At 34.9% G+C, this 60,948-nt stretch overlaps 10 protein-coding genes across 27 annotated transcripts; 3 read left to right on the top strand and 7 right to left on the bottom strand.

The window, feature by feature from the left end:
- The first annotated feature begins 4,876 nt into the window (after window positions 1–4,876).
- Window positions 4,877–9,161, top strand: LOC123230284 (MACPF domain-containing protein NSL1-like). Its single transcript, XM_044656431.1, has 7 exons — window positions 4,877–5,271; window positions 5,630–5,868; window positions 5,970–6,156; window positions 6,859–6,942; window positions 7,050–7,233; window positions 7,515–7,681; window positions 8,326–9,161. Exons 1-7 carry the CDS (start codon window positions 5,005–5,007, stop codon window positions 9,013–9,015), a joined length of 1,818 nt encoding a protein of 605 aa, XP_044512366.1. The 5' UTR covers window positions 4,877–5,004; the 3' UTR covers window positions 9,016–9,161.
- A 1,436-nt stretch (window positions 9,162–10,597) lies between these two features.
- On the bottom strand, window positions 10,598–17,435 carry LOC123230285 (protein DEHYDRATION-INDUCED 19-like). 7 transcript variants are annotated; one of them, XR_006505062.1, is made up of 7 exons: window positions 15,937–17,435; window positions 15,707–15,846; window positions 13,900–13,977; window positions 13,481–13,764; window positions 12,594–12,710; window positions 11,139–11,833; window positions 10,598–10,912 (listed from the first exon to the last, which is right to left on the bottom strand). XR_006505062.1 is itself a non-coding variant. In XM_044656433.1 (6 exons), the coding sequence occupies exons 1-5, from the start codon at window positions 16,028–16,030 to the stop codon at window positions 12,611–12,613; spliced, it is 696 nt and encodes a 231-aa protein (XP_044512368.1). In that variant the 5' UTR covers window positions 16,031–17,435; the 3' UTR covers window positions 11,957–12,144; window positions 12,594–12,610. The 7 variants fall into 7 exon arrangements, 4 of the variants coding, with proteins under 4 accessions (XP_044512368.1, XP_044512369.1, XP_044512367.1 ...); XR_006505063.1 differs by having other exon boundaries at window positions 15,949–17,435; XR_006505064.1 differs by lacking the exon at window positions 12,594–12,710 and having other exon boundaries at window positions 11,139–11,879.
- A 126-nt stretch (window positions 17,436–17,561) lies between these two features.
- On the bottom strand, window positions 17,562–20,683 carry LOC123230286 (protein NUCLEAR FUSION DEFECTIVE 6, mitochondrial-like). 2 transcript variants are annotated; one of them, XM_044656438.1, is made up of 3 exons: window positions 20,398–20,682; window positions 20,142–20,263; window positions 17,562–17,810 (listed from the first exon to the last, which is right to left on the bottom strand). In XM_044656438.1, the coding sequence occupies exons 1-3, from the start codon at window positions 20,553–20,555 to the stop codon at window positions 17,803–17,805; spliced, it is 288 nt and encodes a 95-aa protein (XP_044512373.1). In that variant the 5' UTR covers window positions 20,556–20,682; the 3' UTR covers window positions 17,562–17,802. The 2 variants fall into 2 exon arrangements, with proteins under 2 accessions (XP_044512373.1, XP_044512372.1); XM_044656437.1 differs by lacking the exon at window positions 17,562–17,810 and adding an exon at window positions 18,271–18,611 and having other exon boundaries at window positions 20,398–20,683.
- Window positions 20,684–23,766: 3,083 nt separating this feature from the next.
- LOC123230283 (protein E6-like) lies at window positions 23,767–25,204 on the bottom strand. 2 transcript variants are annotated; one of them, XM_044656430.1, is made up of 2 exons: window positions 24,600–25,204; window positions 23,767–24,413 (listed from the first exon to the last, which is right to left on the bottom strand). In XM_044656430.1, exons 1-2 carry the CDS (start codon window positions 25,163–25,165, stop codon window positions 23,987–23,989), a joined length of 993 nt encoding a protein of 330 aa, XP_044512365.1. In that variant the 5' UTR covers window positions 25,166–25,204; the 3' UTR covers window positions 23,767–23,986. The 2 variants fall into 2 exon arrangements, with proteins under 2 accessions (XP_044512365.1, XP_044512364.1); XM_044656429.1 differs by having other exon boundaries at window positions 23,767–25,202.
- Window positions 25,205–27,088: 1,884 nt separating this feature from the next.
- Window positions 27,089–31,668, bottom strand: LOC123193769. 8 transcript variants are annotated; one of them, XR_006497134.1, is made up of 8 exons: window positions 31,381–31,668; window positions 31,170–31,297; window positions 30,642–30,689; window positions 30,382–30,511; window positions 30,073–30,140; window positions 29,890–29,946; window positions 28,528–28,608; window positions 28,387–28,424 (listed from the first exon to the last, which is right to left on the bottom strand). XR_006497134.1 is itself a non-coding variant. In XM_044606860.1 (7 exons), exon 7 carries the CDS (start codon window positions 27,628–27,630, stop codon window positions 27,172–27,174), a length of 459 nt encoding a protein of 152 aa, XP_044462795.1. In that variant the 5' UTR covers window positions 27,631–28,608; window positions 29,541–29,697; window positions 29,890–29,946; window positions 30,073–30,140; window positions 30,642–30,689; window positions 31,170–31,297; window positions 31,381–31,629; the 3' UTR covers window positions 27,089–27,171. The 8 variants fall into 8 exon arrangements, 6 of the variants coding, with proteins under 6 accessions (XP_044462795.1, XP_044462794.1, XP_044462793.1 ...); XM_044606860.1 differs by lacking the exon at window positions 30,382–30,511 and adding an exon at window positions 29,541–29,697 and having other exon boundaries at window positions 27,089–28,608; window positions 31,381–31,629; XR_006497133.1 differs by lacking the exon at window positions 29,890–29,946 and having other exon boundaries at window positions 28,379–28,424; window positions 31,381–31,667.
- A 624-nt stretch (window positions 31,669–32,292) lies between these two features.
- On the top strand, window positions 32,293–34,046 carry LOC123192947 (dnaJ homolog subfamily B member 4-like). The gene is made up of 3 exons (XM_044605667.1): window positions 32,293–32,613; window positions 32,933–33,369; window positions 33,471–34,046. Exons 1-3 carry the CDS (start codon window positions 32,449–32,451, stop codon window positions 33,907–33,909), a joined length of 1,041 nt encoding a protein of 346 aa, XP_044461602.1. The 5' UTR covers window positions 32,293–32,448; the 3' UTR covers window positions 33,910–34,046.
- On the bottom strand, window positions 33,987–46,197 carry LOC123192945 (homeobox-DDT domain protein RLT1-like). 2 transcript variants are annotated; one of them, XM_044605663.1, is made up of 19 exons: window positions 46,063–46,197; window positions 44,754–45,897; window positions 43,895–44,368; window positions 43,553–43,632; window positions 42,592–42,948; window positions 42,371–42,469; window positions 42,125–42,289; window positions 41,797–42,019; window positions 40,963–41,063; window positions 40,418–40,504; window positions 40,170–40,319; window positions 39,930–40,085; window positions 38,303–38,512; window positions 37,552–38,223; window positions 36,866–37,426; window positions 35,833–36,462; window positions 35,609–35,713; window positions 35,171–35,413; window positions 33,987–34,920 (listed from the first exon to the last, which is right to left on the bottom strand). In XM_044605663.1, the coding sequence occupies exons 2-19, from the start codon at window positions 44,902–44,904 to the stop codon at window positions 34,180–34,182; spliced, it is 5,205 nt and encodes a 1,734-aa protein (XP_044461598.1). In that variant the 5' UTR covers window positions 44,905–45,897; window positions 46,063–46,197; the 3' UTR covers window positions 33,987–34,179. The 2 variants fall into 2 exon arrangements, with proteins under 2 accessions (XP_044461598.1, XP_044461599.1); XM_044605664.1 differs by having other exon boundaries at window positions 33,987–34,917.
- On the bottom strand, window positions 46,028–50,292 carry LOC123192946 (triose phosphate/phosphate translocator, chloroplastic). Of its 2 annotated transcripts, none has more exons than XM_044605665.1 (12): window positions 49,902–50,292; window positions 49,749–49,814; window positions 49,579–49,644; window positions 49,424–49,502; window positions 48,596–48,716; window positions 48,364–48,459; window positions 48,133–48,245; window positions 47,960–48,037; window positions 47,739–47,855; window positions 47,418–47,517; window positions 46,909–47,009; window positions 46,028–46,356 (listed from the first exon to the last, which is right to left on the bottom strand). In XM_044605665.1, exons 1-12 carry the CDS (start codon window positions 50,177–50,179, stop codon window positions 46,339–46,341), a joined length of 1,233 nt encoding a protein of 410 aa, XP_044461600.1. In that variant the 5' UTR covers window positions 50,180–50,292; the 3' UTR covers window positions 46,028–46,338. The 2 variants fall into 2 exon arrangements, with proteins under 2 accessions (XP_044461600.1, XP_044461601.1); XM_044605666.1 differs by having other exon boundaries at window positions 49,897–50,227.
- A 2,908-nt stretch (window positions 50,293–53,200) lies between these two features.
- LOC123230321 (pentatricopeptide repeat-containing protein At5g46100-like) lies at window positions 53,201–55,719 on the top strand. The gene has a single exon (XM_044656492.1). The coding sequence runs from the start codon at window positions 54,132–54,134 to the stop codon at window positions 55,587–55,589; it is 1,458 nt and encodes a 485-aa protein (XP_044512427.1). The 5' UTR covers window positions 53,201–54,131; the 3' UTR covers window positions 55,590–55,719.
- An 859-nt stretch (window positions 55,720–56,578) lies between these two features.
- On the bottom strand, window positions 56,579–57,361 carry LOC123192093 (protein DMP4-like; the record flags this gene model as incomplete). Its single annotated transcript, XM_044604557.1, is given in 3 exon segments — window positions 56,579–57,182; window positions 57,184–57,300; window positions 57,302–57,361. Coding segments are annotated over 3 exon segments (540 nt in total), but the record flags the coding sequence as incomplete, so codon positions are not given.
- Between the last annotated feature and the right edge of the window lie 3,587 nt (window positions 57,362–60,948).

Here is a 60,948-nt window from a genome sequence, read left to right as displayed (position 1 = left end):
TATCCAAATATGAGTTGAAAAAACTTCTAGAAAACCATTTCGACAAAGTTGTAAAAGTTTGACTTCCTTTGCAATTTATATAATTAGCTATATGTTTTCCTATAAATGTAAAGTTTGAAAATATATCTTATATTTCATTAATAGTCAGAAGTAATAAACTGTTTTAGACACTATATATATATATTTGAGGTTGAGATCAATTAGACAAAATAGATAATAGTCTTTAGCATTTGTCCAAAAAGTTTAAAAAACTGAGTAATAAAAAAGAAATAATATGATAAATAGTAATTCCAAAAATTTCACAATAAACCAGTGTAACAAAGAAGAGTAATTGAACTTTATTGAAAATGGTTAAGTTAATAAAAGATGCAAGCAAAACGTCAAATCACTTTGTGATGATATGATGTTTATTGCTGCTTGAGTACTTAACTAATTGCCTACTAAATCAGTTACTTCCACTCCTTATGAGTTATGAGTAGATAGAAAACTTGAGTTAATTGATTGTAACTTTAGTGGTTAGCAATGTCTATCTATAGTTTTTCCTATAAGTTTGAACAATTGGGACTGAGAAGAAATAAATGTATCTTTATCAGATATATTGAATATTCCAAAGGGTATGTGTTCATTAGAGAAGATTTCGCTGAAAGATTAACTGAAATTATATTATGAGATACTACATTCATAGAAATATTTTTCTTAATAGGGATGGTGTTGATAAAAGATTTCATCTAAATGAGATGAGAAAAGAATGAAGATAGTATATCTTAGTGACCATTAGTTGAGTCCTAAGAAATAAGACGTATACTTGTTCTAAATAGTGGGAGCAAATGTAATTGAACTCTAACCTATTTCAAATAGTGGGAGTAATGATCCTCAATTGTTTACTTCATTTATCTCAACCTAGTAAGAACATTGAGATTAAACTTTAATCTATTTTAGATAGTGCGAGTATTAATTCTCAATTGTATATGAGTGGTCATCCAAAAATACTTAAGTGACGTTTAGAAGTGAAAATAAGGTTTTTATAACCACTTCCAAAATGATGAAGAACCTAAAATAATAAAAAAAATTGTCTCATCCCTTGAAAAAAAGATGGGATATAAGAAACAAACAATTCTAAATTTTGGTTGACTTATCATCGGATAAAAAAAAATCATTGGGAATTAATGGATTTCCTAAATCAGTCATAAAACGGATGACTCAATAAATAAATATAATTTCACTTTATAGCAAAAACTTATACCCAATGAAAATGTATAGATTATGTAGAAGGATGTTTCAATATGTTTGATTTTAACTGTAGTAACACATTTGAATTTAGAATTACACTAAATGAATGTCAAGACAATGTTTTTTAGTGGAGAACTTGACAAAGAAATCTATGTGAAATGAGATATAGATCTCACTGTTATAGGTTTGAAAAACATGGTGTGCGAGCTTTAAGGAAGTTGAATGAGCTAAAACTGTCATCCAGACACTGGTACTTGAAATTTCATAAGTGTTAATACCTTATGATTTTAAAATGATTTATCAAGATCATCATATTTATGTGACGAAATTTGATGACAAATTTGTAATTCTAACAATCTATATGATGATGTGTAAATAACTAGAAATGATATGAAGTAAATGATGATCATCAAATGATAATTGTTCATACTTTTGACTTGTTGATATTCCTGTTTTAAATGTCGAATTATTGAGTCAAAAAAGATATGTCCCAAAATTTAAGATAGAAGCAAAAAAATGTCAATATTTAACTATTTAGATTTTACCGGATGTATTATGTATGTCATAGTGTGTGCATACCCAAATATTTATTTTTGTTGTTGGGCTGGTTAGTCGATATAAGTAAATGTTAAAAAGAGCACTAAAAGACTGTATGTAAAATTTTTGATATTTTTAAACGGCTTTGTGGATGATTGATTATGTGATTAAAGATCGAATTTACGTTTGATTGACTATTGAGATGTCAGTTGGAGAAAGAATTTAAACCAATGTAAATTAAATTACGGTTATGTTTTTCTTACTCCAAAAGGGTTCATATATTGGAGCAATCAGAAATAAAGATGTGTAGTTGTATTCACATCGGAAGCCTAGTATATAGCTTGTTCAATAAATGTGTAAGAAACTATTTGGTTAAGAAGATTCTTCATGAATCTAAGTAAACAGAACGATATTGTCGGAGCAATAGTTGTCTATTGAAATTAAAGATCTTGAACTTTTATAAGATAATCAAACATATTAACATTAGATACAATGTAATAAGAAACTTCATTTCCAAGAAGGAAATGAATGTACAATATAATTTTATGCATTGTATGGGCATTGATTCTTTGACCAAATTGTTTCAAGAAAAATACATCTTGCACATATTAAATGTTTTAGATTACGTAGACTATGATTGATAAGTGTTGAACTTATATATTGTACTAGTGACATAACATCAAAAACCATGAATTCGAGTTCATTTTATGTTTTAAATTTTTGTCCAAAAATTCTTGGTTTTCACTACATACATATCGTTTTTAGCTCAATAAGATTGTAATGTTACACAAGTTAGAGATTGGCTCACTCACACGAGCAATTACTTTTTGCGTTAAGAGAGCAAGCAAAGATGAAATATTATTCTTGAGAAATATGTTGCTAAGAAAGCATATCAGATTTATCGAAGTTAAAAATGTCATCTTGATGATTGATCAAGATGAGGTCATAAATAGATACACTTGAAAATAATCGATTTGGATTTTTCACATCCAAATAATTTGTGAATGTTAAATGTGAGTTCTTAATATAGATTAATACCTGCAAGTGTACAATAAGATAATCAAACATATTAAAGATCTTGAACTTGTCAGAGCAATAGTTGTTTGTTGAAATTAAAGATCTTGAACTTTTATAAGATCATCAAACATATTAACATTAGACACAACGTAATAAGAAACTTCATTTCCAAGAGGGAAATGAATGTAAAATATAATTTTATGCATTGTATGGTCATTGATTCTTTGACCTAAATTGTTTCAAGAAAAATACATCTTGCACATATTAAATCTTTTAGATTACGTAAATTATGATTGATAAGTATTGAATTTATATATTGTACTAGTGACACAATATTGAAAACCATGAAGTCAAGTTCATTTTATGTTTTGAATTTGTGTCCTAAAATTCTTGAGTTTTCACTACATACATATCGTTTTTAGTTTAATAAGACTGTAATGTTACAAAGTTAGAGATTGACTCACTCACACGAGCAATCACTTTTGGCGTTGAGAGAGTGAGCAAAGATGAGATATTATTCTTAAGAAAGCATATCAGATTTATCGAAGTTAAAAATGTCACCTTGATGATTGATCAAGATGAGGTCATAAATAGATACACTTGAAAATAATCAATTTGGATTCTCCACGTCCAAATAACTTGTGAATGTCAGATGTAAGTTCTTAATATATATTAATACCTACAAGTGTGAAGATGATTAAGAACTTAGGTTAGGCGCTAGGTATAATGACTGAACTAAGATCTGTACAGTGTTATGAATAGCATTTGAAAAAAATACACACTATAGCACATGATTCATACCATATGTGTATAAGTAAGATAACTATTTAAAGAAGTGAAATGATGAGTCTCTACTCCCTCACTGTGTGAGACTTTATGAGGATTATCTTATATTGGTACCATTTTGACTTTTTATTGTTATTCGATATTTACTCTTAGCGTTGCTATCTTAGCTTGTAACCTATGGGCATGCATGATTCAATCTATGGAATATGACTAGAAAGTAGTAGTTTAAATTGAGAATTTCGAATAGAAGAGAAAGATTTACATGTTATGTGTATCCATTGACAGACCGATCATATCATTTATAGAGGAAATTGAACTTGATTATAAATACATAAGAAAATAACACAATGATAAATGAGTGATTAAAGGGAGCTAGTGTTATCAAGTAAGTCTGAGGTGCTGTGAGCTTAATGGTTTATTTTGTTTTATTCGGATTGAAGTGGTTATGCTATTCCTAACATATGTATAGTATTTAGCTCTCAATTGCAAGTTTCTCACGAGGTCGTATGACACATTTGTAATTATGAAACGTATTGTTGTATGAGATTTTTATAGGTAAGCATTTGGTTCCAGTTTTTTATCATGTGTGAGTGGGAGATATTTAATACAGGTCCACCCATGATAGGTCAACCTGTTCCGATCTGATTTTATTAACTATCAAAGGGCAGTTATTAAGGGTTAATGATTGACAGTTCAATTCTTATTTAAAATCTAAACTACCTCTCCAAAGTGAATAAAGAAAACATTTTTTTTTTTAGAAAAGAAAATTCTAACCTGTTCTCCTGCAAAACCAATGCACAACTCATATCTCTCAAATGATATCGTGGTAATAGATTAGTGTCAATACCTTATACCGTATTCAAAAAAACTTCATCAAAAATTAAAATAAATACACAAATTTCTATTTATATAATTCATGGAATTTGATCTTAACATATTTTATTATTATCAACAATAACTATTAATATCCGTTTTTGTACCAAACAACTAATTAACAATGTATTAATCTGTGTCATTATCAAATTTAGTGACATTCCAACAACTAATTAACAAAAATGGAATTTGTTTGTTGTTTTTTTTAAATATCCCCAAAAGGAAAAGGACATTTTTGGCAGGTAAAATCCACCGTTTCAGTTAAGTTCAAAGACCAGACAGTGTTTATTATTGAACTATGTACAACGCGTTTCCACGTGGAAAAAAAAGGAAGACAGCCGCCAACAAACTATGCAGACATTAAAATTGTCAGAAAGTCAAATCCAATTAGCAAACAAAGACAAAAATTACATTTTTTCGTAAAAACTTCCCAAACCAAAGACCACTTCAACGGGTCTTCTCCTTGCTGTCTTAAACCAAAACGCTCCTAAACCTCTAAAAAAACCCACAACTCTTTCTCTTAAATCGTCTCTTTTCATCGCCTTGTGATAGTAAGAATCAATGGCAGCCTCGCATCGCTTGGACCCCCAGTCTGCGGCCGAGAAGGCTGTCTCGGTCATCGGGTTCGGCTACGATTTGTGTTGTGATGTCCGATTAACGGCATGCAAACCGGGTCCTTCAGGCTCCAGGTTGATTGAAATGGATCAAACCGGGACTCGAGACCTTGTTTTTCCTGGTGGGGTTGTTGTTAAAAACGTCCCCAGTTCCATCAAGTGTGATAAAGGCGAGCGTACAAGGTTTCGTTCTGATGTTCTGTCTTTCAATCAGGTTATTTCGAATTTTTTTTCCTTTTGTTTTAATGAAGAAAAAGTTCTGTGCATGTTTATAGTATTAGTAGCTTGAGAAGTGAAATGGATGATATAAGTTATGAGGAGTAATTTGGAAAGTTTCTTTATTTTTAGTGGTTAGTAGTAACTGTAAAGATTTCTTAAAAGGGAAATGTTTCTTTTGGGAATTATTTTCTTTTTCTGTTTTCTTTTTAATTGAATACTGTACATGAAGAAGGTAGAAACAATTTTGGTTATTAAAGATGGTTAATTGGGGAATTTTTTCTAAATTTTGATTAGATTTGATCAGACAGTAGATATTCTGATTTTTTGTGTGTGTTCATTTTGAATTATTATAGATGGCAGAGAAATTTAATCAGGATATGTCATTATCCGGTAAAATTCCTTCCGCCATGTTCAATGCAATGTTCCTCTTCAATGGGGGCTGGCAGAAGGACGCATCTGCAGCAAAAAGTCTTGCATATGATGGTTGGTTCATATCATTGTACAATGTTGAATTGGTAAGATCTCAGGTTGTGTTGTGTGAGCAAGTGAAACAAGAAGTGCCTACTTCATGGGACCCTGCCGCCCTTGCTGGGTGAGTCCTTGAAACTAAAAGCTAAACGTTGAAGTGCTGCATTGTAATTCAAAACAAGTTTAGATTCTGCATATAATATAATGTTTAAAATGGTTTTCCAGGTTCATTGAAAAGTATGGTACTCACATTGTTGTTGGGGTAAAGATGGGTGGTAAGGATGTAGTTCACTTAAAGCAGTTACGGAATTCAAATATTTTACCCTCTGAAGTGCTGAAATCTTTAAAACAATTAGCTGATGAGAGGTTTTATGAAGATGCAAACCCTGCCAAAGTGTTAGGAAACATGAAGGTAAGAAGAATTATATAATCGTTGTAACCGCTATTACAAATTGAAAATATATATTTGATTTTGTGTCTGTAAGATGCTTCAATGGGAGTTAAGAGGAATGTAGACATTAACAAGTTCCTAGATGTAGGAAAGTCGGCCACTAAGTAAAGATCCATCAGACATGTGAAATTCTATCTCTTCAAGCTTTCAGCATCTGGGTTATATGTCTACTTATAGCTTGAGTCTTTGTATAAATAAAAAACCGCACTTGTATAACTTAAAAAGAAAAAAGGTGTATGAACTTCAGCTTGGGGGATGGAACCATATTAGTCAACAATTTTGGTAAATTAATTGTATACTCTCCCGAGAATTAATCCTCTTTTTCTTTTATTTATTTTTTTATTCTCTACTATCACTCCTGATATGAGACTTCAGTGTACTTGGAACAAGTGTGTGGTATGCATGCATAGAGCTTTTTAAATGCAATCTTAAAATCCTCATTTGTATCTTTAGTCATTATGTCTATGAAATTTGCAAACTAAGCAGTGAAAAAATTAAGGTGAATATGATGAAACGTTATTTAAAAATCATATTACTGAACTTGCATTTACATATTTGAGCTATTGTTTTGTCTAAACTTCAAAGATGTAATTTATGAAAAGGCAGTTGTGACTATGATATTGAAAGTAATTGTTCCCGGTTAACGTTCTTGTTTTGTTTTAGGATGAATATCCAAATTCTTTAAATCTCCATGGAACATATGCTTCCTCTATAAGGCAGCCCATTGTTGCTCATTCCAAGAATAATGTAAGTTTCTCATATTTCTTTTACTAACTTGTTACTTAACTGAAACTGAAGAAGGCATTATGCTTTGTGTAAATAAGATAAGAAATTAATTGTATATCTATTGTTAGGATATGATAAGCATTCTCATTCGCCGAGGAGGAGTTGATCGTAATCAGAGCCATAACCAATGGCTTTCGACTGTATCACAGTCGCCCAATGCCATATCAATGTCCTTTGTGCCCATAACATCACTTTTGGCTGGGGTCCCAGGCAATGGATTTCTTACTCATGCTGTGAATTTGTACCTCAGATGTGAGTGTATATGAATCCTTTTCTGTCAGTTTTGTCTTTCTATGTGTTTGCTGTTACATTACTGATTTAGATGCCTGATGATGTCACTTAGTATCTGGTCTTAATTTACATGCATCGCTCAAAAATTGAGCCATGGGAATAAGTCAACCAGGACCAACCACAAAGTACCAAATATTAGGGCTTTGGCTTAGAAAAATAATAAAGAAAAACATGTGCCCTGGCAGTGATAGTTGTTTCAGTCAATACTGATGTTACTCTCTAATAAATGTTAAATCATGCAGATAAGCCATCGATTGAGGAACTCCAACAATTTCTAGAATTTCAATTACCTCGGCAATGGGCTCCAGTGTATGGTGATCATCCTCTGGGTCTAAGGCGCAGGAGACAAGCATCCCCATCCCTTCAGTTTACTTTTTTGGGCCCCAAGCTTTATGTGAATACCGCGCAGGTAACATCTAAAATCATTCATACAACTGATTGCAAATTTTGGAATGCTTTGTAATAGCACCTTATGCTTCCTTAATCTTGCAAAGAACCTTTACTGTTTATTCTCTTGGATCAGAGAGTTTAGGGAGAAAAAATCTTGGAGTATGTTTGTATAAATCTTGCCCTGTAAATGCCTTGAATCAACTATCAACTATGAAGGAAAGGAAAACTTCTGTTTTTGTGTTAAATATTATGTCTTCAATACTTTGAGGTCTCTCATTGTATTTATTTTCTTGAGTCTTTTCTCACTTGGGTGGAATCTTTAGATTGTTGGAATATATCATATGTTTTAGGAGGTTTGCTCTCTACATCCCTCAGATGGGGTTGTCCCTTCTTCTCTGCCACTTTATACACAACTGAAAAAGATTTGGTCATTAAAAACATAGTGAATTGTTAGTTTGACTTTAGAAGTTAAATTACCTGTGTCAATGAAAAGGCATTTAGAATACTACAATTGTACTGTATTTTGCCTAAGGTCTGAGATGTCTGTTACGATTAAATAGCTTTAAGATCTATGTTTTTGTATTGTCAGTATGCAAGTGTATCGCTGTCTTTCTTATTCTAAAAAATTTGTAGTTGTCCTGGTTACTGAATAGTGATATGCAGGTTGATTCTCGAAATCGGCCAGTAACAGGAATCCGCTTATACTTGGAAGGAAAGAAGAGTGACCATCTAGCAATCCATCTTCAGCATCTTTCAACCGTTCCTCAGACCCTGCAACTCACAGATGATCATAGTTATGAGCAAATTGATGAGCCAACTGAACGAGGCTACTATGAACCAGTCAAGTGGAGCATATTCTCACATGTCTGCACTGCTCCCGTACAGTACAATGGAGCCTGCTTTGATGATTGTGCTTCTATCGTAACAAAGGCCTGGTTTGAGGTTAAGGTCGTCGGGATGAAAAAGGTCCTCTTCCTAAGGCTTGGGTTTTCAATGGTGGCATCTGCAATGATCCGGAGATCTGAATGGGATGGACCCTCAACCATGTCTCGGAAATCAGGAGTATTCTCAATGTTGATCACCCAAAAGTTCAGTACTGGATTGAATCAACCTGAAAAGCCACTGGAGAAAATGGATTTAAATTCGGCTGTTTTCCCTGGTGGCCCTCCAAAGAAGGCACAAAAAATGTCAAACTTTGTTGATACAAAGGAAATGGTCAGGGGCCCTGAGGACCCGCCTGGATATTGGGTGGTTACTGGAGCCAAGCTGTGTGTAGAGGATGGCAGAATCTCCGTCAAAGTGAAGTTTTCCTTGTTGACCATAATGTCCGAGGACTTTATGCTGTTGATGTGAGAAGATTCCAGTAGGAAGCCAAAAAAATTGATTTGTTTCTGTAAATATTATCATGTAACTGTGTATCACATTCCATACATATCAATTGGCCCAAGCAAGCCTGGTGTGGCAACACATATTTAGTGCAAAAGGATTGACAAGAGTAATAGTGATTCCTCAAAATTCTACCAATAATCTCCATAAGAACATGAACCACCTCAAAAATGGGGGAAACTGTTTTTGTCTCTCACTATAATTTCCCTTGAGACAATTTTTTAAATGAACTTGAACACTGTATGACAGTCCGCACAGAGTCAAAGATTTTTTTCACCCTAATGGTAGCTCCTGGTGGAGTAGCAACCAAACCCAAAAGCCACTGCAAGTTTCTCTCTGTGGTGGTATAGAAGCTGTTCCATTTCACTTCATTCCACATCACATTGATCAGTCTCTTCCATGGGAACATGGCCAGCTTTATTTAAAAAGGCCACTTAGCTCATCAGGCTTTGCATTGATTTCCTCGCTTCTACCATGACTTCTGTCTCCTACTAAGGTTTGTATCTTGTCTTTTCAGTTCAATCCAACTTATCCCAGGCTCGTTCTTCACTTTACTGTCTTTCGTAAGTCTTCTAATTCTAAGTTCTGACCTTTGCTACATTTTCCCACATGCCAGCTGACACATAAATGTTTGCAAGAAGAATGTGGGAGATGGATTTCGCTAGTTCTAAAGGCAAAAACATGTCAATAATGTTAAATAATATAGTTATCAGTATCTTATGATATAAGATATAATATAATATAGATAAAAAATATTATATATTATAAGATGTATCATAATTAATACAATACAATAGATTTATCTACGATATAATACATATTACTAAAAGAACCGTATCCTGTTAACCCTATTAAAGCAACCCTGGGGTGACACAGTTAGAATCTGACTGACTTTGGCAGTAGGAATTGGATATAACTAGGCTAGGCGAGGCCCAGTGGACGGAATGATGGCATCAGTAGCGCCGATAGCAGTGGAAGAGTCGGTTGCTGTGATGGCTGTTGTCCACTCTTAACTCTATTTACGCTTGGCCGGGAACAAGATCTTTGTTTCAGCAGAACGGATTTAAACTAGTGGGAAAGCACTCATGTTGTTGCCAAGTCTTTCGCCATCATATATAAAACATAACCGAAAACAATACCTCAAAAAGGAAACTTCAACATCAATAATAAGAAGGAAGCTAGAAGGTACAACCCATGTGCAGCACACACATACCTATCAACTCTTGTTCTGTTTTTCATTTATTCACTTTTCTCTTTGAATAACTGATCCACCATACAGTCCAGTTACCATATTCACTTTATCTTCGAAAGATGGAAAGTTCACTTTATTCTTGTCTAAGATATGCCCATATCTTGATTTTTAATCTTCTCCACTATACTTTTTCACAAGCTAATATCAATGCATGCCTCTGACAATGTCAGAAAATTCTTAATTGTTTATTTATTTTACTATCGTTTGACTGAAAGTATAAAAACTTTTTCTGGTATATAAATATGTCGAAATTTCTTAATTGCTTGTAGAAGTATAATTTTGTATTTGTTTAAGAGATCACAAAAATTGCCTCCCACAGAGAAGCTCTTTCTGCAGCATTATTGATTCACAAATTCTCACTTCCACAATACACACCAGTACTGATGACCAGCACTGATGGGGGTAATTCATAAACAAAAATTACAGGCTTATTATAATATAAATCTGGTTGGTTCTGCCTGAATTTCAATACATCGATTCCACCATTTTATTTTGTAGCTTGTCCAGCAATATTACTAGCTTCTAAATTTGCTATAAGATCTCATAAACCACTTATAAATGCACCTTCCATCTTCTACTCTTCTTCTCTACCAGCCAACAAATCCCAGAAAACTGAAAAACAAATCAAATCAATCCCAAATGTTAACATTTTCCTTTCAACTACTTAATCCCAACTGGAAAATTTGCAGACGTTTATTTTTATTAAATGAAGTATATATATAGAGCTAAAGCTTCTTCAGAGAGCAATTAAATTTATTAAATTATGACTACCTTAATTCTAAAGAATTTATCACTGAAGAAAAAAAGAAATTCAAGGTGCACGGAGAGATGGGCATACCTGAGAGAACGAACGGTGAGGTGCTGGGAAATAACATGGAAGAAAAAGTTGGCTCCGTGAAGGAACACCACAATTCCTGTACAACCCAGGACAAATAACTCCACCATCATTTGATCGCCGTAACCAACACCCAGATGAAACCTTCAATATATAAGATTCGATGGGATCCCTGAGCCTGTTATTATGAAACTTTGATGGGTCGGTGGTCTGATTAGAAAAAAGCTGTATATTGTATATGGTTGACAGAGAGAGCAGAATTTGTATACTTGCTTGGAATTATTGTGTCTGGAGAATAATTAAACATATTTTAATAGCGGGGCTCTGGTCAACATACATATCCAGTCTCTGGAACTGTTTTCTCCGATTACTGTTGAGAGAATGAAGATATTACCGCATGACTTTAGTGGGTTGAGAGATGTTGATGCAGGTGAGCTGTATCCGAGTAGGAATTGGAATCTTGGCGTAAGTTGGATTGTGGACCGACTTTAATGGCTAGCGATGTTGCCTTCTATCTTCCAGTCTTTTTCCTTTGTTTTTATTAAAAATTGGTGAAAAATTATCTACCCAACTCACCGACCCGCCGTCACAACTAACTTAAGTCTTTAAAGTAGTGTTGAGCAACTACTGGTTCTGTCTGACTGGCTTTTCTTGGCTTTATTTTCACTTCTCATAATGAACAATCAACATGAATTGACCTGACCCATGTTTTGTACAGTTGAATATTGTCCACTAGAAAAGATTCTTCAGAAAATGTTGGCACAATTAATGAAATCAATCACCAACTAATGCACAATCAAAAAGAAGGATCAAGAAGGCACTAATCAAATCAATCCAACATTGTTTTTGAATAAATAACATTCATTTGGTTTCAAAATGTTGATGAATTAATACATTATCTGAAAGGGTTGCATATTCTTTCTTCATTTGGTCCACTTCTGCAGGTACCAACAGGGCATAAGGATCCATAATGATGCTATGCTGGAAGTTTTGCATTCAGAAATTTTATCTAGCAATTCAAACAGCACAACTAAATAAAGTTTTTAATAAGTTAGAAGAGCATTGTATCTCCAGTAGGGCTGGAATCGAGCTTGGCTCGGTTCATATATGGGCGGCTCGAAATCAGTTCGAGCTCGACTAAGGCTGGCTCATTTCGGGCTCGAGTTCGGCTCGGCTCAGCTCGTTTTTCGTTATCAAAACGACATCGTTTTTAATATATATTGATCAAAACGACATCGTTTTGTAGCTCGTTTCGGGCTCAACCGAGCCGAGCTCGAGCTGGCTGCTCTCGAGTCCAGCCCTAATCTCCAGAATGTAGTACATCTCAGGTTGAGGAGGAGCTGAGGATGGGAATATTGGCAGCAAGGCATGCATTGGGTTGTTAAACAGCATAAAAACCATTATAATCCCATATCAAGATTTTGAATAACTCATTCCACTATTTGTAAACCAACTTACTGTCTCCCTTCAGTTGGTTAAAGAGTTGTGAGCACTAGATCTTGCACAAAACCAGCTCTCCCAGCTGCTTGCCTCATCCTTTTATCCCGCTCCTCTTGACTCAAAGAGGGATCAAAACTGTAAGAAAGAGAAAGGGAGAGCAAAACAGAGAGAGCGAGAGAAAGGTTAAAATTTAAATTCTAAGGACAGTTCTGAAAGGTGCTCAGGAATGAATAAGGGTTGATGCTTTTTCATCATATAGGTTTTGCCCTGACTAATTTATAATTTAACTAAATACTCTAGATTCTCAAGCAACTCCAGAATTAGTGAGTGTTTGTATGCTATCTAAACATGAATGGTGTTAATTGCAAACCCAAAACCATGCACACAAAATTTCTATTAAAATAAAGTTGGTCAGTGATTAAACAAATTATATATAGTTGATATAGCATAAGATATACTGTACCTAAGTTTGACAACAAAGGACGTAAGTTTCCTATCTCAATATATTTCTGAAATGAAGCAAGAAAATGTTATCTATCAGTGCATAACCATTGAATAAGTCAATCTGTAAATTTCTCACCAAAGTAAGCTTTCATCATGTGTTTGGTTAATAAGATCCTTATTCATGGGCAAGGAGGTTAATAAATTTCTATGGAGATCAAAGGCAGTCAAGGAGGGCTGAGTAAGCATGTCATGTCAATGGTATCCACAAAGTGATTCAACATTGTTCTGCCACAATGACTCTTACTAAATGGATCTTAAATCAAATTATTAAAAAATTAAAATAGGTTAAAATGCTTTTGATCTCTCTCTTGCCTTGATTATTAGGAGCTGGAATGGATATACTTGATGAACATCCTTCAAGCACCCGGTATATAGCAAGAACAAGGGTTAAAAAGTAGTACCTCGATTTCCAGATATGTGTTGGTGCTGGATTCTTAGCAGCAGTGTCCTCAGCACTTGTTACAACAGATTTTGAAATTTCCTCTATGTCAGATGAAGGAAAATTCAAAATAAGTGATGAAAGGAAAGGATTAGTTGCTGCATTAGAGAGATTAGCATTGTTTGACCAATATCCACCACCCCCTAAAAGCACTTGAAGATGAGCTTCCCTGAGATCTTGGCCCAGAAGAGACAAAGCTTGACTGCTAGGAATTGCAACTCTATGTAATCTACAGGGTTTCTGTGAGTAATCTTCAGTTAAAGAGAACTTAAAGAAGAATTGAGTTTCGTCCATAAATATATTCAGACATTGTTACACACAATTTTCAAAATCATAAAAGAAAAAATATAAATTCACGGAAGTTTCCATTGTAAAGGATATCTTGAATAGGTGTCCATGTTGCAGAGTAATATGACTTAAGCTGTCCCTTGTGACTTTAACAGAGCAAACAGAACATACCTGCATGAGAAACATAGATATGATATGAGACTCTTTGATCATGAAACCATGAATCAGGACTGGAAAATGGTCAAACATATTACCCTCCATCAAGCCAAAAAATTAAGATTAAGGTGATCTTTTGTTTTTTGTCCCACAAGATTGTTTGCAATAGACAGACTGAAAGCTATGCAGAATAAAAGAAACCTAGTTCTCATAAAGTTATATTAAGTATTAAAAAGAGGATGACACTTGATGATGAATGATCTTTCAAACCAATGCCTGCTGTCCTTTCCACAGGAAAAAAAATATATCTATAGTTATCTTATGCTAAAATTGTGAACCCTCAATTTGAAAGCACCCCCTCCAGTACTTTGAATTTATTACTTCTATCTTACAAAGCTACACCTTTGAAGTGTCTAAGAAATATATCTTATCTCAATAAGTCGCCCACTACCCTTGAGCTCATCCTAAGCAGACTTGGGCATGAAAAGAAAGACACTAGGCTGACTGTGATCTTATTAGAGCTACATCAATCCCAACAATGAAGTAGGTAAAAATATTAGATAGCTACAATGTGTTTGATTGCAAACATTTGTATCGAGCAAGTCCATACCTAGTTATTCTAGCCCACTATGCTAAGAAAAAATAAGGATTCTATATATCATAGAAAGAAGAGGAAGTGCTCAAGAGTCAAGACTCTTAAGTATCTATTCAAGAAGGACTGGTCACCTTGTTGCATTCACATGATACAAAATGAGTTACAATTGGTTTTCTTCTACATGAATCATTGAAGACTAAAAGACATACACTCATCCGAAATCCTATTAGCTCACTTTATGCAACAAACATCTAATAACTATTGATGACTATGTTGATATTCGTTTTCAAAGACAATCACTCCATATAACTTGCATGCTTAAAGAGCCCCACTTATGCTATCTCAAAATTAGATCTTCCATATCACATTCATACAAGAGCCCCTTTTTTTATATTATTGATCAGAGTGGCTTGAGCAGCTTGCAGTGTTACCATATATTCTGCAGCTCTTCAACTTCATTCATAGTTCACTTTACTTTTTATTATTTTATTCCATCAATAAGACATATGGGAAAGTCACAAGTCAATTAGAACTCCAGAGGTTACATATCTTCCACATCAAAATAAATGATTATTGCAATTCTGCCAACGATAATAAATTGTTTTCTGCCATTCACTTTCAACTCCAAGTTCTTTTTCATCAAACAAACAAGGCACCAGAACACAACCTAATCTTATTTATGAGTAAGTTCTTCATTATCACGGTATGAGATAGCAAATCAAACTTTTGCTCTTCTCCACTACTCCATTATGCACAAATGAAAAACAAATATCATTTATCCCTGAAGAAGGAAAATGACCAAAATAATAGAAAAAGGATCCATTCAGCTGGGACATATATTGAAACAAAAAATTGATTCTAGTCTCCCACTATAAACAGAAAATAAACAAATTTCCTGATAAAATCGGCAAGAACAAACCATATAACACCTCCAAAAAGGAAAAGAAAAATAAAACACATAAAAGACAAAAAAAACAAGGCTATGAATCATAGAGTCAAACAAACAATATCAGTAACTCCCAACAAGATCAAAGTCAAACAAGTACATGTAACAAGTCTTCGAGATGAAAACTATATTGTTCTTGACCAAAAACAAAAACACATAAAAATTTCCTTGTTACCTAAAGCAATATAAAACAAAACGCTTACCGTGACTTTTGACTCGCACGAGTGTTCATCTTCGAGATGCGAACAGAGCGACGCGATATCGAAATCGTCGTAACAATATGGACATGGAAAATCAGGCCTCACCTCATCTTCTACCTCAAAATCATCTATGCTCAACCGATCTAAAACCATCAAATAATTTAACTAATTAAAGAAAAAAATAAATAACAAGAAAAACGTATATAAAGACCCATACAACAAGCTAAACGAACCCAGGTGCGAACTCTGATGATGATGATGATGATGCTGCAACGTGTATTGACGCTTGGCAGCCGCCAGACGGGAGGTCCAGAAACCGGAGTCCATTGAAATATCAGAAACCCAGTTGGTACTGAATATTACCTATTTAACAACAATTATGATTTCATATATTCACCTAAAATATCGAATACTTTTTCGAAAATCTCTTCTGGGCAGTCTTTGACTCATTCTTAGGAATCACAAGACAGGATGATCTAACTAATCTTCAGATACGAGAAGAGAGAGAGAGAGAGATGGTGGGGTATATTCCTAAAATTAATATAATATTGTTGCATGTCTTACGATAAATACAAAATAAACAAATAGAAGTATTCTATAATTACAGGTGGAGGAGAAAGGTTCAATGATGGAGGATAGAATGAAGGAGAAAGAGAGAGGGATGCTTGTGGTAGAGCAGACAGCAGGAGAAATGTCGGACATCTTTCGTAGTCATCTGCACACGTTCTTCTTGTTTGTTTCTTATTTATAATATATAAATGTGAAGAACTTAAATTCCTTTGCACTATTATTGCAACATTATTTTCTATACCAAAAGTAGGAAACAAGCCTTAATTTCGAAATTTTAGTTGCATAACTATGTATTTATAATATTAATTTGGTCCAATGATAAATTTTCCACCCAAAATTTCACTAATTTGATCCACAGCACCAACCAAAACGATCTAACAGAAGCTTAAGTTTAAACGAATGCTATGGACACGACGACAAAACCCGGAAAAAGCCGCCAACACAACAACTACAACAGCAGCAGCAGCAAGGAAACACGAACACCAAGGTTGCAGAGAAGAGAAAGCCAGTGTTTGTGAAAGTTGATCAGCTGAAACCGGGAACTAACGGTCACAATCTTATCGCAAAAGTGTTGAAATGCAACGCCGTTCCGTAGTGCTAAAGGGTCCGCCAAACTCGGATGGCTGAATGTCTTGTTGGTGATGACACTGCCACCATCCTCTTCACTGCTTGTAACAATCGAGGTCCATCTCTCTCTCAGTTTCTCTCTACGTTTCCATAATTTACAAGAGAGCAAAAATTTACTGATTTTTTGCTCTCTACCTACTAGATTCTATCGATATATAATTCATATTAACAAAGACTTCATGTTGCCACGATTTACCAGTTTGATACGTGATTCAATTGGGTGTTTATATTGAGTGCAGTTGACTTGATGAAACCAGAAACCACAATTATTCTCCGGAATGCAGAGATTGACATGTTCGAGAGGTCGATGAGACTAGCAGTGGACAAATGGGGGCGCATGGAAACCACTGAACCTGCCAAATTCGTAGTGAACGAAGATAACAATCTGTCACTTGTTGAGTAAGAATTGGTGAACGTAGCTGAAGAATGATGCGAAATGAGCCCTTTGATACGCAAGTACCACACTTGATGATTTGTTATAGCTCTGCATTCCACTCCCACATGCGTAGCAGAAAATTTCTGATTTAGGGTCGAATCTTGCTCATCTGGTAAGTTGCATAATGCATTTAGTTTAGAAAAAGCTCTCCAAACCATATCATATGACATGTCTATGATAAGGTTTTCCTCCAAAGCATATGGTGACATACAATCCATTCAAAGATGAGGAAAAAGATGAACTTATTCTTTCATCAGTAAATAATATTGAAAAAATGGGTCAAGGGAGATGAGTGCTTCACATTATGGTCGTATAAAATAAAATGGTTATGCCATGGTACCTACATCCAGATGCTCAAAGAAAAACATTTGAACTCCCACATTTGAGAAAGATCAGTTGCTCAGAGTTATACAAACTACAAAGTCTGATTTAATCAATGTAGACTACGATCAATGCGGCGCAACGGTCATCCATCTACAATACAGAACAAAAAAAATTACAAACTCAGGAAAGAAATGTGCCACTATGTAATTGCAACTTAACCAAAAATCCAAACATCTGATTACAGAAAATATTAATGAAATGTAAGTTAGGACGACATAATAGGAGAACATGTCATAAGAGGAGACATTTTCCTTGAAGTAGTGATGGGGTGCAGACTATAACACAATCTTATCTAATCTCTCCGTAACCATGTACTAACCCAATTTCATTGTACCTGAGAAAGTGTCTTCCTTAGAAATTGCTTCATTTCTTAAATCATTCTCTTCCTATTCTATTAGCATCTCAAAGTTCTCTTTGCTAAAAAGAAGAATGCTGAAGGATATGTAAAACACATGTAACATCATAACTAATGATTATATGTATGACAGTGCATAAATTTCTAGCAAAAAGCAACAGATCCTAATCTTGAAAACAAAATACAACTCTGAGCTATGGCAATCATGGGTGACAATTGCATACTTCCTTCAAGGAAAAAAATGCAAAATATAAAGCAAAGGTACTTGCTGAGGATATGTAATTACCGTGATTATAAATACCACTCTAATATACAGCTATTTGAATCACAACAGTACTTAAAAGCAACCATCTTAAACTTAGCTCCTTAAAGTTCTTGAATAACAAATTTTTATTTCAGCATCTTGTTAAACTTTTCTAAAAGGCAAATATCTCTAGAATCCCGCTACAAAGCTTTATTTCACCACCTTGTCTTAGAGCGGATGTATAAAACTTCTCCCGAACTCTCTGACATTCATCATACATCATCATTGCAATCTGAGTGAATGAAATAAATTAGTAGGGTCCATATGTAGTTATACTGGTGTGAGTACAAATGAAAGGAAAACTTGGTTCATCTTCTGTCAAAAAAACTGAAAAATACAATATCCCATTGCCATTTATTGTCTTTATGCTTAAAAATGAGAATTCACAAAATAAAAAAGGCCCATCTGCAAAAATTAAAAAATTGCAGAAGTCACAAACAAACACACCACCATAATAAAGTGAAAAGAAAGTGCTAAACTTCATGCATGACAGCGTTTTGCAAGAACCAAGTACCATTACTATCCATGAATAAATTCCTATGAACGAAAATCAGTTCGATGATTAAGCCACCAGCAATCACAAAGCGAGTATTTAAATAATTGCACAAGAAATGATGAATTAGGAGATCTATGGAAATAAACATTCAACAAGATTTTTATATGTCCTTCAACTCCATGAAATTATAACGAATCATGTTCAAACTCGTCTTTTCACATCTTTATTAAACAAAATCTTCTCACTTAACCTAATCGAGGTCACTCCACCTTTGTTGCTTGCTCTTCATCTAGTCTTGTCTTTCCCTACAAAAGGAGAAAGGATACACGTTCTTTCATTGTATGCTAGAGATAGAGTGATGGGACTATTGATCTTGGAAAAGAAAAGATATTTATACATATACAATAAAGAGGCAGGAAGATTGTAAAATCTTTTGGCTTTTTAACCTTCATAGTTCATGTTCAACTATGCTAGTTTCCCATGCACCTAACTTCTGGAAATTTTTCTTTCTCCAGTATTAGCTTGGCTTCATTAATATACGACTTTTAAATGGTAAACAAGTTTTCTCAGGGAGGAGAATGATTAAAATGGTTAATTAACAACTTTTTTTTGGTCATATATCCAAAATATGTCTTCTTCTAGGCCACATTCAATTTTTCCTCTTTGAGATTGGCCACCTTCTTCATATGTCAATATAACCCATAATTATCCACATGCAAATCGAGCACTCTCAAAAAGAAAATACAACTGCATATCAGTTTGCAATTTATAGATTCTGATCATGCTCCACTGCCAAACAAGACCTCATATAACTTTAATATTTACCATGTAACTAAAGATAATCCTCCTTACTGGTAACCAAAAAATAATAGACACGCACCCTTTTAGTCCAAGCATGGGCTTCCCTCCATCAAGCATAAAATTTCACTGAATTTTAATTAACGCCTCCCAGGACATAATATCGGCAAATTTGAAAAAAAGGATACACATTGAAAATTTTAAAGGATACCCTCATTAGTTAATCAATTTCATGAGCTCATAACACTAACAAAGTGGCCACTTAGCATATAAAATCCAGCGCACCGCAGTTTACACACAAATGAAACTAAACTAGATAAAAAAAAACAAGCAGTAAAACTAGTCAAATTCACCACCAAATTAATAAAAGGGTGATCGAATCTAGCACAAAATCAATCAACCAGATCACCAAGCTCTAATTCACAAAAAAGGAAACGAGATTTTGACGAAAAAGAGAAGAGTATTTACCTTCAGGGGTCCAACCGTAGCTTTGACGAGAAACGGAGAGCATTGAAGTAAGCAATGCAGAGGCAGTGGCAGTGTGAAACGGAAGCATCGTTTCGACGCAGCAGCTCATCTCCACTGGGGACCTTTTATCAGACAGAAATTAAACATGTTGCATTAGCTTTAGCCTCAAGATAACGAAGTAACAACAACAACAAATTAGTATATTTACCCTATTGAGCGAGAAATAGAAACAGTTTGGCTTTTTGAAATTTGTTACCTGAAAATACGATGAGAAAGGGGGCTCTGTTTTGAGACCCGAAAGGGAGAGGTACTGGGTCTGGCATTAGGTTTGAGCCCAGCCGTTATTCGGGCGGAGAAGTTGGCTCTGCTGGCGGCGGTGGACCGCAGGGAAGACCTGGCAGCGGCTACAAACATAGCTATTTTGGGTTTTCTCGAGGGTTTTAGGTTTGTTAAGGAGGCTTTTCCGGTTGCCCGTATGCACTCGTACGAAAATTATAGAATCGCACTGTCTCTGGATCGTTTGATCTAAAACGTGTCAACCTATGCGTTATTTAAAAGCTTATAAATTAAAAAAAAAAACAAATAAATAAATAAGTAATTCTTATCTTTTTTTTTTTTAATTTTCGTTGAGAAATTTTCCTGGGTACAAAATGGTGGGAGTTATTTCTTCCAGAGCCTGCCTTTAACCGGATTAGTTTGCCCGGTGATACAGTATGGTCTTGGACGAATGATGCTGCGGACTGCCATTGCCAACAGAGCATTTTCTTCAGCGTTATCCATTGTTCATGTCTTAACATGCTGAAAGCATTACTACAGAAAACTTACCTCAGCGTGAAGGTTGGAGGACGAGAATGAGGAGAAACTGATTGATCGCATTTTAACAGAGCAAGGTTGATCTACTGCTGGCGGAGCAGCCTGCTGTCTGCTCTCCATTACTTGGAGTCTTGCGTTCATAATCTCAAGCCCAAATGGCCATCCTTTCGAGAACTCAAGCTCCTGGGAATTAACTGTCATCAATTCACTTTTATAAAGCCTCAACTCTCTGATACACGCAATTCTTATAATACTCCCCTAGTTCAATTAAAATAGAAGTGGCAGACTGTGTAATGAAGAGGAGAAAGTCCATCATTCTCACAAGAAAACAACAATCTGAATTTAGATTTCTAAGAATATAATATTAGGATTTCACCATTTTCCAAGTTGAGATATGGGTTGCTAGCAATCTGGCAATATATACAGGTGGGTGGGAATTTCTTTAATTCCTAAAAGAGCATTGTTTCTGTGTCTTGCATGATGCTCACTCTGAATCCTTGATGTTATCTGATGTTACAGTTATCAATGGGTTCTATCAGGATATTTCTCAGAAAATTAATCAAGAAATTTCTAATGAAGTGCCAGAATTCACACGACTGAACCTTCCAAACTAATGCCCGCTCCGAAATTTTCTTAAACATACATACACAAATATATGTTTCTGAAGCTATCCAATTCAAAACTCTCTAAACATGAATGGCGTTCCATTGCAAACCCAAAACCATCGACCCAAAACCAAACATGCTTGAATCTTGGGCCTATCAGAAACCCCACTGGGGTCTATTAGTTTTCAGTTAGGCCTTAGTCTACTATTGGACCCCTTTTCACGGTGTAAAGAGGATGACAATAAAATATATTGGAAATATACAAATTTCTGATTTCACCATTGAAATATCTTACATTGGTATCTTTGCCATAAAAAGAATTGGTTAGAAGAAATAAATGCTGAAAGCCAAACTTACATTCATCTAATGCTTTATTTGATAGGGATATTTCGATGAACAAATTTGACAAACTCAATTGAATCATTCCAATTCTTTTATTATATCATTTCCAACTTAAACCAAACAGAAACCCCGCGACCATTAAGAGCAGCTCACCATTAAATTTTGGCCTTCTAAGTAGGTGCTAATTTAATTTCATTCACCCACAGTCCCTTTTATACAACAAATGCTCCTCATTCACGCCCAACTCCATCATCAATAATATGTTGTATTCCTTGGTTGGCCCAAGAGAGAAAATGGCAAGCAATTGCATGTGACTACGAAGTCACAATGGAATCCAAACCTAAGCCAAACCCTCAAATTTATTAAATAATATATTATGTATATCCAATTTTAAGTATTAAATTAGATACCCAGATGACATATCATCGTGTGATTAAAATAAAATAACACTCAATTATATAATGACAAGTAATCTGAATACTCAAATAAGTATTGAAATCTGAATGTATAGAACATTACTCTTATTACCTTTCACAATGATGTACATTTCACTAATAACTATATATTATTCAATAAAATTTTGTGCAACATTTTGAGGTCTCTAGTTCACATGCAGCTTCACTTCTATCTAATTAATCGGGTTCTTCCTTAATCTTAGGTATTATATACATTTGGGTGAATGACATATTCACCCCCAATTTATGGCAAAATCATGATTTTGGAACATCTAATGTTATTGTTATTTTTTGAATATAGTTGTTAAAAGTAAATTGATAATCTTTTTTTTTTTTTTGTGTGTTTATAATGTTATTATATATGTATATATATGAGATAAATTGACAATATTATCCTTTTATAATTAAATTTTAATGCTTAAATTAAAAACAAAAGGGCATTAACGTAAATGTTAGGTTAGGACAGCAAAGTTGTCAAAGGTGGAAAACCTTAAAGAAAATTGAGGGCATAAGTAAAGCTGAAAATAATGGGTCAAGCAAGTCAGTCCGTAAATCACGGTGAGAGACGATCCAATTTGAATTCTCTTTTTCTTTCAATTAATTTTGAAATTTGATGGCATCGCAGTTGGTGCCAGTGAGCAATGTCCCTAAGATGGTCCAAGCTTGAGAGACTAATGTTGACTTTGAATAATACAGCTCCACTCTATATCTGAATTTTTGTCGGATGAATATAAGTATAGAGATTAAAATTTATATTATATAAAATTAATTAATTAATATTAAGATTTAATTTATTATATTTATATATACATAAAATTTTAGTCTTTAATATCATTCTACAAGTATAATTATTATATATTGTTAAGAGATTATTTTAGGTTGTTAGTCTTTAATTAACTGTTAAATTTATTTATTTGGTTTTGGATTTCGATAATGGGTTGCTTTTAATTTAACTCAATTTTATTATTTAATTTATTTATATTATATTTATAAGATATGAAAAGAATATTTTTCTCCGCAGAAATTGAGTGGAGATGGGATATCCTTGTAATTCTCTTAATAGAGACAAGGACGGGATTGAGTTATCCTCCCCATTACCACCCCTAATTCTGACACTATCTCATCTGGTTTGTTTGTATGTGACTCATGTTTGTAGCATGCAGAGGATTTTCGATCTACCTTTCACATGCATAATACAAGAAAAATGTGTTTTTCTAATTAGTTTCTTACTGATGAAAACATTAATCTCGGTATAAACCTTTGTCTTCTTCTATTAATTTGTGATTGCCGGCCGGCGATGTTATAACCAGGATTATAAATGGACGACAGTTCATAGATGAAAATTGAAATGGCGTACAAATTACTGGTCTGATCTTAGTGGGCTATAATAATGGAGGAGCGTGAAAGAGCTGTATACAATATACATTTTATTAGATTCATCAAGAAGATTAATCAAAACATACATGTTCTCTCAACCTTGGCTTTTCAGATGATGATGATGATGACCACCACTATGCAGACCCGTAATAATTAAAACATTCTTTAATCTTTTTGACACTTTCAAGTATCCAAACTAAAACTTTAACTTAGAAGCTAATTAGACGCCATAACTGGAATTGACCATGCTTTATTAATCTTGAAGCTCATCAAACTCATACTGGTTCTGGTTGTCTTTCATGGAGTTATTGTACTCGTAAGTCTTCTCATTGCTGTAGCTGTTGTAACCTTCACTGTTGAACTCGTTCTTTGAACCCTGGTACTGATTCGGATTGTAATTATTCTTCTCATTCTGAGTATCGTAATAGAACTTCCCACCGTTCAAAAACCTCGTGTCACTCATGCCTTGCTTCTCGTAATTGTTGTAGTTGTAACTGCTCTTCTGGTTCGCCAAGCTGGTGTGGCTGTTGTAACCCTCACTGTTGAACTCGTTCTTTGAACCCTGGTACTGATTCGGATTGTAATTATTCTTCTCATTCTGAGTATCGTAATAGAACTTCCCACCGTTCAAAAACCTCGTGTCACTCATGCCTTGCTTCTCGTAATTGTTGTAGTTGTAACTGCTCTTCTGGTTCGCCAAGCTGGTGTGGCTGTTGTAACCCTCACTGTTGAACTCGTTCTTTGAACCCTGGTACTGATTCGGATTGTAATTATTCTTCTCATTCTGAGTATCGTAATAGAACTTCCCACCGTTCAAAAACCTCGTGTCACTCATGCCTTGCTTCTCGTAATTGTTGTAGTTGTAACTGCTCTTCTGGTTCGCCAAGCTGGTGTAGCCATTTTCCTGGTACGTCGAGCCGCCTGTGTTGTCTTGCGGGGTCCAAAAAGCATTCTTGTTGTTGTAATAATTGTTGCTTTTGCTGTTTCCGCGGAAGTTGTTGTTGTTGTAGCTTTCTTGGTTCGATGAAGAATATTCCGCCGCGGAGGTGATCGGTGTGGTGTAGGCTTCATAACTCCCCGTGGTAGTGGGAGTAGTGTAGGGCCCATAACTTCCCCTTTCATTATTGCCGGAGTTGGTGGTGGGAGTCGTGGGTGTGCTGTAGGGTTCATATTTTTCTGCAGCGGAGGTTGTCGGAGGAAACTGACCGGTTTCATGGCCGTATAATCCGTAGCCGTTTCCAGTCTCCGGGACAAAGCTGGGCTCTTGTTGTTGTTTGTTCAAGTTTTGCTTTTGTGTGTTGGCAAGTGTTGCCTCCTGAACACTGTTGTTGTTGGCAGTGCTGCTGGGAACTTTGCTGAAGAACTGGCTCTCTCTGCCATGAGAGACCGAGAGCATTAGCAGCAAGAGAAAAGAGTAGAGCTTAAGGGCCATGAGTGAAAATGTGTCGAAGATAGCAAGGGAAAGCAGAGCTCAGCCCATCTTTATATAGAATGTATTGGTCTTTGTCTTCTTACGTTTCAGCAAAACGACATCGAATTGTGTTTAATAACGTGCTTGAGGCACCATCATATGACTCTTTTGTTTCATTATTATTCTGGCTTTATCTTCCATTTTAAGCATACAAAATGTAATTAGCATCATTAATCAAACACAATAAATGACCATAATAGCCCTAAAGCTAGCAAAGAGAAATAATGAAAGCTTATGGAAGAAGGTTAAAATAGGAAATTGAAAAAAAATGGAAGGAGGGTAATGATGCATGGATTGAGGGGTGAAGTGGGTGGGAACATAAAAATAATGTCATTTAGTGCACACAGCATTGCGTGTGGCTTGTATTCTTTGTCCAACTGGTTTACTTGCCAAACCTTTTACCTGTCAATTTCATGGCACTCGCCATGATCCACGCTCAACCTCATCATCCTCCTTTATGTTGCCACATTTTTGTCCAACAATAAAACTTCGATATATTATCTGATTATCTAATTAAATATTAAATACACATAGTATTAATTTTAGTGCACTCCAATTAACTAATTCTTCCATCCAATAACTCTAAATTGGCCAAAAGACTATTTCCCACTCAAGTTTAATTGTGTTTTCAAAGTTATATCTTATTTACAGAGTTTGAAAAATTCAAAACCACACCTATGACACAATTGTCATTAAATTATCTATTAGAGATATAGATGAAATTATTATTTTACTAATAATATTAAAAAATATATAAAATTCTTTATATTTTTCTTTTTTAAGTTTTAAAATTAACAACTTCACTCTCTCTCTAAAGTTTTTTCTTCTCTTCTCCTGTGACCATCTCTAGTGTCGATAATCTTCCCTCTCCACCCTAAACTATTAGCCGATGTATGAAAAATTATCTGAATCTGACCACTTTTCCCACCTACATTTATGCATTTTGGGTGTAAGGGAAAAAAGCTTAAATTGAAGTTCCGAATATTGTTGAAGCAATAAGACCTTCAAGAAGCTCCAAATGGGTTTCACGAAATTTCCTGGAAAGTGCACAATGGTGTCGTTTTAGTAGCTGGTTTAAGCTAAGCAATGGACTTATTAGAGAGTAAATTCAAAGAGTGGAAAGTTTGACATTAAGGAAGAAAGTTGAGAGCAAGAGCTGAGTCGCCATCAGTAGAGTTGGATTTAGTAGTCATTGTATCGATTAATAAATGCTCGGTCAAGTGCCACTAAAATGAAAGGGCCTGTGAAGAAAGTATAAACAAATAAATGAATATACAATTGAATATTTAAAATTGAGTGTTGTTTATAAATGAAATAAAGCAGATCTACGAAGAATTGTGTTCATTTCTGCCAAACTTTTTGCATTTATTATTTTTATTGGGTCAAGAGGTTTTTTTTTTTATTCCGTGATTAGTGCAAGGCAAATTTCCAGCCTCTTTCAAGGATGGTATTTGCTTAGCCCAGCGGCTCTCACTTTCCAGTTCCTAACCGAATGGCAAAGAAAAATTTAAAAACAAATAAAGGGATAGTAATAGGAAAATGGTTTCTAAGCTTCTTCCTGTTCTTAAATGGGGGCAAATCGTTGGTAAGAATTTGCTTTCTTTGTCTTTTTTTAATTTTGGCTTTCATTTCACTCTACAATTAGATATCTTCACTTGGTAGGGGTGGAGCCAGGAGTCCCAACTCTAGAGGAGCCAAATTAATAATAAACCAATTTTACTGAACAAAAAATTTTACATTTATCATTTATAAAGGAAACAATTACAGTAAAAAAAAAAGTTTGACCCCTAATCAAGCCACTTTTTAGAACCCAAGTGTGGACAGATGCTCCCCCTCTAATTTAGCGTCCAACATAATTTATACATGAAAATCAACATTTAAGACTAAAACCAGCGAAAATAAAGCTTGAAATTTGAGATACCTTACAACATTACAATCTAATTCACACAAACTGGAAGAAACCCAACTCAAGAATCCTCGTCAGGAAATGGGTTCCAAAGCAAAAGAGTGAACAACAAAAGATTAGGTAATAAAGTAGGAATCAAAGGATTCACATCACTTACAAGGCGTTTCCTTTTGAATCTCATCCTAACATACTCTCTTTTCTGCGCATCGCCCCACTGTGCTTCCTCAACGCCCTTAGCAAGGATCAAAGGAGGAGGCTGTTGGTAGGGGCACTTGGACCTCCAAGAAGTGTGAGGAAGTCCAAATCTTGAGACCCTTCTGAGGAAAAGAGAGAAACCCCACCGAAGAAGGAGAGGAGGGAAGGTGGGTCTGGTGCAGAGGATCGGAGGATAATTCCAGTTGATGTAGCAAGGGATTTGAGTGGAGATGAAGAACTGTGAGTAGAGAGATGGCGAGTTTGTTGGGCTGGTTAAGATGTGGGTTAAAGCTTGAAGTTTCTGTTCCCATGTTGTCTCATCCATTGTCTCAGTCTATGGGCTGAGCAGGTGAGGTTGAAAGTGCCTGAAAATATCAGAAATGTGTAGATAAAGCCATATATGGTGAAATTATCTTTCTGTCCACAGAAACAAGAAATTTTTTTTGCTTATTAAGTCTCGCAGGATAATGAATCCAGATTGATTCTTATGGTGAAGGATTTATCATGACCATTTCTTTCTTGGGTTAGTGCCTGAAGTTAGCTGAAGCCTGAAAATCCAAATATATTTAGTGGAATGGAGAGCAAATTTTCATTTTGCAATTCATGGGTCAAATTGCATTGCATTACTCCGAAAATGTGTATATAATGAAAGCCAACAAACATCAAACCAAGTGAGGGAGAATAATAACAGTTACAAAGCCAAGAAGAAAATAAAAAATTGTGCGAACCACATGCAAAACTAATCCGAAATTTTTTCTCAATTTCGTATACATGTAAAATTTTGATCACCCGGGCATATATCATAAAGCTATCATCTCCAAAATTAAAACTGATCATCTGAGCCAGGAAAAGGGCCTATCCAAAATTATCGAAGAAGACATTGTCAGCTGTCACCTAGAATCATCTACAAAGAAACTTATGATATAAGCAACTGTTGTAACAGTAATCAACTAATCAGCTATCCTTTCGCATTAACTGAAAAGAAAATGTAGACTAGTTTGGATAATATAATCATCTTCATGAAATAGGAAGTTGGCTATTTAAAAGAGAAAACTAGCTGAACTTTGATGAGAGCAGCATCCAAGCCATCGATATTGGGAATGTGATTAATGCAGATGCCTGGGATTTCAGAATTTTGTCACTGAGTGATTCGAAGAGACAAACGGAATGTGGTTGCATAATACAGAAAATAGTTGGCAAATGAGCAATATAAACGGCATACCACAAAAGATACGAGTTCCTCATTGACAAGAACTGCAGTCAATTCATTCTTTTCCATTTCTTGTTTGATTAATACTTGCAACTGCAAATAAAAATATAAGAGTAAAATCTGGGGCTGCTTTTCTCAGACTTCTTGTGGTAAGGCAATTTAGTGTCTCACAACAGTGTAGCTAGTAATTTGTATCATTCAAAAACCTGAGTAATTCTTCTCAATTAATCATCGAACAATACACAATCAACATAATAAAGAAATTGAGATGTCATGCTTGCATCACATTCAAAAAAATTTCTATAGACAAAACTTCTTACTCCTATGCAATGAAAATGACACTCCATAATTTGTTAGAAAAAAATGGAGCTAACATTGATTGTTTAGGACAGACTTAAGCCACTATCAGTGCAATATATATTTATTCTTGTGGTACAAGAACAAAAGGAAATTAGTTATCCATAAAAACTCCGTGAACTCCACATACATGTTTATAGATAGAATTCATTAACGCAGACAAAAAAGATATAAAAGAAACATGGTTAAAGCCTTCTATCCAGTACCAATCCCAATGATAGTCACTTCTATGGTATAAGATTTGGCACCTACTCTTAATCAATCTAATATAGATGTCTACACGATAGCAGAATCACCAGGGGAAAATGAGAGCTTGCAGTCTTTCTACAAGAGTGAGAACTACCACTCACAAAGTGTCAATTCAGAACATTGTTCTGCAATCTTGCAATTAGTACTTTTCATACTTGTGTGATTTACAGTTTTGGAGGGTAGAAGAAATTATAAAATAAGTGAAAGAAGTGAAAGAATTGGTACTTTCATGATAAGATAAAAATTTGACATGGAAACAAATTGACTTTTTAAAGGAAAAAAATAAATCATTAAGAATATTTTATCTTACCCAGGAACATTGAAAATTAATAAAATTCAAATTATGGCAAAGAAGGCAAAATTTGTATCCCAATGAACTACTTTCTGCACAATTAATAAGAAAGCTCACAAGAACAAACCTCATGGTGAAACTTCTTAAAAGCCAAAAAGAATCTCTTAAATTGTTGTTCTGCTTGAGAGACATAGGAACTCAAAGTAGACCCTCCACCAGAAAAATAGGAATTGAATATCCCCAAACAACATCGGAAGATGTTTTTCAGATAGGTCATCGACAAACTATCACGTAAAGAAGGAGTTTGGCCAAGACTTACAAGAAATATGGGTATATGAATAATAAGAATATGCTACCAATTATAAAAACTACAGAAACTACAACTGCCAATAGTTTTACTAATACTTAAAATAAAATTTAGAATGGAAATTAACGAAAGATAAACATCTACATAAATTTCTAACTAATAAAAATACCTCCAAGAGTTTGCATCTAGTAACCCTCAGTTTCCTTTGGATGTTTAGTGCTCTCATCTAGAATGAAACAGTAGCAATAACATTATTATATAATAATGGATTTATTCAAGGCATTACCAGAGAAGTCTTTAATTAAGATCCTTTAAAATTGAATATATAATTGAAATTATTGGAGGACTGTACTTCTGTCATATGGAGAGCCTGCTCAAGATGTTGAATTTGAATCACTGTTCATTAACAATTTCTGCCATCTAAACACAAAGTAAAAAAAAGAAAAACATCAAGGACCACAATAATAGAAAATTATACTTAATATTTACACAACCCAAAACTGCATTTCAAACAGTCATAAAATACCATTCATGCCTACACTTCATTCAACCTCAAGTAAGACCATCGATATAAAAATGAACTAGTACAACAAGAAGCCCTCTCTTCAAAACCCACATCCATTACATAAAAAAACTATAAGGATAAAATTCAGGGTTGAACCTTTTTAACTTGTGAAGTAACTTCTTTCAATCTATCCTCAGCATCCTGCGCTTTAGATTCTAAAATGTAAAGATCAAAATTGTTCTGTCTGGAAACAGACCACAGCAGTTCTACCTAGGCATCATAAAGCCTACTTTTCAAATTAGTTAAAAGTAAAATATATATATATACACACAAACACAAACAACCATATAAGCTAAAATGTATTGGAAAACACAAAAACAGAAAGTAAATGCCCATTACACATAACAATGACCAACCTCTTCTTCCAATGCAGAAACTCTTTCCTCAACAAGGGACGAGTCATCCTGCAAATTGATATTTATGAAAGATCATGCTATAAAATATGTTTGAGAACCTATTTTTATGGAAACTAGCAGTCAAATTAACAGTAACAAGAGATTGATAAAGTGAATCTTAATTTAGAATTATAGCCAAATCCTTTACAATCTATGAGACTGAGCAGGAGCTCTATTTTTTCAGAAAAAAAAAAATATACATTTTTAATTCTATTGGAACTCATATATTCCATCATTTAACTCTTGTTTCTAATTAGGATGAGACTTTTAAAATGTCCAAAATTACTCCTACGAAAATTCCAAAGATCAACAACCAAATTGACAACAAAATTTGAGAATAAATTGCTTGTAAAAGCTCAACTAATTAAAGTTCTACTGAAAAAAAAAAAATCCTAATATTTGATAACCAAAGTTTTAAAACTGAATACAAAGTGTTTTATGATCAGTTTAAGAAAAGAAAAAAAAAAGTAACAACAAAAATGTATAAACCTTGATACTGTATAGGAGAAATTGCAGAGCTGCAATCTTAATTGCTAGGTCATCAATTAGGTTGTCGCGCTCCTTGAGATAATCAATCTTTGCATCAAATTTCTGCAGGCTTTCTTCCAGTATAGATTCTGTTAAAACAACAAAATTCAATGATAATACAACTGATTATGAAATTTAAAATAACACTAAAATTAGGTTGAGAAAATATCACCTAATCGAGCGATTTTGAGCTTCGCCTCGACAATCTTGTGTTGTTGATTTTGAGAGTGAGAGTAAAGAGTGGCGATAAAAAGAGGGTCAACAGAATCAGATAAGCAGCCATTGTTTCACTTCTCTCTCAACTCTTTAAATTTGGGATCTGAATGTCATTGGATTTTCGATCTGACGGAGGTGGTACGGATGGGTTGACTCTTCACCTCAGAAGTGCAGTGAAGAAAACCCGCCAAAGAAAAGTGCTTTTATTATTATTTTTAATTTGAGTTTGTACTTTATGACGTTGATCCAACTTCGCTATTTAGATCAAAAGTAAAATCGGGCTCGAGCGTAATCTTCGACCCGAATAAGTTTAATTAGATTGGAATAATCCCAATTTGAATTTTGAAGATCTTAATAGGGTTGGATTAGAACTCAATTTAAGCAAGTTTAAAGTTTAAATTTGAGTATAAAAATTCAATATTTTTGAACTAAATTTTAAGAGTATTTGATTTATCAAACTCATAAATTTAAAATTTTGATATAAAATAATATTGATTTGATTAAAATATATTAAAATAATATTATTTTAATATTAAATTAAATTTAAAATTTAATTTAAACTTAAATTTAACTCATTTAAAATAAATCGAATTTAAACACTTTAAAAATGAGTTTGACACATTCAAATTTAATTTTATATAAATCAAATTCAATTCAATTCAGATAGAATTTACTTACAATGAAAAACAGAGTTTTCTTAAGTTCTGAATCCGACATCCTTAAATCAAACAAAAAAAAACAATGACGTTACAAAGATTGAAAATTAATTACAGACAAAAACAAAAAAATTTCTTCTACAATTGACTGGATGGAGGACAGTGGAATAATGTTCACAGAGAATACTGGAAACTTCCACACGCTTCTGGTTCTTTGGCTGTTCCTGACAAATCGACCCCTTTATTTACTCTTCTCTTCTTTTTTCTTCTTTGCTTTTCACACATTTCTCAGCTACGATTACTCTTGCTGCCAAATTCGAAAATTTAAGTTTTAGCCATAATAAGAAGTTGAGAAGGCAACTGTTATTATGGGTGTAGATTATTACAAGATATTGCAGGTTGACAAGAATGCTACTGGTGACGATTTGAAGAAAGCTTATAGAAAGCTTGCCATGAAATGGCATCCCGATAAGAACCCAAATAACAAAAAAGAAGCCGAAGCTAAATTCAAGCAGATCTCTGAAGCCTATGAGGTTAGCTCTTCATTTCTTTCTGATCAAATTATGTTTCTTGCGCTACTTTAACCATATAATTCTTGATTATTTTGATTTCCGTTTGAAGGTTCAAATCCTAGACTTGTCGCTGATACTTTTGTGATACTACTGATATCAGAATTAAATTTGCTTTAAGGGTTTATATTAATGTTAATGTTTTGATTTTTGGGTTAAATCTAAATCAATAATTTAGGCCATTAGATTTAGGAAAGACTACTCTTTCATTTTCTTTTCATCAGTGATGCTGGGTTTTTTTTTGCTTAGAACGAAATGGTAATTTGATTATTGTTTTGTGTAGGTTTTAAGCGATTCTCAGAAGAGAGCAGTGTATGACCAATATGGGGAAGAAGGTCTAAAAGGGCAAATGTCACCGCCGGGAGAAGGCGGCCCTGGTGGCGGGGCCACCTTCTTCCATACTGGGGATGGTCCAACAACGTTCAGATTCAATCCCAGAAATGCCAATGACATTTTTGCAGAGTTTTTCGGGTTTTCAAGTCCATTTGGAGGATTGGGAGGTGCTGCTGGCGGCCCTGGAATGAGGAGTAATTCAAGGGGTTTTGGTGGAATGTTTGGGGATGATATGTTCAGTTCTTTCAGTGAGGGTCGGCCTACCATGAATCAGACTCTTCGAAAGGCTCCCCCAATTGAAAATAAACTGCCTTGTAGCCTGGAGGAGCTCTATAAGGGAACTACAAAGAAGATGAAAATATCTAGAGAAATTGCTGATGCAAGCGGGTAAGTTTAGTTAGCTTTTGGAATTCACAAATATGCTATCTTCTTCTAGGCAAAGCTTTATGATGTGCATGATTACTTACCAATTGAATCCTGTAATGCAGTAAGACCTTGCCAGTGGATGAGATTCTAACCATTGATATAAAGCCTGGCTGGAAAAAGGGAACCAAAATTACCTTCCCTGAGAAAGGAAACGAGCAACCGAATGTTATTCCGGCCGATCTTGTATTCGTAATAGATGAGAAGCCCCACAGCACATTTACCCGGGAAGGCAATGATCTGGTTTACACACAGAAGATTTCTCTTGCAGAAGCACTTACCGGCTACACAGTTAATCTTACAACCTTGGACGGAAGGAGCCTTACCATTCCAATAACCAATGTCATTCATCCCAGCTTTGAAAAGGTGGTTCCAAAAGAAGGCATGCCCATGCCCAAAGATCCCTCGCAGAGGGGAAACCTACGAATCAAGTTCAACATCAAATTTCCGACAAGATTAACGGCTGAGCAGAAAGCCGGCATCAAGAAACTTTTGGCTTCGTAAATTGTATGTTAATATGCCTTTTGAGAGATGGCTGTAATTTATACTGCTAGTTTGCGTTGTATTGCTTTACCAATACGTTGTTTAAGAAATATGATAATACCTTGGCTGATTTTACAATATGTCAGTCTAATTAGTTACATGTATCTCCTCTCTCAGACTACCCCATTATCTGAAAGAAAGAGGCCAAACTGTCACTTTAGTTCTCTTATACACAAATTCAGATCGCTATTGAAACTAAAATATCAAAAATATTATGCAGGTTTTGTAGTATCAATCACTATATTCTGAAACTGCAGAGTCCATGCCATTGCCGTCAGCATCATTGATCACCATTTGATCGGATGCTTCGCTTAAATCCATGTCTCCCTCTGAATCTTCATCTCCTACCACCTCTTTGATGCCGCAATCATCTCCAGATACATCTACATCCTCATCACTTACTTCCATCATATCTCTGTTCCAGCCATTAGGGGCTCCATTAAAACCAAGGTCCCAATTTCCTTGTTCATATTCTTCTGCTTGAGCATTGTCATCGGAGTCTACTGCTTCTGCACTGTTGCCATTCTCAGCATCCTCCATATTCATCATCACCTTTCCAGAACCCCAATCATCCTCAAAATTTCTCTGTGATTCTCTACTGTTATTGGGGATAACTCTGACACCCATTTGGTTCCATATTGTCTCATTCTCAGATCTCCTTTCTGCTCTCTTTCTAACTGTACGGCGACGCTTTCCACCCACCTTACCATTCGATTTTACTTCCTGCTGTCTCTGTTGATTTAGATTCTCATTTTCCCTGGCATTTCGCCTGCCAGGGCCACTACTCATACCAGGACCTTTTCTCTGATACCTTCTACTCCAGCCTTGATCATGACTCCTTTTCCCTCGCTTACTGTTTTTACGTTTTCCAGTCAGATTATCATAATTCTCTTCTTTCATATGTCCATCTTGGTCCAAATATTTTAGGTCGGCCCCTTTATTCTTGAGAGTTAAATATCTAGCAGGCAGCTTCTGCATACATGGAAAATGAGTTAGAAGATAATTTCTTCAACATTAAGATCATTGACGGCTGCAGTATCAAATAGACAAGTCAGATACAAAATACACACATCCTGCAATCTTCTTTCTATAACCACACTAGAAATATCAAAGACGTTCTATGCTTAAGGGCTGTGCAGTATTCAATAAGCATACATTCTCAACATATATTCATACAAGAACAAAATCGGAGATGGGAAAAAGAATGTAAAAAGTAACTCACTACATATTCTCTGACTTCCTTATACTCTAAGGGCTCGGCTTTCTCTGGCTTTACATACATAATCGATGCATCGAGATCCAAAAGTCTAAGAGCAACAGCAGCAGTGGTTTTTGGTATCCAGGGGAGAATAGGAACTGGTCCAGCATTAGCAGACAGAACAGAGGAGCCCAATAATTCATTTGTTGTCTCAAAGTTGGATGATAAATGCTGTCGCTTTATGCCACTCTCACATAGAGTCAGTACCTACACCATAGATTATGAGTCATCAGACCATAACCTAAAATACTGGCCTACAACATATTTGCAAGACGAGCAGAATTTATATCTGATTGACTAGGCATCACAATTTTATCACACAGAAGAAGCAAGAAACTTAAACAAACCACAAGAATATAGCCAACAATTTCAGATATTGAATACAAATGAAAACATGCAAACCTGCAGTACTTCTTCAGCAAATGATGAACCCCTCAACTTGCCCGCTAAAGTCGTCCGATGATCTTCTGTCCAAAATGATTCCCAAGCTTCTGAAGGTACAGATGCCTGCCAATCAGTCAAGTCAGATTATGTACAGACCTAGCCAAACAACAATTGAAGACTCAAAAAAAGGATGTAAGGAAATGAAATTTTACATCAATACATCAAAAATGTGTATGCCTCACCTCAACTACAGAAAACAGGACCTTCAGCAATCTAATTCCAAACGGAAGAGAAGAGTGAAAAATATGCATATCCCCTTGCCCTAAGTTACTCTTCTCTTCACATTGACCAACATGTTCAGAAAATTTAGAATTGTTATCAACTGCACCAAATGCCTGGTGGCAATCTGGGCAATGAGTATCCTCAGAAAGATATGATTCAAGACAACTATCACAAATAGCCAGCAACTGTTTGCATCTTGGCTTCCCAATTTTTAAGGCACATAGAGGTAGTGAAATATAGCATTCTTTCCACATCCAATGCTGAAAATCTTGGTACCTTTCCAAGGCAGCTTTCTTCTCAATCTCATTTCTCCCAAGCTCAATTCTGAACGAAGATGATGTTTCTGTTGAATCAGAATTTAAACCACAAACAGCACTACTAGGACTATCTGAACTAGCAAATTCAGAATCAATATCCATTACAGTAGTTTCATTTTTAATGGTGGTCCCACTTTGGCCCACAGTATTGGCATACTGCAACTTCCCTCTAACATTTTCTTTGAAGGATGTCTCAATCTTTTGCAACATTATGCGCAGATGAGATTCTCTGATTCCTCGTGTATCCAAAGACATCAATAGAGCATCAAAGGCCTACACAGAATGAATTAATACAGGATAGCATTAGACAGATGTGAAGCAAGAATCATCAACATTGAAACATTCTTTGTCAGAAAGTTAATTGGTAAATACCAACAAGTTTTTTCACATGGCAAAATTGACATTCAGCAGAAATAGGTTTTCCAGAGACAAATAAAAAAGAATACAAGGTTTATCATTAGAAAAGACCAAAACCTTAAAATAGTTGGCCCCTTTTGAAATATTTAGCACCATACAGATACAAAATGAAAAAAAAAAAAATCAGCTCATTTATGTGCTAGTACTGAAACAAATTTAATTGTGCCATGTAATTAGAAGGAATCCAAGTCATGGATTTAACAGTAAATCAATATAACATATATCCTGCAGACTCTTAAAATAGTTGTAAAGAAATTACCTCTTCTGTATCAATAAGCCTCCAATTTCTGTCATGCAATTCAACAAAGATTCTGCCAGAACAAGGATCATTTCTAGAAGCAGATGCAACAAACTGCCAGTATCTGTTGCGTCTTCTATCTTGACCAAGAGGCAAGGATCTGTAAACATACATTTCTTCAGCTATGTGTGCAAAATAAGCTTTCAACTGTGAGCGTGATCTTTTTGAAGTATATCCATGTTGCTGAGTTGCAAGGTTATCCAGAGATGTAGAGGGATCTTGCATGGCTAAAGTTCTCTCAGTAGGACAATCATTGACATTATTCTGAATACCTTGTGAACCATGCAAGGGTTTTTGTTCTTCAGCAAGGTATGGAGATGCCTCGTTTCTATTGTCAACAGCAACAGGCAATGGACTTTGGCTATCCTCCACTGCAAAACTACCTGGTTGTTTTTCCAATCTGCCCCCCATAGAAGTTGTAACGTCTGCTTTACTCATAATCCCTTCTTTCAGGCGACTTTTATCTACTTGTGCCTCAGCCCACATTTGCTTTTTAAGAGCATTTGCTCCTTCCAAGCGATCCTGAAGACCTCCGATGTCAAATTAGAAACAGATACAATGATGGTACTTAAGATAGTAATAATAATAATAGCAGGGACACGTCAAACAAACAAATCAGATCAATTCCAATTGAAATGTAAGTTTACCTCAAGAACTGCACGTATAGAGTTTCCTTCATTTGCTAAACCTATTAAGACAACAAGGGCATTAAGACGCTCCTCAACACTGAGATGAGAGTAATCACCCTCTGAAAGTCCTTGAATCCATGATTCACCAGGTTTGCTTTCATCAATTTCGACATTTTCTTGATTGAGATTGCAAGCCCCAAAGTCTTCAACAGCAACATAGTGTGCAGTGGTACTTGGGCAGCTTGCATCCTTGGAACCATTCACTGAGAGAGATGAAAAATCATTGTCAACCTCATTTGGCACATTTAGTGCAACATCATTGCAAATATTGTCTTTTCCAGTCCCTGAACAAGCATGTGCTTCATCATAATGGTCAACAATTTTGTTTGCAGTTGATGGAGTAGCCAAATCTTCAACTTCGGGATCCTCATCAACAACACAGTCTGAGTCATCATCTCTTTCAACATCATCAGCATCTTCTGCAGCTAAAAACCCATTTTCAAATATTCGAATTTTCTTTCTTGCTGCTGAGAGTATCGCCTCAGCATCTGCAGGATCCTTCCTAAAAGCAGGTCGTACACAATATGTTGAAGGAGCTATTCTTTCAAAAATCTTTGAATCTCTTGTTAAAGCAACAGAAATTGATGCCTCTGGCGTCTTGCTCGTTGTTAGGTCCCGGAGTCCAGATTTCTTACAGAAAATAAGTTATATCAGGAAAGGCCCAAAATACAAAAAGCTAAAACTAGTTTTAATGACAATCTAAACTGACCTGAATCCTGTCAGCAAGTTCTAGCACAGTTAATCCCTTGCTTCCCTCAAGTGAAAGAACATGAAAAGCAGCAAATTTGACAGTTCCAGGGGTCAATTTATGCCTAGATCTTCGTGGAAGTAATAGACCTTTTTCTCGCATCCATGCAAATGCATTTTCAGCAGCTGAACCATTACGAATAGTAGAAACTATGTCATGACAACCTTTACCCTGAAATCACAGGTAGAAGCACAAGTTTTTAATCAAATAAAAAAATAATATAAAGAAACCACTCATAAATACCAAATTAGTGAAAAACATTTGAGGCATACATATCCGATAATCTCCTAGAAAAAAACAAGCCTTGATATCTATCATAGTATAATTGTATTTGAGTTATTGTGCCAACATGTAATTTATCGAAACCGCCATGCATAAATTCTTTACTCCACTTCTACCCTTATTGTGCCTTGATGAGGATTTACTCATGGCTATGTGGCACCAGTGGTTCAAAGGCAATAACCTTTAGTGCTTTTTTTTCACCTTCGGAGAAAATTTAGGCATCGGAAAAGTGCGTTTTCTAATCATCTAGGCTATCTCTGACTAGATCTGAGGGTTACGGGCAATTTCTAGACAATTTTTTGCACAATCTTAGGCTTTCAGCAGGTTTTAGGCAATTTGCGACCATATATAAGAGTTATTGGCAATTTCTAAGGTCTCCGGTGAGGTTGTCAAAGAGGTCAGCGACAAGTTCTGAGGCCGTTGAGAGGTCAACGATGAGTTCAAAAATCGTTGAAAAGGTTGTTAGTGAGTTCTAAAGCTACTGAGAGGTTGCCAAATAGGTTGTTGGAGAGATTTAAGAACGTCAAATAGGTTGTCTATCGCTGATCCCTTATAAAGTTGCCAAAGAGGTCTAGGCATGTTAACCAAATGATAGTCTAATCTGAGGTTGCTGATGAAGTTGTCAATTGACTTTTTATTGCGATGTAGTAAAATTTTATTTGAAATTTAAAAGAAATGAGAAAATTTTTAATGGAATTTTTTAATCGCCTTAGGTAAAAAGGCAATGCCTTAGCCTCATCTTTTTTGCCTAGGCAATGAGATCTCTCATCGCCTTTTGGTGCTTTTCGCTTTTAATAACTATGATTCTGCATATCAATCATGCCAATGGAGAACGCTACTAAGTCTCTTTTTTCCTCTAAAAGTAACTTGTCCAAAACAGATAGACAAAAAACAACCACAACTGGACTATCAGGTTCTAAATAATGGTCAGAGGACAAACCTATACTCTAAACCAAAAAGAAGATTGAAATATGGCTTTCCAATAATAATCACAAGTGACACAACACATTTCTTTAATACTTTCATAGTTGAAACAACTCCTTTGAATTTATTTTAGCATCCTGCAAACACAAATTATATGATATCCCACAAGTTTAGTAAAACGGTTGATCCCTAGACCTGTTGCTCCCCTGAAAAAGCTTAAACAATTAAGTTATCATCTTGGAGACAATCAGAATCATCATAGTTATTTTCTTTTTGTTCTCATACAGCCAGGTTCCAAGTGATCCTAGATTACTTCAATACAGCAATGATGAACATGCAAAATTAAAAAAAATCAATAAGTGCAAAAATGGGAAATAATAACCTCACGGTTTTCAGCCAAGCTGGAGCATGAATTACTTCTTTTCTTCAACTGTGGCCCAAATCCAGCAGACAATGCTAACTGCCGAAATATTTCTGGCCAAGTTAGTGGATTTAAGTGCCGCTGCCAATGGCATATATCAAAGCCCCATGAATATGCCTAATACACAATGAAAACATCAAAAAAGTTTCCCAAAATATCAAATCATACTGAATGCATATTTGCAAGGTAGAGGTAAGTTACCCCTTCAATGATTTGTGGATGTCCACCTTCAGGATTGGCTGCACAATATTGACTTATTCCTGTTCCAGTAGGAGTCCTTGCAACATCTTCAATATCTTTTATTATGGATCTGAGGAGAGAAATGTGTATCTCACCCAACAACCTTGAATCCTGAGAACAAAATGGCAGGAATAGAAAACAAATATATTACATAAAAAGGAAAATTAGATTTTGCAAAAATTGAAGAAGAAAGTGTCCTAGAAACTCACATAATCATGAAAAGCTTGCACAAACTCATCCAAAGTAAAAGGCCATAGCCCAAGAACATCAGCAAAGGTGATTAAAAATCTCCAAACCTGAAAAAGACAACAGTGTCAAAAGCTCATATATAAAATAATTTAGTTGGCAAAAACTTTCATAGAACTCAAACCTAGAACTAACTTCAGTAAGGAAGACTTGTAGCACTAAAAGTTCGCCAGAAATAATGGATATCAGAAAGGTATCATGATATTGAAACATGAGAAATATGTAAACAGTAGAATTTCAACATAATTTTATAATTTAAGGTACTTTTGCCATGGAAAGGTACAAAAGGGATCTACTCCATGTCTGCCTATTACCACTACAATTAAAAAATGCTATTTAAAAGTTTGACATCTCTGATCACCTGAACCATAAACACATAAGAAACACAGGAGACAGTAGAAATAGGAACAAGAAAGATTACTAAAATGCATCTCATACAAGGGTCCAAGCAGTAATGAGTTCATAGAAGAAGTATGAAAAGGAAAAGAAAAATAATATTAGGTCATACCATGAGAAGATTCCCAATATTCTCCTCTGAATCACTCCATGGCTGGACTTCAAATGGTCGTTTGAGTTGCACAGACTTGGGTGGGAACACACTTAGAGAATCTAAAGCACAATATATTACATTACAGTTAAAACTGACATAAAGGCAGAGAAAGATACTATCATATTTAATGCAAAAGAAACTACATAACATGTTCACAAAGTGAGACTAAGTGGATTTAACTCTAATCAGAAAGATGATTGAACTACTAAAAGGGGAAGGATTTCCTGTCATAATAAAGAAGATTAAACATCTTTTTTTCCAATCAATCTTCAGAGGCCCATGGCTTGAATTTGCAAATTCAAGATTCACTGTGAATGGACAGGACTTATACACTAAATTTCAGTGGTGATGACATATGCAACGCTCAGGAAAGGTGGCCTGTTGAAGTATTTAACAGCTAAAAGCTGCTCAAAAAAAAAAAAATTGTAAAAAGACATAAATTAAGAGATTGTAAGCCAGATCTTCAGTGTTTTCTACTACATTAGTCAATGCAAAATGCAGCTCTGAAATTGAGTCTTTTTAGCAACTGTTCAGGGAAATGAGAAGAAAATTTAAAAAGTTAAAAGGAAAATAATTTCAGACATAATCAAATTCCACTTCTTTGGCCAGCGCTTGTCTTCAGACATATTTTAGGATTTGATATGGTGCTCATAATTTGTTGAGGTGAATTTTTCAAGATTTTAGAAGTGATAGTAGAGACAAGTCAACCAGAAAAAAATAGAAGCAAACAATCAAGGCACATGTATAAATTATATCAATAGTACATAGAGAAATATATCAAGCAAAGCATACCTATGAATGAGTCAAGATTTTGCAAAGCATCAAGATCAAGATGAATTATTGAGGATAATCCCTTGCTTGCAGCAGCCAAATCCATGAGTTCCAATTGCTCATCCTCAATAAGATCCATAGATTCTTTTGCCATTTTGCGGGCAGTTGCCTTCTTAATGGCAACTTTACGTTTTGCTGCCTGTTTTTGTAAGAGAAGTTCTTCCTTTAGCCTCCTCTTTTCAGCCTATAGCATAAAACCCCAAAGAAAGAGTGAGTTCTACCATCTATCCTTAAAATCAAGATAATATTAGTGAGAAAAAAGAAACTATTAGTAGGCTCTCAGACATACTCTTAAGTATTCTTTCTGTAAAAACTTTTCCCTTCGCTCAATTTCACGTTTTTGTTCACGCAACGATCTCTCTTCTTCTCGTTGCTTCTCACGCATCAACCTTTCTTCTTCCTTCCGTCTTTCACGCTCATGCTTTTCCATTTCTTTCCTCATTCGTTCTTCACTCTAGTCATGTGAAATAGAATATACAAGTATGAATAAAATTACTGTTTTACTGGATGGAAACATGGGTTTATAGAATCAAACCTTTCGCCTTAAATTATCTTGTTTCTCAAGCTCCTTACGTATCCGAATCTCATGTGCTTCAGCTTCCCTTGAAATTCTAGCTTCATCAAATTGCAAACTCTGCAACAAGGCAAATATAAAATTACTAAATCAACAAAATAAAATATAAGGAAAAAGAAAGACTATGTAAGTACATATTGCATGGTGAACCCTGCAACTTTCCATTTATCATTAGGGAATACCTTGCGTTTCCTCTCCACCCATAGCTCAGGATCATTATGGAAGGTTTGGCCATCAGACAACATATAAGGATCTTCAGTTCCAAAAATTGGGTTAGCAACAGACTGAGCAGTTATCCTATTGTTTGAAGAGGATTCCCTTTGTGGGAGAGATTCTTCACCCCCATTAGATGATGAAATTATGTGTCCCAGCTTCTCTTGCTGAGACAAAACACGAACACGAGATGCATGGCCTTGAACACTTGGAACTCTGGACAAAGGCTCATGTACAAAAAGTGTTCTAGCCCTTGAATCAACTGGTGAACCGTGAAAATAAGGCTGCTCTTGGAGAGATTGATAGTCATGGAGAGCCCTGGTAGCCTGGGATAAGTCCACAAACATTCAGTGAGTGAATATAAATAAATAGTGTAAAAATTTAAAAAAAAAAAAAAGAACCAGTACTGACTTGAAAATAAATAAATGAGATCAGAATATATTATACAGGAAATTTATTGCAGGCTCAATTTCTTTCAGATATCTATAGATGCATAAGGACAAATATTCTTGCATTCAGGAAAAAGCAAAGTAGACAAAAAGATAAAACAACCAAACTACATTCCCCATCAGAAGTATTAAGAAGAAATTGCAGTTTATGATCCCCATAATCAACACAATTTGAAGTCACAGACATGAAAATGTACCAAGCCAAAGATGGACTCAAAATTTAACTGGCAAAACCACAAAAGACTGTAAAAAGGTTTATTAGACCTTAAACTAATATGCCGTTTTCCTAATAATTTCATCAACATAAGATGGCTTCTAATGTTTGAAGTGAAAATAAAAAAACATAACACTTACCCCTAGATATAGGCTGGAGAAATCTGTAAATGGAAACAATAAAAAAAAAGCTACCTTGGTTGCCAAACTAATAGTTGACCAAGAAGAACCACAAAAAGCTCCAAAGAAAAGAATTTAAGAAATTAACCTTGTTTGATTTGATCTCATGTCGCTCATACATTTTGCCATCATAAGAATGCCCAGACTGCTTCTGCCGATCAGCACTAGCTGCTTAACATGCAGTACAGGAAATTAGCAGGAAAAGCATTTGCATAGTCAATACAATGAGAAAAACAGAGTGCAGAGACATAAACCATTGGAAATACTGATTAAAAACACAGATGAGAGTAGACAACATCAAATGTCATACTATGGTATTCCTGATATATTTCTAAAGCCATTAGATAAAGATACACTTGCATTAACAATATCCAGCATGAGATATAAAATTTCTAAAGCTGACAACTGAAATAAATCCTTACACTCATACCTATTGGCACTCCAAAAGCATCTGGTGGCAAAGGATCAAACTCCATTCCAAGGATTGGCCCATCCTCTCTCAATGGCTCCCCTAACTGTGCCTCCACACAGGCAATTGCTCGAAGCTCCATTATTGACTGCTGTGACTCATAAGACCTCCTCACCAAAGGTATAGAATCCGTTAAAGCCTGAGAAAACCCTGCTGCATTCCTCAGTTCCACCATATATGGACTTGAGCCAGACCCTGAGCCAGACCCTGAGCCAGACGCATAATCACTCCCAGGCTCAGTCCCGGCCCTAAATTCATCTACAGGAGATTCTGGCATTAAGGCAGCCACATTTTTTCTCATTTTTTTGGGTGGATTCTCTTTTTCCTTTTTATCCTTCAACCTTCTGTGGCAAAACCACATCTGCAGTTGTCGATCAGACAAGCCTAATTTTTCAGATAGCTGGGCTCGCATTGCCTCAGACGGGTATGCCTCCACTAAATCATACAATCAACATAACAAAAAATCAACAGATTGAGCAAACAATTTAACAAAAATTCAACACAAACAGATACATGCAATAAAAATCAGCAATTAAAAAAATGCAAAATAAAAATCAACAAACGTAAGCAGATTAAAGCAAGAAATCAACTAATATTCAATATATGCCAGCTTAAAACAAACATATATATATCTCTAACGATCAAATCAACAAAAAAGCACAAAAATCACAAATTGAACAAAGAAATCAAACAAAATTTCAACATATATGCATCTCTACCGATCAAATTATCCACATAAAAACACAAAAAATAAACAAATTGAAGCAAACAAAACTCAAAACATAAAATTAAGAGAAAAAAATAAAATAGGTGTACGGACAAGCATAGGCCTTCTCGAGGGTTTCGAGTTGAAAGGGAGTCTTCATCTGGCGCTTGGGCTTGATCTGTTGACCATCATTGGAAAGATTACCAGTAATTTGCTTACTTTCACTACTCTTATTTTGATTCTCTGCATCGGAATCGGCCTCCATTGAAGAAGCAGATCAAGATTCCAGAAGCAATCTAGGGTTTCCCTCGGTGAGAACTTCTTTAAAAAATCACTAAAAACGACATATCGTGAGAGTGAAGAAAAACGAAGAGGCGGAGAAGAAATACCAAAGAATAACAACAACAACAACAACAATAATAATAATAAAAACAATATGAATGTGAGATTAAAAAAGTGAAGACGATAAGAGATTGACGAGAGAAGAATAAACTTAAAATTTAATATTGATGTTATTAATGAGAAAACAAAGTGAAAATAGTAAAAAAGGAAATCAGGAACAGAGCAATGGGAGTGGTCCTTCTTGACTCTAATTACAACACATTCCATTTTATATATAATTTCTTTTTTAATTTTGATTGTTTTTCTAAATCTTATTTGATTTTGTTTTTCTTTTGTTGTTATTGACTTGAATGGTTCGTGTGTCAAACACTCAAAATTCCTTTTGTTTTTTTATATTCGAAGGAAAAGCAAATCAAAACATTTTAATTGGTGGTTGTGTTTGTTTGGAGTCTTTATGAGTTTTGAGTTCTTCGTCGGTGGTTTGCGCCCTTCGGATCTTCGGGTGCCATGATTGTCTTCAGGTTTCTAGTTTGTGTTTTTCCGTGGGGCCCATATTGTTGGGCTGGGCTAAGATTTACGCTGATTACCTTGTGACCCTCAATCTATCTTAAACTAACATTTTCTCCCATAGCTTGGAAAGCACTTAAAATTACCCCCTTGTTTTTTGGATTAAGGCATATTAAATTTTAATCATCAAAGGACAATCTTGTCAATTCACCTCATCTATATAACACTATAAACATGTAAAACTTAAAATCACTTTATAAATTAATAATAAGAATGATTTTAAATTAAAAATAAAATAACATTAAAAATTAGTTTTAAGATTATTCATCAACTCAACCCCCATGAAAATTGGGCTTGTGCTTGCTAAGCCTAATTATGGATAATCTGAGACTCAGCCAGTCTAAATTCACTATTCATGTCCCCGCAAGTGGCTGCCTTCAAATGGAATTGGAAGATGGAAGGATTCCTACAAATTATACATTTTGTCACCTTATCATGGAAAATTTTTGGAACAACTCTAAAAAATGTATGGTCATTAGTTTAGTTTCAGAAGGCTTCTAACCATGCAATTCACTATTCACATATCTCACTATCACTTTATGTTAAACTCTCTAGAGCTTCTAAGCATATCAGCTGGTTTGAGAGACATCAAGTGATAGATTATTTCAGTCAACATGAGCTGATTGCAAATTAGCAATTATTTCTACGCAGCATCGAAGAAACTTATCAAAAATAATAATAACTTCAACTTCACATTGACAGATGATACTCAATTTGTCATTTTTATCTTTGGAACAGTGGAACATGACTTTGCATCCAAGATGTCATTCATCCCTTGCTTCTCTTCATCTTATGCCGATTTTGCTTGCTGAAAATGGAAAATTTAATCTATATTAAAACAAAGATTCCAAATTGAGTATTACCATGTGCAAAGATGTGCATTCCTGGCAAAAAAATGTATAAGCTAAACTCCTCTTTAAAATAACATGTACTTGGATGGAGAAGCTTGAAAATACAGGAAAATTACGGGCCGATGTATAAAAAGGGAGAGAGAGAACATCCATTTTCCTTTTTTCTTTCTCAATTTTTTTCTCCTCAGCAAGAAGTGCTGACTCTGTGAGATGGTTTCTTTTGTTGGGAAAGAAAAGGGATAACAGGAGTCACAAGACATTGTGAAAACTTATGCCGAAGGAAATAGAATCATCATCTTTAGGAAAGAGAATGGTCATACAAATAGTAAAAAGAATAATTTTTTGGGGGATTTCTAATTTTCAAGGATTTAATAACATTAGAATCTCTAGCAAAGGTGATGTCTATAGACCATGAACTATGAACTAACTGCACTTTTGACCATTTCATTTCTGATTAACTTCTAGCATATAGGTAATGTATGTATTTCAGAATGAGGTGATTGACTTACTTGCTTATCTTCTTCCATCTTGGCCTTAATGAACGAGTAAATTGCAACTCCAGCAATTGCAATGACTGTTCCAATACCTGTTTGTGTTGAGATCTTGTTACCTGTGAGAAGCAAATTGTTAGACATTGTTTTAATTGGCTGGTCCAAACCTTTCTTATATACACACACACACAATTATATTTTTATATATTGTCAAGAAAATGATTATATACCATTAGATTTAAATTATAAAATATCATTTCCATTCTATTAGATAAATTCAATAATATATAAAATGGTACTTACTAAATAATTATTTGGATTTCTTGACTAGAGATTTGCTCTCTCACATCATTAGATTCGAATTATAAAATATCATTTCAGTTCTATGGGATAAATCTATCTCTATACAAACATGGTTCATAAGAAATTAATATCAAGACATCCTAACTAGAGATTTACTCTCTCTCTGTATATATTTATGTATGTGTGTTTGTGTATATAAAATATAAGATGAGATGATTTCTTACCAAAGACCAAGATTGAGAACCCAATCACAAACACACGCTTCAGCACGTTGCCAACGGCATGTGTAAGAGGTGCAACCCGCTCCAAGGTGTTGGTAGCCAACTGAAAATTCAGAAGGTGGATTGTAGTTTGTCATCCCAAAAAGCATTTTCAGATGTATTAATTAGAATGATGTACAGCATTAGGAAGACAATACTCAGCAGTAGGAAGGAAACTTATACAGCCATTTGAACAAGAACTATGAAACTGAAGGGAAGGAAGAAAAACATTAACAGCTGATACTTAGTTTATACAAATCCGAGATCAGAATGTAAGATGCATACCTGATTGTAAAGATGGTAAAACAAACCCACCCAAAAAAGATCTGAAATGAACTTGACTGTACCCACTTTTGCAATTGCATCAGCAAAACCATGTTTGACCAGTAGAGGTCCCTCAACCTGTAAAAACAAATACAATGAAAACAAGGAGGGGCTTAATACAACAGTATAACAGACAAATTTTACAGTTGGAATCATGAAGGGCCTCAAGCTTTTTTACTCACAATAATGGCAGGTGGAATACAAACAATGAGTGCAATGATAGATATGTAAGCATAAACATTAGTACTGTCCATATCAGTCTGCATAAAGAAAAAACACATAATGTTAGAATAAACTTTTTTAAAACACTTGGCAGCTGAACATGAAGAATATATAGGGTGTCCTTGAAAGTCACCATGGCTTTCTTTGAATAGAGACTCCTGTAAGTGAATGATATGTTGGATATCATAGCACTAATGAAGCCCGTCCAGTTGAATGAAAGTTCAGTCAATGATGCCATGGACACACCTTGAGTCATGAGTCAGAGATAAAAATAACATCACATTCATAATCCAAACACATAAAAGGGTTGACAAAAGGTAGAGAAGACATGGTTTTGGCACCAAATGGAGAGAATAGAAGTTACCAATAACAACAGGAGCCAGAGACAGCCATAGAGTCAAGGGTATTGATTGTCCTAGTACGAACTGAGAAGCAGCAGCATTGAAGAAGGGCTCGAGAGCTGAAATGATATAAAATCAATACTGATAATTGACTCATAATCAGATTTAGATGTGAAGTGAAATGAAATGATGAAAAAGAAGTGGACAGAATTCAATTATTTTCCACAAAAAGAAAGGCTTAATTCTTTTTGTCACCTTTGATGGTATGAGTAAATGAGACAGCAACAGCTGCAAAGGAGACATTGGTGGTGACATGGCCAAGTGCATGACACACGGCCACAGGGATCAACAGCTTCAGGAGTTTTGAATCAATAGGCTACACAGACAACCCAGTCTCAGGATATTGTCAGTTCATGAAGTCCGCACAACGACAGATAGCAACAAAACATTGCAAATAAAGATTGTTAACTTGTCATTCAGTATGATATGAAGTATCTTATTTTAACATGTCAGGCCTTAAGAAAAAAGAAAATGACTGGGAAGTCACGTATTCTCCATCCCCCAGCGTATCCACAAGCTTCATCAATACTTTTTATTTCTAACCTCTGGGACACTCTACGTTCAACAATTTACTTGCTCTGTATCTCTTTCTTCAAATAGACCCCTCTCACATGCACTCCACATTGAGTCCCATTTAGTTATTTGTTTGCTTACTCCTACGGTCCTAGTAATACAATCTTCACTTATCCCTTCCACAAGATTTATTACACCTCTATGATTTACAAAAGTGAAGGGGCATGGACCAAAAATGAAAAAAATCCAAACCCACACTGCTACACAGATAATTAACAGTTCTCTGTGCTAGTCTAACTTGATATGATATTTCAGGTCAAACTTTTATACGAAGTGATAACAAATAGAACACATGTACCCAAGTGAAATAATACTAAGTCATAATACAATCATAATTTATAAATTCCACCAAGCTCGATCTAAATCCTTGGGTAGATAATTAAGAAGTGATGTACAAGTACAAATAAAATCAATAGCATAAAGTAACTTAGATGAAAGACGTCCACTTACAGCGCGCTTGGGAAGGCCAACGGCCCAGCTGAATAAGCAGTAAACAACTCCAACCAGCAGATGAATAACTGACACAAAACTATACACAACAAAATTTTCTCTGAAAAAAAAGGACAAATTACGATCATTGAAGAAAAATGGAACAGTTAACTTACTAAGGATATGGAAAGTAATTGTAAATCTTCTTGTTTAAAATGTTGAATATCACGTTCAAGAAGTACCTGAGAGGAAAAAAATATTGGATTAGTTATGCATCCGTTTGAACTTTGACGGTTAGAGCGGTTGTTTAAACGTAAAAGAAGTTGACGCATGTCACGTGACTTACCACATGAAGAAGAAAAACCCGGTGACAAGAGCCGGGTACTTGTCAAAGAACCCGACCTTAACTTCTCTGCAAGTATCATTTAAAAAAAGGGAGATTAGTCTTGAGTTAACACAGTCAAGTATAACGTTTCAGAACGGAGAAGACGGACCTCACCCGGCGGAATCGCCTCCTTCGGCAGGCGAAGAAGCAGCGGCGAGGCAGGGCCGGAGAATCTCCCTTTTCTCGGCCAACAAACCGGCTGGAGCATGCAAGCCCTCGAGGAGTAAAGCTGGTCGTAGCTGTCTCCCCCAGATCACATTACCGCCTTCACCAACAGCTCCGATTGGCTTGACAGACACAAAGCTTAAGTTGTTATTGCTCTGCCGCAGCGGCTTCCGGAAGTTAGAGACGGTGGAGATGGTGGTGGCACGTGACAACACTCGCGACTCCATGATTCTGCTGTTGAGAGAGAGGGAGAGCGAAATGTGTTCGAGTTAGCCAGAGTGAGCTCTTAATGGAGACAGCCAGTGGCCGTGAGAGGGAAATTAACGTGCGCCGAGATGATATCTTACGCTGGGAGAACACGACGACAGTTATCTTGGGCGGTTAATTTTATTTTACTCTTATTGATGCTCCTTATCCCCTGCGACGCACACTGATCGTTATCCTACACTAACTGTTGCCATAACGCTTGATGAATTTTATTGCATTGAATTGGATGGTATAGAGGAGTTGAGAATAGAGTGATACGGTAAGCTGTGGAGTAGGTGAAAAGAGTGAAATTTTGTGATGAGATTCGATTGGCGGAGGCGGAGGATATGTGGGGCCATCTTATCCCAAGTGTAAGGTCAAAGAGAGAGATGTCGTCTTGTCCAATGGGGGTCTCTCTGGCCCTGTTTTTACCACGAATAATTGATGTTCTTTTTTTTTAAATAAAATCAGTTGGGAAGAAAATATCTATGCTTTGAGGTTGGACAGATGACGCATAGAAAGCTAAGAAAGGAATGAAGTCGACAACTCTTTCATATCACTTATGGTTTATTTTAGTATGAATGGTCCAAGAAGGAAAGGCAACTACGGCAGCATTTCACCGATAATTGTAGTGATAAATACATTTTTTCCTTGGTTTATGAAAGTGACAATCACATCCCTTTTTTATTTTTTATTTTATAAATGATGCTGGGAATTTTAACTTGTTCTACCAAATTTATGCCATAAAGGCTTAAGTAAAGTTCAGAAAATAATATAGAAAAGACTTTGGTTATTTTTTTCAACTTTTTAATAAAATCATTATTTTGTCATTTACTACGAGTAAAACAGAGAGTTGAGTGGTAAATTCTCAAACTTTGAGTTGGTGTATCTAAGTTTAATTTTCACACTCTTGTAAATAAATTTAAGTGTTGTAGACATATTAATTGAGTCAAGTTGAATGAAGACCCAGGACAAAGTTCATAATTAAGGTTTGATTTGAAAAGATCCAACGTAATACTGTAACATGTCAGGTTCGACTCATACGTTTTCTGCATCAGATTGTAGATTTAGATATTAAACTTATCGATCGATTCAACCCATTACTATTAAAAAATAAAAAAAAATAAATGGTAATTGGCTTTTGCAACAAACAAAAGTCACGAGTCACAAGTCAATGGCTTATATGTGTGGCAGAAGTTGTTTTATTTTTTTCTTTTATATAAATAATTTAAATTTTCTCTATTTTTTAATTTTATTTATAAATCTCTTTATTACAATTCTTTCATTATATACTCAATCTCATTTTCTCTCATAACTCTTTTTTGAAAACTATCTAAATTCACAAATAATAATTCATTGTGCTTATAATTTCGTTTTTATTTCAATTTTATCATTATAAAATATTACAAATATATCCAATATCAAATGAATTCAATTTATTTAAATAAATGATATGATTTATATATTTTGTTTATGTTTATAATTATACAGTATATAAATTAATTTGTTTGTATTATGTTATAATATTTGTCATCATATAATCACGATATTCATCCGTTGCAAATAAAAGATTATAAAAAATATTTTAAAAATAATTTACGTTTAAATTTTTGTAAAAAATTTTATTTAAATGAACCAGTCTATGGACCCTCAATTAAGGCCCAACCTTATATATATGAAACTGAGACTTGGGTTTTAAAAATCTTATGGGCCAGTTTGACTCGAAGTTCTATTACCATACTACCCTAAGGGCCAACCTAACCGATAAACATATTTATACAAGTGTGCTTTGGTATATTCATGATGAAATAAGAGATTCCAACGATAGGTTATTAAACTAATCTTTTTAAAATTAGTTTATTTGATGACAAACTTATCTAAAAAGGGTAATTATCTCGCCAAATAGGGTAAAAAATAAATATTTTATCCTTTCTTTTGCCAAAATTTTTAATAAAACTCTCCCAAACTATTTCTTATTTACAAGGCTCCTGGAGGTGGACACGTCAATTGGGCCGGGCCCAAAGCATGAAAAAAGGTTCGGACACGATAAAACCCGATCCGGCACTGTAGAGCATCGGGCCCATGGGCCTACCGGACCGGGCTTGGCCTAGGGCTTTAATATTAGGCTCATGGGCTGACCCGACCCGATCTGATACTGTTTATATATATATATATATTTTCCTGGTTCTACTGCCTTGCCGCCTTGGTCTGCTTCTGCCTTGGCAGAAGCCTCTACATAATTTTAAATTTTTTTTTTTAAATAAATCTATTTTATTTTCACTTTTATTAATAAATCTTTTAATCACTCAATTTCAATTATTTCATTATATTTTCAATTTCATTAACTCTCTTTCAAAAAATATCTAAATTCGTAAATAATAATTATTTATTTTTGAAGAATTCAGAGATTTAAATATAAAAGATGAATAGATAAATATTATATAGTAGATATATTTTATTTATGTTTTATAATTTATACCGTATATAAATTAATTTATTTATACTATGTTATCAATTTATAATATTTTTTATCATATAACTACGGTATTCCTCCGTCACAAGTGAGGGGTTATAAATAAAATATTCGCGATACTGTTATCGGTTTTAATAATTGAAAAAAATTTATGTTAAAAAATGTTAATTAATTGTTTTTTTTTAAATTGATCAAATGGGCCGGACCGGCCCGACCTGAAGGCCCGTTACTATTTGGGCCTTAGGCCCGGAACGGCCCTATTAGCCCGATGGGCCGAATCGAAGAGCCAGCCCGGCCCGGCCCATTGACATCTCTACCTGGAGGACAAGCCGAATTTTCAAAGAATATTCACCAGAAAACCATCCAAAAATTCATTAACTCCAGGGACAAAGCCAAAAATTGTATTCTAAGGGGTCATATAACATTTTAATGAAGAAGAGGGTCTTCAATGAACTTAAATTGATGGTATAATTATGAATTAAGCAATTTTTGTAGACTCTATATAAATATAATTTTAATTCCCACATAATAATCAAACATGTTGGAACTTTGACTCAAAGGCCATCTAGCTAGTCATCTTCCCCAGAAAGTTGGCTGGTTCAAGAGAGACCCCACCTTGGATCAGCGCTCGTTCTCACAAGAATGGTCTGCCCCAACGAAAGTGCCTATTTGAATTTATCCCTCCATCTCATCTAGAAACAATCCCAGGGTCAGATCGGGAAGGGCAAGGATTTGCTCCATTTGACGGAAACAACTTTCCAAATGGTGACCGGATTTTTTCTCTTTAATTTTGGGAGATAAAATAACTTACGTCGCTTTACCTTTATTTTTTAAAAACATAATTGCAATTTGGGTGCAACCATTTAGGGGTGAAACTGTAATTTTTCTAAAGCTTGGGTAAGCCGTATACTTTGCACATATTCCACTTATCAGATCTTTTAGCCTTATTATAATTGTTAGTAAGAATTTGACAGTTTTTTTAAAATTTATCAGAGAGTGTTGATAACAAAAAAACAGAGGACCAAATTTTTGCTTCCAATAATTCATAAAGGCCACAAAAACCTCCAATAATCCTATGTTTCTCCTCATATTTTTATAATATCATAGTTCTTTCCACTACCTTTCAAATATCACTTTTGTTCCATCATTTTTTATTAAATTGCTTTCTCCGGGCTGCCAAAGTAGGACTCTGAGATTCCAGATGTTAAGAAAAGAGACTGGAGACGATGACTAAAGCGGGAAATAAGTTTGGGAGCTATGGTATGTAAGCTATTTTTCCCTGTTCCTTAAATCTGTGTGAATCTCGTTTTTTCAATAATGGATGTGTTTCACTTTGGCGCCCACCACTTGTTTGATGAAATGACTAACAGAGGATGGCAATAACTTTTTGTGAATCCTTTATGGGTTATTAATTTCGTTCTCTTGCGCGGCTGTATATATTTATTTTTTTTACTGTAGTAATGGGTGTTAAGTCTGTGTTTAAATGGTCGAAACAAATAACATCTGCCCAAGTAGTGCAGCTCATACGAGCTGAAAGGGATGTGAACAAGGCCCTTGTCATATTTGATTCGGCAACAGCTGAGTATGCAAACGGTTTCAAGCATGATGAAGGCACATTTGGTCTTATGATCTCTAGATTAGTCTCTGCTAACCAGTTTAAGCAAGCTGAGGATCTTCTTGATAGAATGAAGAAAGAGAGATGTAAGATCAAAGAAAATATATTGCTCATTATTTGTAGAGGCTATGGTCGTGTTCACCGCCCAGCGGATGCCATCAGGGTTTTCTATAAGATGAAGGAATTCGAGTGTGAACCCACTGAAATGTCTTACATTACGGTGTTAGACATTCTTGTTGAAGAGAATCAGTTAAAGACAGCATTTAGATTTTATAGGTATATGAAAGAAATAGGTATTCAGACTAGTGTTCCTTCCCTTAATGTTTTGATCAAGGCTCTGTGTAAGAACAGCGGGACAACTGATGCAGCTATTAGAATATTTCGTGAGATGCCTAAGCGCCAGTGCACTCCAGATTCATATACGTATGGTACTTTGATCAATGGGTTGTGCAGATTTGGGAAGGTAGATGAAGCAAAGGAGCTGTTCAAAGAGATGGAGATAAAAGGGTGTTCACCAAGTGTTGTTACTTACACCTCTTTAATGCATGGTTTGTGCGAATGTGGGAATATAGATGAAGCTATGGGTTTTTTTGAAGAGATGAGGAGCAAAGGTATTCAGCCAAACGTGTTTACTTATAGTTCCTTAATGGATGGACTGTGCAAGGGTGGATGTTCTTCACAAGCTATGGAACTATTTGAGATGATGATTAGCAAACGTCATAGACCTAATGTGATAACATATAGTATTTTAATGAATGGTCTCTGTAAAGAGGGGAAACTCCGAGAAGCTGTGGAAATTCTTGATAGGATGAAGCTTCAAGGCTTGAAACCAGATGCAGGGTTATATGGAAAGGTAATTACCGGTTTCTGTGATATCAGCAAGTTTCAAGAGGCTGCGAACTTCCTTGATGAGATGGTCCTTCAGGGGATTTCACCTAATCGATTAACTTGGAGTCTCCATGCTAGGATTCATAACATGGTGGTTCAAGGCCTTTGTAAAAGTGGTGTGAATCGAGCATTTCAAGTGTATCTAAGTATGCGGACTAGGGGTATCTCGATCGAGGCTGGGACTTACAGCTCACTCATAACATGTTTTTGTAAGAAAGATGACCTTCATAAAGCTGCTCGCATTGTTGAAGAAATGGTGCTTGATGGATGTGTTCCAGATGAAGGAACATGGAGTGTGGTGGTGAGTGGGTTTTGGGATCGACAGAAAGTAAGACAAGCTGCTAAATCATTACAGGTTGAGTTAATAAATCAAAATTTTGAAAATGAAGAAGACATCCAAAGTCAAGATGCATGATTCCAAACTGCAAGGTGTTGTGTACTATTAGTTTTAACTTACTTTTTACCATGTGAAATTTTAATATAATTCCTTACAGCACCATAAATTTCTCATAAAAAAACCATCAATAATATTTTGGGTTGCAAAACTTGGAAGTATTTTATGCTTTTTCAAAAATTTAACAGGCTATAGAATTTATATGGCCAAATGTCAAATTCTTGTGTAGACTGGAAGTTTGGAGCATAGGAAAATGTGTGATATCAAAGAAAATAGAAATGCTTAAATTTTATTTCACAATTGTTTCCGCATGTAATGAGAAATTGGGAAAGAGGTTATGTCATTTTACATTTTATCTAACTGTCACTCTTTATAATCTATGACCATAATTTTCTTTGTCTTGTATGATATGCCACAATGACAATATTTTCACAATAATTTTAAGTTTGTCTCTATTGTAATCTTTTGCATAAATAAGAGTTTTCGAAAGTGTGATAGATTGATACTGGCCTCTTGTTTCGTTTAAAAATTTCCTGTAGATTTTCATTGTTGAAAATTTTAAATAATTCAGGGTCTAAATTAATCGGCAATGCCTGTGTTCTGTACTAAATATCAAGAACCAATTTCATTTTAGGGCTCCATACATCTGCAATACCACTAGAAATTAGATGGGAGTTGGGTATGACTCTCCTTTAATTATTTTCTTAGAATGAGAATGGAGAGTCAGTGTGCGTGAAAAGCCGAGGATTTTGGTCCTTCCCTTGTCTTCTGATTTTTCATTGGATATATATATATATGGAATATATTTCTGTTCCATATGTTGACTGATTAGTATCAAAATTGATATATAGGGTACAAATTTTGCTTGAGTAATAACTTATAAAAAAATTAGTACCTCCAATAATTTCTAAAGGTCAACACGTAACATCTCTCTTTTTACTTTGTGAACTTTTACAACTTATGCTCAAATACGTCATGTTGATATGCACTCATACACATTGACATTCTTGTTGAGTTTCCATTTTAAGTAATTACTTATTTGAATTACTTTTTCATTTCCATATGATCATGTTCTTGCACTGATTAATGCTAAAAGATAATAACATTCTTGTTATCTGTTAGCATTCAGAAGTGGGACTTTTAAAAATAACAAAATAGAAAAAAAAAAAAAAATGAATATACAGGACTCTGCAACTTATGACTTTGAGAAGAATGAAATTGGCTTGCATCTAAAACTAGTGAAGAGAAAACTTAATTACTGGTCTGTGTAAAGCCAATTCCATGGCGCTGGGTTGGAAAAAGAATAAAGAGCATGCTACAGATGACAGCAATCCCAACTGGCAATGCTGTGAGCATCTCCTGAGTCTCATCTGAAGGTGTTGGGTAGAAGCAATTTATGACATTCTGGTCAAATAGTGCAACAGCTGCAAATACCAGTATTGACATGAAGGCATGCATGAAATCTATAAAGCACAGCTGGTATTTCTTAGTAAATTGAGGTGGAATTGTAGCTGAACCATCAATGACCCACAAGCCCCTTATTGTGGCAAATCCATAGCAGACGGTTCCATTCTTATCCTTGAAGCTGTCTGTGAAGCTTAGCAGAAAGCATGATAAAACCACAAAGGGCTGCAAGCCAAGCAGTCATGGACCGGCTGACTGAGTCACAATTACCTCCATTCGTGAATATGCGTGACAGAAGTTGGAATGCAAGAACTGGTCCTGTAGGTAAAAAGATTGGCCAAATGAGCCATGCTCTGAAACGTCTGGCTAATAGCATTTTGTATCACAGTTTTTTAAATTGCAAGAGAAGAAGTTTGTGTTCCTCATGATGATTAGAGTCAGCTTCACAATTCTCTTATACTTCAGTCTTCTATTTATGTCTCAGCATGTTTTTGTCAAACATTGGCATGTTTATCAGTAGTGGAATGAGATGATGCATTTGGAGTGGAAGTAAAGGGAAGACTGGCTTGAGATGACTTGCAAGAAACAGAAACCGAAATGTGGATGAAGTGCATTTTTTTGCCCTAGATCTCCAGGATAAGGTCTGAGGTTTGCTTTTGATAATTAGTTAGAAAAACTCTCAAGAATTGCCTAATGTTCATGAAGCTCTCATGACCATTACAATATATTCTTTTAGCTGTATGTAAGGATCAAGATCTGATTTGGTGGGGTTCTGTAGCTTATGTGTTGTAATATTTTTTCATGGGTACGTTTAGGATTTTCCGTTTTATCCTTTTGCTTCATCCGTATGTCTAGTTCATGGGTAGGCTAACTTTCCTCAAAAAGTAGTCCTTAGATTAGTGTCATGCCTTGCACGCGATATCTTGGTTGCCTGGCTAGGAGCCACAGCGGCGAGCTAACTTCATAATTTGTACTCTATCGTTCCAGGTTAACACGATTGTCTCTTCTGAAAGTCCAAGAAGTTACCAACAGGGAGTTTCTTCAGTTGCATCTATTTAATTTATTATATGATAACAGGTACAAATTAACTGACGTTTTATCATATAATTGAGTAATTATTGAATTATAAATAAAATATCATCCAATAACATAATGATATATCAATTTGTTTGTATTTATTAATACTTACCGTTTGTATATATAATATTACTCTTCATTTATGTTGCTGGTGAGGTCAGGAAATGATCGTACATTTGTAAGGATATAATCTATAGTTTCATTCTTTTAGGGAATTAGAATGTTAATATATTGAACAATGTTATGTGTACATATTTTCGATACATAAATGATATTATCACATAATTGAATATTATTTTATTTTAATTCAAAATTATCTGATTATATAATAATATATTATTTATACATTTAAATTGTATACCTAAAATACATAGATATAGTTTTATTATAATGTATTCGGTCAATTTTGATATGTCAAAAAAGAGTTTAGGTGACAAATGATATATCAAACATCATGATGCTCTAGCTAGGGTGTAGAATTTGAAACTTGATTTGGAAATGACACTATGTACAAAGAAAAGATAAATAGAAGGTGAAATCGTATTGCCTTGAGTTACGGGCCCAGCGAATCTTTTTCTGCATATACCCACATGGATCATTGGGTCCAAAAATTTTATCAAGTCAGGCAGACTGCTTACGGGATCCTCAGATTTTGGGCCCATGTCACAACGCAGCATTTGTCAGTTGAGACAGCCCACCATCAGAAATGGATTACAGTTTAGTTCGAACGAGTCAAGATCTACTTGAAAATATTTTAGGTCACTGATCTTGTATTCAAATCGAACAAATCAAATTTAATTTCAAATCAACTGTTTTAGATTTTAGCCAAACTTGGGTTGGCTTTGTTTGGGTGCGCTCCCGCAGCTAGAATCTACCCATATCAAGTATGCATAGCTTCTTCTTGACATATAATAATATTGAACAAATATAAAAGCCATTGTTATATTCTCTGCGAGTACTTGAACTTCAGTTCTGAACCATTTACCATTGTTGTGGAAAAATGTGGACTTCCCCTACACATTTGCTGCCACCCTGCTCCCTCTGCCAAAGGCAATAATTTCCATTTAGAGACAGTTTGTGCTTATGGAATATTGACATCTGTTTGCCTGTGTGCATGCTAGGCTGCTACCTCACCCAGTACAAACTGGATACAAGCATTGCTGTATATTATACTGAAAAATCCAAGAAAATTGTATATTCTTTTATAATAAAACGATATATAAATTTGATCATTTGATTAATTGCTAGTAAACTGACTATCTACATCAGGTTAGCTCATCATCTTTAACCAACATCTGCAGAAAAAAAAAAAAAAGTTCAGGAGGTTGCAACAAGAAATACTTAGATTAAGAACAGTGACATCAAGTGCTATACTTAATTATTCATTGCCATATCAAACAGAGATTTACAGGATATTCAAGGATTGGATCATTTCAGCAGTCAACAGAAATAAAATCAAAAACCCTAAAAGAAGAGGCAAAGACAATTGGGATTTGGTTGAAATATTTATGCAACTATTACAACTCCGGCGTATTATTGTCAGGTCGATCAGTGAATCTGGGTTTTACTTATTTGGTATAGTCAGTTCAATTTCAAAGGAATGATTCGACTCAAATATAGTTTCATTCATTTTCTAACGTTTCTAAGTTTGTTTTGTAACTGATCAAATAAACTTTACAAAGTTTGTTTTGTCCCCTTTGGAGATCTTATTATATAACTAATTATATTTCCCGATTACATATAAAGATCTCCCATATGTAACTCCCACTGTCATGCATACCACCTTTTATAAAAATATAAGTATTTTTGTAACAGCCATTTGCTTTTTACCTAAAATCCCTCAAAAGTCCATTTTACAACACTTGACATATGTATGCATTGATTAAGATATTCTTCTTCTTGAAATGTTGAAAGATTCCTTTCCTTTCTTTTTTATATATCTTATCTTGGAAAGATTAGGGTTTATCATCTGGTCTAAATGGTTAGGTGGTTGTCTACTAATTTGCGGTGGGAAGTTAGTTCTAAAACCTATTTTTTATACACAATTTTGAATAAGCTACATATTCAAAACAACTTAGAAAAAAAAAATTGAAACCCTTTTAGAGAGCCATTATTTGATCATGAAATTGTTGGTTTCAATTTAATATTTTGATTCGTTTGTTTATTAAATTAGCCCCTCCTACCCACCCCCATTATATGAAAATATTGCCTACCATGTGCCTTCGACATGCTGGTGAGAGGAAATTGCCATGCAAGTACACTTGGAGAATCATTTGCTTAGGCTCATCCTGTTACATACCAATATATAATTTTTTAGAGATTGATTTTCAAGAATATTAGGAAAAAAAATAGAAACCAACCTTATTTGTCACTTTAATTATGTTTTCAAGATTGCAGAAATAATAACAGTATCAGAATGGACCCGGTTGTTGCAATTTTGTCTGCATATAATAGCTCCAATTCCTGATTGAACAAAATTATGAATGCCCATAAGGCATAGTAGAAAAGAAACATGGAATCAAATTAACCATTTTCTGTCCGACCTCAACCATTTGACATTGTGATTACTACAGAAAAACTAGATGTTCCCTTTTGACAAACCCAATCATGTTTCACCATTGAAAAATCAAAAAAGAGAGCCAATCATAAGAAAGAGTAAATCTAAAGTAGTGATAATGAAAATGAAATGTGAGAGAATTGCAATAAGAGTGAGTGAGGCAGTCTTTTCACAGACAGCTCATGAAAGCTTAAAGCCCTATTGTTGCACAAACAAGTATGTTGGTATGTATAGTATGACACTCAGCATTATTCTGAGAAATTTTCTTCCATTTTTCTCAGAATATAATGATTAAACACCTGAAACTTTGCATTCAATTAGTTTTCTTTTCAGCTTCTTGTA

Source organism: Mangifera indica, chromosome 12, assembly GCF_011075055.1.
Source record: "Mangifera indica cultivar Alphonso chromosome 12, CATAS_Mindica_2.1, whole genome shotgun sequence".
NCBI lineage: Eukaryota > Viridiplantae > Streptophyta > Magnoliopsida > Sapindales > Anacardiaceae > Mangifera > Mangifera indica.
The sequence above is the reverse complement of the archived record's forward strand: the minus strand, read 5'-3'. Positions and strand labels throughout refer to the sequence as shown.

Coding starts and splice junctions, on each gene's coding strand:
- LOC123230284 (XM_044656431.1), top strand. CDS start 5,005: ATGGCAGCCTCGCATCGCTTGGACCCCCAGTCTGCGGCCGAGAAGGCT. Junction 6,157..6,858: donor AAGTGTTAGGAAACATGAAG/GTAAGAAGAATT, acceptor GTTTTGTTTTAG/GATGAATATCCAAATTCTTT. Junction 7,234..7,514: donor TGTGAATTTGTACCTCAGAT/GTGAGTGTATAT, acceptor TAAATCATGCAG/ATAAGCCATCGATTGAGGAA.
- LOC123230285 (XM_044656432.1), bottom strand. CDS start 16,030: ATGGACTCCGGTTTCTGGACCTCCCGTCTGGCGGCTGCCAAGCGTCAA. Junction 13,765..13,899: donor AACATGGACACCTATTCAAG/ATATCCTTTACA, acceptor ACTGAAGATTAC/TCACAGAAACCCTGTAGATT. Junction 12,711..13,480: donor ACACATATCTGGAAATCGAG/GTACTACTTTTT, acceptor TCTTTCTTACAG/TTTTGATCCCTCTTTGAGTC.
- LOC123230286 (XM_044656437.1), bottom strand. CDS start 20,555: ATGTTTGTAGCCGCTGCCAGGTCTTCCCTGCGGTCCACCGCCGCCAGC. Junction 20,264..20,397: donor CTTTCTCATCGTATTTTCAG/GTAACAAATTTC, acceptor GTCTGATAAAAG/GTCCCCAGTGGAGATGAGCT. Junction 18,612..20,141: donor CTACGGTTGGACCCCTGAAG/GTAAATACTCTT, acceptor TCATTCACTCAG/ATTGCAATGATGATGTATGA.
- LOC123230283 (XM_044656429.1), bottom strand. CDS start 25,165: ATGGCCCTTAAGCTCTACTCTTTTCTCTTGCTGCTAATGCTCTCGGTC.
- LOC123193769 (XM_044606860.1), bottom strand. CDS start 27,630: ATGGATGAGACAACATGGGAACAGAAACTTCAAGCTTTAACCCACATC.
- LOC123192947 (XM_044605667.1), top strand. CDS start 32,449: ATGGGTGTAGATTATTACAAGATATTGCAGGTTGACAAGAATGCTACT. Junction 32,614..32,932: donor AGATCTCTGAAGCCTATGAG/GTTAGCTCTTCA, acceptor TGTTTTGTGTAG/GTTTTAAGCGATTCTCAGAA. Junction 33,370..33,470: donor GAAATTGCTGATGCAAGCGG/GTAAGTTTAGTT, acceptor CCTGTAATGCAG/TAAGACCTTGCCAGTGGATG.
- LOC123192945 (XM_044605663.1), bottom strand. CDS start 44,904: ATGGAGGCCGATTCCGATGCAGAGAATCAAAATAAGAGTAGTGAAAGT. Junction 42,470..42,591: donor GGGTGGAGAGGAAACGCAAG/GTATTCCCTAAT, acceptor GCCTTGTTGCAG/AGTTTGCAATTTGATGAAGC. Junction 40,505..40,962: donor ATATTGGGAATCTTCTCATG/GTATGACCTAAT, acceptor TGTCTTTTTCAG/GTTTGGAGATTTTTAATCAC.
- LOC123192946 (XM_044605665.1), bottom strand. CDS start 50,179: ATGGAGTCGCGAGTGTTGTCACGTGCCACCACCATCTCCACCGTCTCT. Junction 49,815..49,901: donor GAAGGAGGCGATTCCGCCGG/GTGAGGTCCGTC, acceptor TGATACTTGCAG/AGAAGTTAAGGTCGGGTTCT. Junction 49,503..49,578: donor AATTACTTTCCATATCCTTA/GTAAGTTAACTG, acceptor TGTTGTGTATAG/TTTTGTGTCAGTTATTCATC.
- LOC123230321 (XM_044656492.1), top strand. CDS start 54,132: ATGGGTGTTAAGTCTGTGTTTAAATGGTCGAAACAAATAACATCTGCC.